Below are 72,089 nucleotides of genomic sequence, written 5' to 3' on the forward strand. Positions count from 1 at the left end.
TTGTCATTATTAGGATTTACTAGATTTCAAATTTTGCTGTAAATTACATACGATGTTGTTAATTACAAACCGATTAAGACCGTACTAGATACCTAATCCTAGTTCATACCCAGTACCCTAGTACCCCAGGAGAGTCTTGAACCCAATAATTACGTGATAAGAAAAATTCCAGACAATTTTCCAAAAACTGTTCGCAAAAAATTTTTCAAAAAATAAAAAAAAATTTACTCGAAAAAAAAATTATACCCAAAATAATTTTTCCCAAAATTTTCACTGACAAAAAAAATGTTTCTTGCACGAACTTAGAGCAAAGCCGGATAACCGTTTAAACCGTCAATCGTGTAGAGCAAGTTTTTTGAGTGAATCCCTACCTTGATTTCCTCCAGTGGTTGAATAATCTTTAAAAATTTGCTCGCCTCGCCCCGTTTTCGGCCGCATACCGCCGCGACCGTTACTACTACCGTTTCGCCGTAACGTCGAAAAGTTTAACCGATAAATTGTACGCGCTAACTTAAATCGTACTGAACCGAAGCCATAGTAGAACCTTACAAACCTCAGCTAATGGTTTCTAAAGTTTTTATCGTCATAATTTTTTTTCATTTCTTTGTGTCGACTTCACAACAACAGACTCTTTAAAGTGTTTGCAATATAACAACCAAATCACTTATCACTCTCAATGGTGTTCATCATTGCTGCAAATTCTCTCTATCACTCCGTAAATACATTACCATTAACTCTGCAAAAACGCCTCGACGGCACTTTTAAAGAAGTTCCATGTTTAATCTTTAATTTGAAAACAAATAATCGACAAAAGACTGTTCAATATAGTTTAAGCAACTTCCCAAAAAGTATGATAGAGAAAAACATTATAATTTGGCATCACTCCGTAAATACATTACCATTAACTCTGCAAAAACGCCTCGACGACACTTTTAAGGAAGTTCCATGTTTAATCTTTAATTTGTAAACAAATAATCGATAAAAGACTGTTCAATATAGTTTAAGCAACTTCCCAAAAAATATGATAGAGAAAAACATTATAGTTTGGCACAATGTTAGAAATAACTCATTAAGCAAGCATAGATCAAACAACGATAACCCACTTACACCAGAAAATCTAATTGAAATTTTAAAAGAATATAAAAACAAAATATCAGCAATTATTTACGTACACCGTCAAAACGCCCCCAATATTTATGGACGTTTGGTTGAAACAGGAATTTTAACTATTGATCTGACAAAACAATTAATCTCAAAAAAAAGCTAACGACAAAGAATTAATTCGTAAGCTTGAATTAATTCATCCCCCGGCGTTTTTAGAAATAAAAAGTTTGAGAATCATTCGACGTTATATCCCATATCTGTCTGAGCTTATCAATGAAGTTGTCGACCAATTTCAACAAAAAGAAAAGCAGATAGGCAGAAGATATCACAAATGACAACAGTCGACGAATATTTAACATTTGTTAGGCATTATAAATCTTGATTTGTTGTTTTCATTAGTTAAATTTATCTTTAAGTTCAATCTTGTAGTTTGTTGTCTTTCTCTTCCGTAGGCAACGAGCTTGGTAGGAGTCTTGCGAGCATCCTCTCGTTCGGTATACGATGCGGCTACTTGAATTGGTTTTAGTTTGATTCCGTCAATCGACACTACATTTTTTTGCTTTTATATAAAAACAAAACAAAAAACAAATTTTTCAAAATCGAGCTTGATCTCGGCCAGAAGCTGAGCAAAATTTATCTTGCAAGGAAAGAATTGGAAACAAATCTTTTCGAATACCATGCCAAAATTACGGAATCTATAACTGCGAATGATAGACCAGCTAAAATTGAAACATGCATCGAGAAATCTAGCATTTGCTTCCAAAAAATTATAGAGAAAAATGATGAGCTTAAATCATTGTCTTTGAACAACAACAACGCTGCTGAAACCAAAAATCAACTTAAGTTTTACCTAGGATCTATCACTGCAAAAATGACGATATATTAGGTCTAGCTAAAAGTACTTTCAAGTTAAAACTCAAAAGGACCAGGTAGCAACTGCACGAACCCCGACGCCAAGCGAATCCGTCCGTTCCAAGAAACTCCTTTCACAGCGTTCTAAGATTGCATCAATGAATTCGAGTGAGCGTCAAATAGAGGAAGCCTTTGCAAAATTTAGAGGCGAGGAAGTTGAACGCCAGGCAGAGGCTAAGCTTCGTTTGAAGAAGCAACAGATCCAGATTCAGTCGATGAAGGGTCAACTTGAATTTGATGTGGTTGTAGAGAAAAGCCGTCAAAAGCTAGCCAAAGCAACTATCGAAGAGGCTGAATATCTGGAAGACGCCTCTGAAATCTGTAGACTTCGTCGTTGCAGTTCGAAATTGGCAATGGCCGTTCAGGAGAACCACACAGAGGAAGACCGGACAAGAAGTTGAGTGAACACTCAATTCGCAGCTCAGGAAGTAGTTCAGCCCGAGGTGCCAGTCCAAAGTGTCAACCTGGAACCTGCTTCCGAATTTTTGTAATTTTCAAGTATTGAACCGCCTTTCAGTAGAAATCTGACGATTATTCACAACTCTCAACCGTGTCATAGAAAAAAAGTCAAATTTATTTTATTTTTTTAAATTTTTTATGTTTTACATAATATTACTGCTCCATTAACCTTAAAGGCAGTCGGAAAATTCAGGGCTTCACCCTGATACGCGTAGTCTCGTTTGTTTTTATCGCAGATTTTGATGTCAAAAAAATTCTAGTTTATGAATCGTTAAAATTTTCAGAGATTTAATCTCTTTTGACTCAACAGAACTATGCTAAAAAATTGAGTTTAGTCTTGATAAGTCTTTGAACACAAAGAAATTGAAAAACTTTCAGCCGAAAACAAGGCAGAAAAAAACATAATACTTCGTCAATTTAAAAGCAATTTTTTTTCGCTTTAGGTAGTTTTTCACTTTACTCAAAGTGTTTTTGTTTTTTTTTGTTTTTGTTAGTATTTTTTTCTGATATTGATTGTGTTGTTTTGCCGCAAAGGCAAAACTGTACGCTTAAAAGGAATTGTATTAAAATGGAATCAAAATAAATTGACCAAAATGGTTTAAAATTGATTTAGAGAACCGATTGAAATAGATTTGTATCAAGTTTTTTTAGGTATTTGCCGCATTATCTGTATAAACTTGAATGCAATCCCTTTCTTTTCAGTATGAAAAACATACTATATCCTTGAGAATTCTCACGTCTCATCAAAAAATTGATGATGTGTTCTACAGCACATCTATTTTTTACGTGAATGAAAATGCACGTGCTTCAGACCTATTTTACCGCAAATTATTACTGCTAGAATAAAACGCACTGATAATCTCAACGTAAAAATTAATTTAACGAGTTAAGTTTTCTGCTGCTACATTCGTTTGATACAAAAATAATTTGAATAATTTATTTTTTTAATATTGAATGGCGTTAAAAAAGTAATTGCGAGAGAACTTTTGGTTTATTGTATTTTTCATGGTTTTACATGAGAAAAACTGTTTTCTGCCTTATTTTTTCCTTCATCGGGCTCTATTCAAAATTTATCAATTTTGATTTTAAGATCAATTGTGAAAAAAAAAATTGGCCTGTGTAAAACTTGATTTGAGAATCTTAGTTTTAAAAAATTCAATTGTTCTTAAATCTTCTATAAACTCAAACCATTATACTTCCTAGACTTCTCTATTCAGTCTATAAAGCGTCTCCACATCTGTATATTCAAGTATGCCCATTGAACGGGTCCCGATAGTGCACAAGTTTGGCATCATCTCCCAGTCGCACCGGCTAGAGATCCAGGAGAGGATACTAGCAGAGGCCAAACAGGCCAAAGAAAGGAAAAAACAAGGAGGAGCAGTCACCTACAAATCCACCAGACCTTCCTAGTAAGAATATTGAGTAGGAAACGAGTTTTTAATTGCCTTGCAAGTATCGCAAATGTTACGACGCGTTTTCGTTAATTTATTTCTCGATAAATTTCAAAAATGTAAATAAAATAAGAAAACTAAATTTTTGATTGGATGGTTTTATAACATCAATTTGCTAGTTTTACCATGGGAGATTCGCATATGTTAAATTTTGTTTTAATGGAGCAAGGACTACAAATTTTGCAAGGTTCTTGCGAAAAAGGCAATATTTTTTTCAGAACCCTGCAAACTTTGAATTTTTCATTTTGTTCTTCTGAAAGCCAAAACATTGGAAAAAAATGTGCAAGAATTATGCAATTTTTTAATGAATCTCAGTTCCCTGATATAATTGGGAACTCATGTCTGTGCGGGGGATCTCGATAGGGGATTTTCGACAGATTTTGGGCACTTTTGGAAACTTTTGACCAAAGTATTGCCTCTTCCCATCAAACATATTAGCGACAAAGACAACTTGAGAAAAATTTCGGGATCGGTCGGCCAAAAATCGATGTTTTAAAACAGTACTCCCTCCTCTCCCCTAAATCTGCCCCTGTGACTGCATAAAAATAATAAACATAGATTTCAATTTTGAGAATGCACTTATAAGATTCAAAATTAATGTTAAGAATAAATTGAGAATTTCACCTCGAGCGACTTTTACTTTCTTTCTCAAGCATTATTTGTAATCTGAGAAACGGAAACTTTCATACCAACCTTTTGTCGAAACTAAAGTTAATTTTCTCATGGTTTTATTGATATCCCAACCACAACTGAATACACTTAATACGGTGCATGGAAAAAGTATGCTCTTTCCCATTTCGTCATTCATTACTAGGCAAAAGTGCAGAAAATTGTGCAAAATCAATTTCTCCTGTGGCATTCAAAACAACGATGGCAATGCCATAACGCGGAATCCACGACACAGTCATTTTTTTGATGTTCCTTCGAACCATTACAATTCAGAAAGTACATCACCTACAACAGCTGATTAGCTTTTCATCAGGAATTTTACGAGGTAAATCATATAATGGTAATGACTGAAGGTGAGCAATAACCAAAACTGATCTATAAAAATCACTTAGTGGAGAAACCAGAATTAAGGTCCTTAAAGTAAATATTACAAAATCGAAAAAATTTGTATAAAATAATTATTTAAATTGAGTAAAAATTAATTCAAAATCTTGTTTATAAAAAATGAAAAACAGCTCAAAGTGTAGCTTAAAATTACTATCTTATTCATTATTACTTTGTTTGAAGATCTATCTTTTAGAAACTGGATTTTTTATGCGCTTTTTCTAGGTAAATATCTGAAAGGTAGCTAAAACTTTGGTAGTGAAATCTTATACTTAATCTTATATCATTCAAAAGGTATTGTTGTCCTTAGCTTAAGTTTGAAAAGATATTTCACCTGTGATCATTTTTGGTAACGTTATGGGGGTTTAAGGATTGCCATTTTGGCAGATTTTGCACAATTAACGCGTGATATATTCACTGCATTCAAAAAAGATTATTGTCCTAGGCCTAACATTGAAAAGATATTTTACCTGCGTGTGATCATTTTTCGCGAAGTTATGGTAGTTCAATTATGGCCCATTTGGGTCAATTTACGCGCGATATACTTCGCGCTCTTAACGCGTAAGCGGAGATTTAATCCATCTTAGAAATCCTTCAAAATTGGTTGAAGGAAGCTTATTTGCCAAAATTGATATTTTACAAGTAGCGAAATCTATCATTTTGTATCTTATATAGCGTGTGGGGTGATGATTTTCAAAAAAAATCTAAACTTTTAGGTTTTTTTCATTTTGGTTTTATTACAATTGATTTTTTCCTGGGATTTTTTGCTCTTCAGACCTTTAATAAAGTGTTTTGTTAATCTACGACTTTTGTACAATTAATGTACAAAATACTTAAACAGACAAAAAACAGACAAAATAGAGTGTGTGAATTTAAAACGTTCTAAAACTAATATTGAATACACTCTACGATCGACCGATAGTCGTAACGAACAATGTTAACCGGTATTTGATTGATACCGAAGGTCATCTAGAACAGCTAGAAAAAACACAACATTTCCCACATGGAAAAAAAAGAAAACTACAATTTCACTGACTAATTCTATATAAACCCATTTTCCCCCTTCAAAGTAGGAAAGAGTTTTACAAACTGCGCCGAAAAATAGTACAGCAAGCAAAATAGCATCTACAAATGAAATTGGAAAAAACAAATGTACAGGGTGAACATACAGAATTTACCATTATACAGATGATAGGATAAAAACAAATTAACTAAAATAAAAAAAAACAGCAATAATTTACAAGATGTACGTTTAACATGAACAACGTCATCTACAATAAAAGGATCATTTAAGTGTGTATACTATAAAATGAAATAAAAGAAATTTTTTTTTCCAGTTTTAGGAAGATCAGTTAAGCTCTGCGTCAAAATCATCTAGTCTGGCTTTTACATCTGGGTCGATAGTCGATGATATGTCGCTAGTTTTCTCTACCTCGTCAATTGTGTTAAGGATGGTATGTTGTAGTGATAGGTAGGATCCGGATGTGGTATTTTTTAAAATTGACATAATCGGCGTGAAATTTGCTCTTTTCAATGGGCAGGATTTCTTTGAAGTCCAAGTCAACGTAGTCTCTGCGACCAGGGTAGGTATTGGTGGTGCCTCCGCTAATGGTGTTAACAGGTCCGAAGGTGAGGATATGAAGAATTTTGCCCTGGTTTGGTTGAGCACTGTAACTGACTCTGTAGTCCGGTTGTCTTTTTTCAACACCACATCTATAAATCGCCGATCTCCGAAGAAATTCGGGGGTCCAGCGTTCCTGCGAGGACTGGAGTGTCTTTTTGGGAAATCAATGGGGCCACACCTTCCGTTGTCCAACAAGATTGGATTGTTTTCCGAGCCTTCTATCTCAGCAGAGTCTGGCACTTCTATGATCGCTGGTTGGTCTGTGTTGACGGATAGGTTGGGTCTAATTTGAGGAGAGTGAGCATCACCTGTAACATTTAACCCTTGGTCAGACTCGGCTTGGTGGCTGGGAGGTAATATTGTTGGTCATGTCTATTAAAATAGTCTATTATTCCGTCCCAAGAGTTTAAGTTTAAAAAGGACGAAAAGCCTGAGGAAATATGAATGAGGTCTTGAGTGGTCTCTGCGTCTAATGGCGAATCGGACGTCTGAGTTGGCCTACCTGCTCCTGAGGTGCCTTACCTTAGCTGGAGGTTGTCTGTCACTATAGTCGTCTTTGCTGGAGGTAGATTCCTCTTTCTGGCTAAACAAGATTGTACAATGAAATTGTGCCCAATGGATGGTTGGTTCACCACAATTTTTTTGGTACCCGGGAGTATTCTTCCCTTAATAGACAAGTCCGATTTTCGTAAATTACGACAGTTATCGAGAGTTATTGTGTGATCGGATGAGTCATTGATGTCCTTCTTTACTAAGTTAAAATAAGGTTCACAGTTTTTTCTGTTGGTAGCCCTTCTATATAGTTCACCTCCAGCAACTAATTTCTTCGATGCTCTTGGGCCTCTGTTCTGGTTGTGACCCTCTTGTGTAAGTGTGCTCGGGATTGTTTGAGCTAGCGACAGGTTGTCTTGCGGTTCCGATGGACTGACCTTGTTCTCGTCAAGAAAAACGTCTTCCGCATCGTCGTGCAATTCCCAGTTTCTGGTCCGTCGGTTAGATAGAATCGATTTCCATTTATCTAAACGGTTATCAAAGGAATTCAGATTTTTCCATCTAGTGTTAGCCGTTATATTAAAGTGTTTCTCGTACGGAGTACAACCGATTGAAGCTTATTTTGTGATTCTATGATTCTAGATAATTTTTTTGATCGGGGAATTTAAAGAAGGTTTTGATAAATCAAATGATATTGCTAATAACTCAGACTTTATCGTATAGCCCATTATATCTATGATCGCCGACTGTTCAATAAATGATCTCGATGTTGTAGAAATTTTTAAAATTGTGTGATAAAAAGCGAGACCCATGGTCGACTCTAATCTTCCTTGGGAAGCCGTAAAGGTGACAATAGTCGTTTAAAAATGAAATAAACGTGTTTGAGGAAGTTTAATTTACTATCTTGGCCGATGGGAATTTACTGAATTAGTCAATACATAAGAGAATGTATTTTTGTGTTCCCCAAAATGCGTCCAAAGGTCCTGCAGAAATCCAGATTTATTTTTTCGTTAGCAAAAGTCAGGGTCGACAGTTTTATAATATTGTCGGTACCTTACAAAACTTTGAGGTTCTTACCAGCTTTCAGGCATTGACTATAAGACTTCCCGTGATGGTAAACCTCTCGGTAAATGTAAGGCCACCAAATGTTTTCCGCGAGAGACTTCACACCAAAATGGCCTGGATGGGTCTCGTGTAGCATTGCGCTAAAATTCCTCTGATAGTAAAATTTTCTATGAATGGCCATTGGTCGTTTTGTCTGCTTTGTCTAAATCAAGTCCCAAATCACTTTGTGTTCTCTCGTAATCAATTGTAGAAGTTTCTTAGAACAGTGATCTTTGGGGAATATCGGAGGAGTGGGTAAGTTTAAAGCTGCTTTGCAACTCTTGACTAGATTTGCATGGTCGTCTGGGAGATAGTCATCTTTAAATCTCAGGGCGATATTGTGTTCTTCAGGAATTATGAGTAAAGGGCCGGTAATATCCTCCATCTTCGTCATATCAGATTTCTTTTCTTTTTGAGGTATGAGTTGTTTATTTTCGAAAATGAAATGTAAAAAGACCTAGTCCAAGAAAGTGATGCTCCTAGTGTTTAACTTAGAATTATCGATAGGTAAACACTTGAAAGTACAATTTTCTGCTCGTATGTGGGAATTATAGCAAATTTTTATTGACTGAGCAATACAAGATAAAATAGCGTGAATAATTTTGAGTTTGAAGTTAGCTAAAGAGGTATTCTTGAGTCTTGACCAATCACATCGCCTGAACTTTCTACACCCGACGGGATACTACTGTTCACGAGTTTGTTAGTGTTTACAGCGACCGACGGTCTATCTACAAGTTTTGAACATAAAGAGTCAAAGTGTGCTCTATTAGATTAAATATTCTGAATTTTGTCGATTGAAGCGATTACAAATTCATCGTCGTAATGAGAAGGTGGGAGGGCTTTGCCCGAAGGTAAACTAGATAAAAGATCAGTAAAACCCATATAGTTTCCTGGGATATGAGAAATTTTAAAATTAAAAGGTAAAAATATGTTTACCAAACGGGTCAATCGGCTATGCATCGTCTTATTTCCGTGGTTTGTCGAAAGTGCACAGAGTAAGGCTGTGTGGTCCGTAACGATTTCGAATTCTGCACCGTAAAGGTAACTTCTCAAATGTTCTGAGGCTCACACCACACCCATTAAATCTAGTTCGTAAGTAGAGTACTTCATTTCAAAGTTATTTAAGAACCTTGAGGCGAAAGTAATTGTTTTTCACTGGCCCCCTTGTAATTGTTCTAGAGTTGTGCCTATTCCGCTATGCGAAGCATCCGTTTTTAACCTGGTTTTTTCTTTTATATCGAAGTGGCTGTTTTTTGTGATATATACGATTTCGGACTTTAGTTTTTCAAAGGCTGAGGAATGAACATTATCCCTTTTATAAATGGATTTTTTGTTCAACAGGGGACGTAGTGGGGAACTTAAAGCTGATAAATTCGGGACGAATTTCACATACTGATTTATCGAGCCGAAAAACTATCGCAATTCCGAAGTATTCTTGGGGATTGGTAAGTTCTTGATGGCATCTGCTTTACCGACCAACAGTCGTACTCCCTCACCTGAGATTTTGAAGCCTTTAGCCATTCTATTTCAGTTTTGAAAATTGCACATTTCCACCACTTCAACGCCACATTGTTGCTGTCCAGAATTGTTAAGATTTTATAGACTATTGCTTTATGTTCCTCCAGGGACCCCTTCGATGCTACCAGAATGTCGTCTATAAAACTGTTTATGAACGCAATGTTCTTTAAAAATGAGCCATGACCCGTTGGAGTTCATTGGACATGTCACCCGGTCCATAAAAACCAGTTAAAAATTTTCCGTTGTTTCACCGCCAACTATATTAAAATTACACAGTTTTTTTTACTGTTTTTTTTGCACAATTTACGTTTACTATAAGCGTTTTTCAGATCTAAGTCGCTGAACCAAACTTGTCCATTGGTTTTTTCTGAAATTTTGAGAGCCACGTTTTCTATGAGTTCATGAATATTTGGCATTTGTTATATGTTTTTTTTTAAATAAAACTGGTTGTTTAATAATTAAGAACCTAATGCCAATTTATTCGAGCCGTCTTTCTTCCGGGTAAAATCAACCGCGCTGACAGTACAATCTTCGTCACTTTTTGAAGTTTTACTATGTGACCTTCGGTCTCCATTCTTTTCAGTTTTTCATTTAACCCCGCAAGTAAGTGAAGAGGAACTCTTTTGCCTTTACCGGTTTAAGCGTTGAGTGAAAGTGTGTTACTTTGTGGTCAATAGGATTTTTACCCACTCTAGTGAATAGTTCTTTAAACTCGCTAAAATTTTTGTCGTTCGATGAATTCAGTTTTATACACTTACACCCAAATGGTGGTTGGTTGACCATGCAGTTTGGCTGGGGGAATTTCTTCTGTTTCACTTCGATGCCTAACATAGAAAAGTTGTCATTCCCGAGAAAGTTGCGTTCATGGCCTCCAGTTATAAAGATTGGAGTCTCTTCGCTGATCCACCAGTTGGATTGTGTCCTAACGATGATCTTTCCTAAGATGTTGACAGTGTCGTCAGTGAAACCACGATACAAGTCTTTAATCCGTTTTTGAACTGGGTAGATTTCCAGATTGGGGTATCTTTTTTTGAGCTTGTGCAACACGTTTTATTCCAAAAAGCTTACACGGGATATTCATGTTTACGATCATCTCCCATCCCCAGCCTATGTTTAGCAGTTTCTTGGTTTCCAGCCCGTTTTCATCATAAATCATTCTCACGCTAAGTACTGAGAAGTCGTCGACATCGCTCTGCCCGTATTCGTACCAGGCATTTATCACATTGCAAGATTCTTGATTTTCGCCTCACGAGCTTTCCGGAGAGACGTATGTACTATTCTCAGTATTTACATAGTTATCATTGACAGTTTTTACAGTGGGTCGTTTGTTACGAGATTTATATATTATGGCGAAGTTTCCTTTGTAATTACAATTTTTACATGTTATATCCTTTGCTGGGCATACGTTCAGGTGTCTTCTCGTAAATGGGTTCCCACATTTCATGCAAGCGGTTCTTCTTTCTATGTTGAGACTTGGTTCCTTCTTGATCTGACTGTGATTGTTAAAAGATTTAAAAGTTTGCCCATTGCTCGACGATCGTGCCATTTTGGTCAGTTTTTTGTGGTTAAAATCTCTTTTTTCATCGATCAAGGCCTGGTTGAGTGCTTCTCTTGGACTTATCGTGACTGATAGAAGTTTCCTTTGGGTGTATGTGTTTCTCAGTTTACAAATGAAAACATATCTTATTCATTCGGCTTTCGTCGGTCTCTCTTATGTTACAAATACTCACCGAGTCCGTTAGTGCTCCCCAGAACTGTTCATATGATTCCCGAGCTTTCTGTTTGCGGTTTAGTAATTTATACCTCTCGAACGTTGTGTTAGGCGGTTGTGTTAGGCTGCGTCAAGTAACGTCCAGAACTCTGCGAACGAGAACGCTAAAATCTTGCCCCTTGGGTTCTTTTGAGTGAAGACCCTTTTTTCTTTGCTCCCTTGAGCTAAAAATAAGATTGGACGCAGTTTCTTATCCGCTTCCGTCCGTCTCATTCCGTTGAATTTTCTTTTCTCTTAATTGATCAGCTTTTCCTCGGCTGCTTCGTATTGTTTCATTGCGTTCTCATTGCTCGTCTCTCTTCTGGCTCTGTCCATGTCCGATTCGGTTCTTGTTACTTGTTTCAAGATGAGGATTTGCGTTTTTGGTACTTCCGGTCTGTTTAGGCTCTCTATGTCCAAAGTTTTTTTGCAATTATCGCCAATTGAAATTGGTCGCTCCATTGGGTCCAGGAATGGGGTGGCTCTAGAGTGTGGTTTGGCCAGAAGGGGGGATTCCACACACGTTCGAATCATTAGACTGCGCCATAATAAAGTGTTCTGTTAATCTACGACTTATGTACAACTAATGTACAAAGTACTTAAAAAGATAAAACAGATAAAAAATAGAGTGTGTGAATTTAAAACGTTCTAAAACTAATACTGAACGTACACTTTACGATCGACCGATAGTCGTATCGAACAAGATTAACCGGTATTTAATTAATACCGAAGGTAGTTTAGAACAGCTAAAAACAAATTAAAACAACCTTGAAAGGCAGTCGGAACATTCGGGGCTTCGCCCTGATACGAGCAGTCTTGTTGTTTTTTTTAATTTTGTTTAATCTGTCTATAATGTTTAAATGAATCTCCTGCGCTTCTGTCTTTCTCAATCTCACGTTTTGATTACTGATAATTGTTGTAATCTTTAAAGGGCTCAAGAACTGATAGTCGCCCACCATTTTTTTTAAAAATTAATTTAAGCGAGTAAATACGAGGTTTTTGTTTTTCCAGAGACAGATAGGAATTCGTTTTCTATAAAAATCCACTGATAAACAATTTTAACGTTGGCGCGGAATCCACAACCTCTAATAGCTATTAGTTAAATATTCAGTCAGTTATAGGCAAAAAATCTAATAAATTGGGTTCTCTAGAAATCCGCTGCTCAACGGTTTGACAATTTTGCACTTTAACCTAAATTCTGATTTTATCAAGTCTTTCAAATCGGAATCTCTGAACAGAACTGCTGAGCAAAAGGAGAGGAACTCTTCGTTAAAACAGTCGGGACAAATTATCAAAACACTTGTTTTCTGATTTATGTACTCGATCTTTTTAACTAACCGCTTAGCTACGCAATCCCATTCAGACAAACAAAGAACGTGTACAGTTTTCAGGGCGAGCAGTATTTAGGAGGCTTTTTTTGTTATCATGCTTTTTCATGCACAAAAAAAACGAATTTTAATCTTTTTAGTTTGCTGGGTGAAATCAGCGAGGAATTTGTGCGCAACTTCAAATACGAGAAAGACTTGAAGAACATCTCTAGGTTGGAGACACAGGCCGAAGATATTCTAAACAGAATCAAGGTAGGGAGGAATAGCTAGTTCCGATTGTAGCCACTGAGCAAGCCTTTGTTCAATTCTGAAGAACAGGCGAAAATTTACAGAAAACTTTCAAAAAATTACACACGAAGAAATTCAGATTTTTAGATTTTTCTATGCATTATAGTTGTCAAAACTAATACATGAACTATATTCAAAATGACCACCTAGTGTAACATATCACCGATATTAAATCCAGACATGTTATCATCGTTGAGCTGTTTGAGTACCTCTGGAAATTCACAAAAAGCGTTAATCACCATTGGAGGAAACGTAGAAAGTTACAAAGGAAGAAATACAGATTTTAAATGAAAACTAAACATGTGTTGCAATTGAGTAATTACTACTCAGGATGACTGGCTGCTACTCAGGATCGAGCAATATGAACATAAGTTTCACAGCTGAGAGCCGGTAAAAGAACCGAAGCTAAATATTGCAAGGCAAGTGGTTGTATCCCAAAAATGTATTAAAAGACAGGTCTTTAAAGATGGTATTGGGATACTGCCACTTGCTTTTCCCTATCTAATGGCTTCTCCAGTTGGAAGAGCTCGACATTACAATACCTGAATTTGAGTTTTTACCGCCCGGGTCGAGATCCCGCTCAAAAACCGCTCAAGATATGGGCGGTTTGAGCGGTTTTCCAGCAAGATTTGGAAAAACCGCTCAAACCGCGCAAATCTTGCCTAAGAAACCGCTCAAAAACCGCTCATTTCTTGCGGTGATTTTTGAACGGTTTTTCAAGCAATATTTGAGCGGTTTTTGAGCCGTCTTATAAAGAAAACCGATTAAAACCAATAAAAAGGCCTGGAAAGGTAATGTGACGCTAAGATGCAGTTGAAATACTTCCCGGGTTGACCTCCCTAAACCGAAAATGCTCATCTTACATTTCCCCACACCGAAAATGCTTATCTTACAACTTCCTGCATCAAAAATATTGAAAAATGCTAATCAAACAACTTTCATATAATTTCAAAAAAAAACATTGAAAAAAGATTCAATACAGTTTCTCCGGTTATTTGAACCAAATAAAACAGTCTGGTAATGAAAAATAACTACGTTTATTTTTAAAAAAAAATGGTTATCCTACAGTTTCTATATATGAAAATTGTATGATAACCCTTTTTTCATGAAAGTAAGATTTTCAGAAACTTGTTAAAACTTGTTTATAAACAAACTTAACTTATTTAAGAGTGCTTTTGCTCAATTTAAAGCAAATTGCTCATCAAAAACGAAAATTTAGTTTGAGGATAATAAAATGGTTATCATACAATTTCCATTTATAAAAATTGTATGATAACCATTTTTTCATAGAAGGCAAGATGTTCAGAAACATGTTAAATCTTGTTTTTAATCAAATTTAAAGTAATTAACAGTGCTCAATCCGCGCATTTTGAAGCAAGATTTTGAGCGTAATTGTCTAAAAAAAACGCTCAAACCGCTCAAATCTTGCTTCAAATTAGGTGAAAAATCTCGACTCGGGCGTATTAAAACTCCAGTTAAGTAAGATTTTTAAGCTTTCAGTGAGGAACAGAGCAAAAATGCGTCAATCAATGAGTTTTTGGATTGCATCTATGCGAGATTTTAATGGAGTTATAGTGTTTCTTTCTATAATATGTCCAAGGAATTTTACTCGTGTTAGAAAAAAGTGTGAATCATCTGGAGCTGCTTTCATTTTTTCTTGTAGTAATATTTGATGATTTTTTCTAAGACAGTAAAGATTTCGTCTTTTGTTTGTGATTGCATAAAAACATCGTCTAAATACGTGATTGCAATTTATTGAGTATTAGTGGTCTGAAAATTTTACTCTTAAATGCTGAAAATGCTGCTGGTCCTAAAGAAATTCCATAGAATAATCTGTTGAATTCGTATTGTTGATTTCCAATAACGAATTGTGTTAATCGACTTGGTTGTTCATCTAGCGGCATTTGATTAAATGCACTATTCATATCTGCTGTTGTGAAATATTTACCGTTTATTTTTGTGAAAATTACTTGTATTGGTTCGATAGGCCAAAATACATTTAGATTCATCAATTAGTGAATTGAGGTATCTTGCATCTAGAACTATTTTTAATGAGTCTCCTTTTGCCACGATGATAACGGGGTTTTTGAAGGGGTTACCTTTTGGCTGTTCTTCTGTATTTACTGGAGAGATGATTTCATACTGTTCAAGTAACCGGTTAACTTTGTTCTGCAAGTGATTTGGGATTTTTCATGCTCGTTGCTTTTCGAAAACTGCGTCAGGTTTTAGGGCTAAATGTAATGGTGAGTTTACTTTTCCAACATCAAATTTTGATGTTGCGTAAACTTTTGTGCATTTTAATAATAAGTCAGCTAATTGTTTGAATTCTTCTTGTGTTATCTGAGAGTGTTGAAAAATTAAACAATGTTAGGAATTTTTGTTGTTCTTCCGTGTATTTTGATATTTGAAATGTTGGTCTAAAATAGGGTGTTTTTTATCTAATAGTTGTAAAATGCTTTTTACTCTATACGCTGTTTTTTTGTGGGAGAAATTGTTGCGTTAGTTTCACAATAACCTAAAAGTCCTAGAGGTTGAGTTTTTCATGTGTTTGTTAGATGAAATTGTTACCCAGAGAAATTTATGAATTGGTCTGAATTCAAGGTCAGACATAAAGAGAAATTTTTTTTTAACCTTTATCATATTGGTGAACTTGTTTGATTGAGAAGTTATACACATTCCTTATAAAGAAAAATGGTGGTTGTTTGTTTATTTTAAAAAAAATTTCAAAGCTGTGTTTTTCATTCTTGTAAATTTATCTTTTATTTGAATTCCACTATTTAAGATATTTATTATTGGCATATAATTAGTAATAAATGGTATTCCAATAATATTTTGTTTTATATCAGTGATGTGGAAAGTTTGCCTAAATGTTTTGCTCATGAGTTTGATTTGTCCCATTGTTCGAGTGGGAACAAGGAAAAGTTGGATTTTTCCATAATTTGTTAAGGTTGATCCATGTGCGGTTGCTAGTCTGCTTGTTGTTTTGAAGGGTTTTAGTTTTGGCTGTAGAATTTTTATTCCAAGTGGGAATGTTGATGAAATTTGATTCTGCTCTGGAATCTATCAAAAAATCTATTTCAAGGTCTGGTGTTTGCAATTGTTTGGATTTCGGACTTTCTAAAAGAAGTGGGATTGTCCATATTTTTTCCTTTTGTACCTATGTTCGTTAGGTATGTTTTGATAAATCTTATTTGTGCTTTAGCATTCTGTGGGTTTTTGTTCTGTTATTTCTTCTACTATTTTTTCAATTTTTTCCTTTGTTGTCTTATTGGATATAGGTCTTGTATAATAACTTAAAACAAGTTGATCATGGTTTTGGTATATATGAGAATATATCGGTAGTTCATATTTAATAGGTTCATAGTCAATTTCAACATTTATCATATTAATTCAAACTGTGTTTTCTGTGTCACTTTCGCTATCTGTGGATTCGCAATTGAAGTGGGGTCGTCTGGTTGAGTTTGTGCAGTTGATTTGTACCTGATTTATTTGTCTTTGATGTTTAGGTGTACTACTCCTATAAATTTGTTGTGAATTTTGATAACGTGTTTTAATCCCATGTGGTGACTGAAAGTAGTTCTTTTGTCTGTTGTTATAGCTTGAAATTCTGTTCTGGGAACTGTCGTGTGATCTTTTTTTTATAATTGTTATATTTTGATATCTAGGGTTTCGATTGTATGAGTAGTTTCTATTCCGATCGTTGGAATAATTTCTATATCGATTGTATGAAGAGTTTCTAGATCGATTATTTGAATAATTTAAAATTCTAGAAAGAATTTGAATGGGAACTGGCATCAAACGAAATTGCAGGTTGGTTTGAATTTGATCTTGAAAAATTATTTCGATTTTGACTATTTCGACTATGTCATCGACTATATCTGTTTTGTGAGAAATTTCGTGAATTTCTTTGGTATGGTGATTGACCTCTATAATTCGTATTATAGGGTGATTGTTGTCTAGAGTAATTGGAGTAATTTGGAAGTGGTTTTCATGAATTATTTCTACTATGAATGTTTTTGTTGGGTAAATTTTGATCTTTCTTCATGTATTGGTGAAATGATTTGTTAGGTTTTCTGAATTTTGTGGTTTATTTTTGTTATCTTATTGTTTTTGTCTGCATTCAGCAAGGCTGTGTCCGTATCGTCGACAATAATCGCACCATTTTTTGAATGATTGTTTGCCTTTAAATTTGGGTTTTTCTCGTAAATATTCAAAATTTCAGTAATTTTTTTGGATAATTCTGTATCAGAGTTGTTGATATTGTTTATATGTGAAGTAGTAATTTGAAATATGCTCGCTCTAATATCCAAAAATGTATAAAACGGTTCGGCAAATAATTGTTTTATTTCGTAGTATTCTCGGCAATACATTCATTCATCGTCATTAATTTAAAAGCCAACATTTCACACAACTCACTTTCATAATTTACCAATCCACAGTTTCAATAAACAAATTGGTGCAAGCTAGCCACAAGAACCGGTCGGTAATATCCTTGAGACAAATTGCTCTTTTTGGCGGTCAGCCTTTATCAAGGCTGAACCGAATTAGAACCAAAAAACAGCTAAAATAGGATATAACCCCCGTTTTTAGTATATTAATACATGGGCAGGTGGGGGACTCGAACCTATATCAACTGTTATGTTACGTTACTTTGTCTAAGTCCGCTTGGCCAACTGTGCTTATTTTATATACATCTATACTCTTGTTTCATATGCATCTATACTCTACATTTGCATTGCAACATCCTTCCCCCCCCCCTGAAGAAGGAAGAACCGGAGCGAGCTTAACGGTCGGCCGCGTGACTTCACGGGTTGTGGTCCTGACAAGGGCGGATCGGGCGCAACCGTCCTGTCCGTAGTTTAGCTTGGCGATTCGGGCGAGAGGGTAGTAACCACGCGGACTATCGGGCTCAATCGTCCACACGAGATCGCCTGTTTTAAGAGTGAAGTCAGAATGAGTGTGCCACTTGACACGCTTATTCAGCGAGGGAACATATTCTCGAAGCCAACGAGACCAAATCGCGTTAGCATATGACTGCGCTCGCACGTACCTTTTCTAGTGATCGAAGTGCTCCCCGGGTAAAAGCGAAGGAAAGCTTGTGGCATGTTGTCCAAGCAAAAAATGGTTTGGGGTTAACGCTTCTAACTCACGTGAATCAGTACTAACGGGAGTGATTGGCCTCGAATTCAAAGCCTGCTCAAATAAGCAGAGGGTTTTTCCTAACACCTCTTTAGTGACTCGCCTACTGCCAAGGATATCGTACAGCACGCGCTTCACGCTTCGGACGAGGCGTTCCAAGGAGCCGCCATGATGGGGTGCGCCTGGCGGGTTAAATTTCCAAGTAACATCTTTGTGTGCAGAAATGGTCGGAGCCATGCCATTCCAGCTCCTGATGCAGGCAAGTAATTCCTTTTCCGCACCAACGAAGTTCGTGCCGTTATCCGACCAGATTGTGCTTGGCGTACCACGGCGCGCAATGAACCGTTCAACGCCCATGACACAAGAACTGGTGTCCAGAGATGGTACAATCTCCAAGTGTACAGCCCTGGTGGTGAGGCAAGTAAAAATAAATCCCCATCTTTTTTCAGTGCTTCTGCAAACCGGAACATAAAGCGGTCCAAAGTAATCCACACCCGTATGATTGAAGGTTGGTTGCTTATATTCGAGACGTTCGACAGGTAAATCGGACATAATAGGCTGGATAGTACTTGCTTTGCGTTTACCGCATGTTACAAATTGATTTTCGATAGACCGAAGTAGTCGACGCAACCCAAGTATTGCATATTTCATAATTAAAATGGAGCGCATATAATCTAAACCTTGATGAAAATGCTTGTGGTGGAGGCTGCGGGCCAACAAACGAACTAGGGTATGTCGGGCGTCGAGTATTATTGGGTGCTTAGTATCAAACACGGTATTCACTAAGCGCAGAATCCGTCCTGTGGAACGAATTATTCCAGCGGGACCGATAAATGGCGAGTATGTGGCAATTTTACTACTATTCTTAATAGGTTTGCCAGCGGTGAGTGTTTTTAACTCAACGGGGAAGGATTCCATCTGAGCAAGATGAATTAGTTTGCTTTCTGCAATATCAAGTTCAGTGGGGTCGGTGATTCGTAAGTCCTTACCACGAAAATGCTTATGTGAAGGCAACATCCTCAACATAAAAGCGACTACTCGTTTATATCTTGTAAAGGGACTGAACTTTTCCCAGGTGAGCCCCTGTTCGGGATGTTTGATGGATGTGACATCGGTGACAAAAGAAGATGATGTCTCCAAGCAATTATCAACATCACAAGAAGGACCCTTCAAACGAATTTTATTGATTACACGTTCGTCGGGTATAAACGGCCAATCAGTAGTCCTGAGAATGCTCGGACCAATAACCCAGCCGCTATCCTTGAGGGCTTCCGAAGAAATCCCCCGCGTACCGGTATCAGCTGGATTATCGCCGCCCAGAATATGGTGCCACTCATCAATAGTGGTCGATTCGAGTATTTCGCCGACACGATTAGCGACGAATACAGATAATTTTTCAGTGGGCTTTAGCCACTGCAAAGCAGTTGTACTATCTGTCCACATGTAGACATGATTAATAGAGACGGTAAGGGCGGCCGGTATATCATCTTTTAGTCGTGTGGCGAGCAGAGCAGCTTGAAGCTCTAGCTTTGGTATAGATAGCGCTTTCATGGGCGCAATCCGAGCTTTACCAAAGATGAAGGTTATTTGAGTTTTATGCGAGCTCGCGAGTCGCGCACGCAAAAATCCAACAGCACAGAAAACGTCCTGCGAGCTATCACTGAACATGTGGAGCTCAATTTGATCAACAGTCTCTGTGAATTAACAACGGGGAATAGTCAATTGCCCAAAGAGAGGCAGACTGGAGTGCCACTCGAGAAACTTATCTCTTATATACTCTGGCAATTCGTCGTCCCAAATTTGACCACTGATGTTCCAATTATCTTTAAGTAAATGACGGGCCCTAACTGTGTATGGAGCTACTAACCCAACAGGGTCAAACACAGAAGAGACGAAACTCAAGACGGTTCGTTGAGTTATTGCTTTATCGAGAGGAACGATCCACGCCTCTGCTAACAACCAATGTGTCTTTTACATGGTCCCACTTAAGACCTAAGACGTGTGATGATTGTTCGGCACCGTTACATATTTCCTTGATGGGTGAAGACGAGGTTTAGGATTCCTCGGGGTTCATTGCTGAAGTGATTTCATCAGCATTACTGACAAATTTAGTCAAATTAATTCCTCCCAATTTTAGTAAGGAAACCAAATCGCGACTAATTTTAATTGCATGGGTAACGTTCTCGAATGAATCCAAGTAACCGTCCATGTAAAATTTTTCATTTACGACTGAGGCGGCCTCAGGGTATGAGGACATATTATCAGTTGCTGTTTTTCGCAACGCGAAATTGGCGCACGTAGGCGAATCCCGTGCGCCGAATATATGGCGAGTGTACTGACGAACTACCACATCGGAAGTGGTATTCTCCCGCCACAAAAAACGGAGCGAAATTTGATCGCGGGCAAGGACTCCTACCTGGAGGAACATACCCTCTATATCCGCGGAGACGGCGTACTTGTGTTGAAGGAATCGCAAAAGTACAAAAATTAAATTTTGGAGTAGATCCGGACTCACCAATAAGGACTTATTTAAGGATGTGTCGTGAAACTTAGAGGCCCCATTAAGGACTCTGCGCACCTTACCCGGCTTATTCGGATTTACGACGGGATGGTGCGGAAGATAGCACTCGCGATCGGAACGCTTACGTGGATCATGCGGTTCGACGGTAACGACATAGCCTTTCCTAATGTCCTCTATAATTGTTTCTGCGTATCTTTCGCGCAGCTTAGGGTCTTTACTTAACCTTTTCTCCAATGTTTTAAATTGGGCGAGTGACGAGTAATAGTTGTTTGGTAGACTGACATTACTATCAATCCAAAGCATAGGCACAATTTATCTTTCGCCATTGCGAACGGTTTCAGAATTTGGGATGGATAAAGCATGTTTATCCGCGGCGGAACGGGCATCGACTTGTTTGAAAGCACCATACGATTCCAACTCGTACCAGGATTTTATCTGGTCAGTCAGAGAAGAATCTCCAACAACACACTTGAAACACGAAGAAGTAGAATTAACGGACGGCGGCAACGGACCACTTAAGACCCAACCTATCGGTAGGCGAACGGAACACGGTGAGTTTTTATCATCTCCCAAGATGAACTCAATGGGTCTAACGGCGTGGTAGTAGTCTTGTCCGATAATAACTTCAACGTCCTCATAAGTATATTGAGTGGGCTTAATAGTTGCTAATTGCGGATATTTATTCTGCAAATCAGCAATATTGATTAATTCGGAACCAATCCGAATATTGTCTTTAACATATGCACAGAGAGAAAATACGAAATCACTATTATTCGGCTCGGAGGAAACTGTAAACTTGACCCTCTGAGTCTCAACAACGGTGGTTGAATTGAAACCAATAATTGACAAGTTAACGGGGCCCCCTGCCAAGCCGAGACGGTTTACGAGTGACGAAGACACCCCGGAGTGAGTCGATGCACTATCACAAAGAACCAACGTCAGGAGACTGGTTACATCCGAGAATACACCAAGTGTTGCAATTGGCAACAAACCTTTAGAAGAATCAATGTCATGTACATCACTAACAGCGGCATGGGTGGAAGTTTTTGTATTCTCCTCAGATTTTTTTGTTCCAGCCTTATTCGAGACCTTTGAATTTTCCTTCCGAGGAAATATTCTTTCGGCTCCATGGAGCAAGACATTATGTGTGCTATCACACACTGGATTTGGGCATTTTTTCGCTCTAGAACATTGCCGGAAACTATGACTGCCATTGAGGCAAGCGAAGCAAAGTTTCTGTTCAGCTACGTATTTTGCTCGCTGAGTAGCATTCTTTTCCTTAAAAATAGCACAATTCCACAATGCATGACTAACCTTACTCATAACGTACGGCGGAAACTTAGACTTATCCTAAGCCTTAGTAGTTACCTGGCTATTGGCTGCAAAAACTTTGGTTGTGTTTGGTTTAACCGGTTCCTCGTTTTTGCCTTTGAGTTGAGTAAACGTAATCTTTCATGCCCCTCGGCCTTTTCTATCAACCAGTTGTTAAAGTCTAAGAGTGTTGGTCGCTGCCAATTATGTCTAACAGTATGCATTGACCAAGCCTCCTTGAGGTTAGGCGGAAGTTTACTAACAGCTTGGTTTAACAGGTTAACACTCTTTAGATCATCGTTGAAATGATTTGAAAACTGCTACGAGGCCAGATATGGCAGAGGAGAAACCAATGACATTTTCCGAATTGTGCATCTTGAGTGGAGGAAAAGTTTTCAGCTTATCAAGATGCGCACCAACAATAGCATGTGGTTGCCCAAACTTCCACTGCAAGGTGGCCAGTGCATCCTTGTACATAACGCCACTATAACTAAACTCCGCAATTGCGGTTTTGCTTGGCCTGTGACGAGCGTTTTTAAGTATGTCAGTTTCGTATCATCGCTGAGAACAGCGGAATAAACGGTGGACTTAAACTGACCAAACCATTCGTGCCAGTTTAACGGGTTGCCGTCAAACTGGGCTAACTTCCATTCAGGAAGATGATCTTTGCGGCTATGCATCAATAATTCCGCCAATTCACGAGCGGAGAGAGGTCGATCCGATGAACAACCTTGGTTCGGATAAGTGGAAGACGGCGCGTCGTCTTCGTTGACTGGCTGATAACCAGTATTAGTATGATTGACAAAATGCGGAACATGTTGTGGATGAACTGGGGGAGTATTGAAATACACAGTCCCGCCACTAGTATACGGAGCGGCGGTGTTACACGATGGGACAACAGTTGTCATATTAGAAAAAATGTTTCCAGCATTACAACACTGAGCAGGCGTGACGATTGGAGTTGTTGCTGCCAATCGCCATAAGTTTGCATCACTTGTGTAGTAACCGTTGATACTAGGTGACACAGTATGCGGAACAAAGGTAAGATTATGTTGCGTCTGGACTGGCGCTGCCTGGCAATTAGGGGCCGAAAAGAAAATCGGCGTTGGGTTTACTCCAGAACATGAGAAGCCACCACCAGCAAATGCAGGTGACAAAGAAACAAAACCAGAACCGGGTTGTGCCGGTAACATTGGGACAGGTAATGACTCCGGTTGCGCGATGGCAAAACTACCATTAGTTATGTTTGAACTCATGGTATGTAAAGGAACAGCAGACGATGATGGTAACACGTGTGCACTAGAATGCATATTGTTAACTGGAAATGGAACAGAAGCTTGCAATGGCAAAAGGCTTGCACTGACAAATTGAGGCATAGCCCGACGTCCATAACTATGGATTCCAGGGTCACTCAATGCTGTGTGCTCATGTTTGTGACTATTACTGGTGTGAATTGCATGAGCGAGGATGGCGGAAGTCGTCGGTCCTGACGAATTGGGTACAGGAGTGAAGGCCTGCAACCTTGTCGCACTAGCTACGTCTGGAGGTGCTTGTGAACTAACAGAGTCTACCCAATCATTAGTTCGATCGGTTGCTACTTTTGAAATAGGTTGACTTACTCCAGTCGAGTTACTTTCCGCTACCTTCTCGCTAACCTCAGATGAACTGTCCTCAAGTTCAAACGCTTTCAGTTCCATTTCAATTAGTTGCTTTTTATGACTTTCAGCCAATTGATCTAGTTCCAGCTGACTTCGTTCGGACTTAAGACGGTTCTCTTCCTCTTTAAGTCTTAAAGACACTTGATACTCCCTTTCCAGCTCCTCATGGCGTCGTTTTCTAAAGCTAACTCATGCCGTTTCTCACTTGATGACATAGTGCGAACAGTCGACGTATAACGAGTGGAAGCAGATTTATCAGACTTATGTGAGTCAAGCTTTCTACTATCCTTAGACTTATTAGAGACCTTAGACCTGCTTTCAGATACTCGTGCTTCTGAATCTCTTGTTTTGTGCGAGCGTGAGGATGTCTCAGACCTAGTTTGTTGAAAAGATCCTTTGCTCCCTGTAATGCCGGCTACTGGAAATGACGAAGGTTCAAGGCTCATCTTGTAACTCTGAGCTTCGTGCATTACTTTATCGTTCGTTTCGGTTACTTTCTTAAGCCAAAGGTCTTTCTGAGCAATAATTTTTTCAGGGTTTTCCGTTTTTCCCGCTAACCTAATTAATTGCTCATTGACGTCGACAGCTTTTTCCATCGCAATTTTACATTTGAAAACAGCATTATCAATTTTTGTGGCGCGACTATTATTCTCAATGTACTCAAGTAATAATGAAGGACCTTTAAGCACCTCGTTTTCTAGATTAAGACGGGTTTCAAATAACTTGCGTATCTTACTTTGGAATTTTTCGTCCGTGTTTTTCACAAATTGACAATATTCTACGGATGGTGACTTATAGAAAACAACCAATAGAATGAGATACTGTTTTGGTACGTAATTAAATTTGCATTAATAAATCAACATTAGCTTACAAGACGGGGGAACTTGACGTCTCAAAGCTTCTGCCTGAAGCCTTTTTTTATAGCTTTCCGAGCTTTGAGGGGTAAGCGGTTCCGCTTCTTACGTGTCTTGAGGATGTTAAGATTAGCGCTATAACGCCTTAGAAGGAGGAGAGTCTTTAACTCAAGGAAAGGAGGCTGGTGAAGCTCTTTGTACTTCTCAATTAGTACCTGGTCCTTAGCCTTACGCTTAGAGATAAAGACTTTAACGACGTTCAGAACGAGAATACCTGTCGAACCTAAACTTTCCTCTATATCCTCGGTTCCGTTTCGTCTACAGTATACGATTGCACAAATGTTTGTCCTATACCGTAATAACAAATTGACAAGTTGCTCACTACTCAGCTTGCGGTTATTGTTGCTGCGGTGCCTACTTATCGAGTTATTAATGCCGCCAAATTACAAGGTCGTTACGGTGCGAAAAGTAGTGATGAAGGTGGTACTGTATTGTTTTCTGAGAGTCCCTAGCGTTAAAGTTCAAACTTAAACCTGGCTTCGTAAAGCAAGTATCTTTGACGCGTTTCTGGGACGGAGCGGGAAGTTTTCGGAGCGCGTGATCCAAAGAACTAGCTCCTAGAATGAATACCATTTACTTAAGTGACCTATGCGACGGCTTCGTTACGCTTAAGTACCATTGGGGTTGGAAAACTAAGTAGGTCGGTTGAACTCCAACAACACACACGGAGTAAACCTGAGGATGAAAAAATTCAATTTAACTCACTTAATAGCACCGTACCTGACCACTTAACTTTACTGTCACGCAACGAAGTCGATAATCGGACGGGCTGAAACGGCTTTGTTTTATTTGAAGCGAACTGGCTTTCAGTTTCACCAATGGTGGGTGGGGGATCAAGCAAATTGGTTAAGTTCCAACAACACACGCGGAAGAAACCTGAGGATGAAAAAACTCAACTTAATTTGCCTAATATTTCGCTACTAGACCACTTAACATAAGGTTGGTGTCATCTTACAGCACAGTTTCGCAGAATTCTGGAGACGTTTTGAGGATTTTTTGGCAACTTTTTACTTTTTTCAAAAAAATTTTCGAAAATTTTGGTCAGCAGGTTCGAGTCATAAACCATTCCAAAAACTAGTCCAGTATCTCTTGTCTAGTTTTGGTATCGAGAAAAAATGTCATTCAGTTTGTCTATGTACCGACTGTAAGATATTTCAGTTCAACGGAACTGTCCAAAAATTTTGGGTATTGAGAAAAATTACCGGGGGCTAGCTTGCGGGAAAATTTCTAGCATATATGACATCGTAAATCAATTTTATAGCACAAATTGAAAGTTTTAAACTAGTCGAGTCTTACAGTTTTAATTGGAGATTGGCAACACCGGGAAAACTTCGGGTGTCGAGAAAAACACAGCTCCACCTCGCCCAAAAGTCAACAATCAGGACACCTGAACAGGCCTCTCTTCCGCCAGTCTGCTCTTTCGCCTGTCTGCTATATCGTCTGTCGGCTCTTTTGGCCTATCGCCCACTTTCGTCAAGTAAACTGTGTGAAGAGTTTCGGCCCAATTCGGTACTCTGACGACTTTCGGCTAAACCGCACAATCTCACGATTTTCGGCCGGCTGAACAATTTAACAGCTTTCGTCCAAATGCCCATTTTCGGCTAATTAAACACTTTTCGGCCAAACGCCCACTTTCGGCCAATTAGAAACTTTTCGGCCAACCGCTCACTTTCGGCCAATTAGACACTTTTTGGCCAAACGCCCACTTTGACGACTGTCGGTCAACTGAGCACTGTTTTAACTCGTAGTATTCTCGGCAATACATACATTCATCGTCTTTAAAATAAAGGCCAACATTTCACACAACTCACTTTCATATTTTTAACAATCCACAGTTTCAATAAACAAATTGGTGCAAGCTAGCCACAAGAAATGGTCGGTAATGTCCTTGAGACAAATTGATCTTTTTGGCGGTCAGCCTTAATCAAGGCTGAACCGAATTAGAACCGAAAAACAGTTAAAATAGGATTTAACCCCCGTTTTTAGTATATTTTTACATTGGCAGGTGGGGGAATCGAACCTATGTCAACTGTTGTGTTAGGTTACTTTGTCTTAGGCCAACTGTGCTTATTTTATATACATCTATACTCTTGTTTTATATGCATCTATACTCTACATTTGCATTGCAACAAGAGTCGTTGATATTGTTTGGCTGTGAAGTATTAGTTTGGATGTTGTTCACATATTTTAGCGATAGGTTTTCTGTTTCTTTTAGTTTCATAGTGAATTCTGCTTGCGCTAGAGTTATCTACTAGTTTTATAAAGTCTCAATCTGTTCTCGGATTGAGTAAAGATTTGATGCTCTCTTTTTTATTGCTATTTTTTGCAATTGAGGTGTTAGAGTCATCATTAGGATTTCCGTCATCTTTGTATTTTTATAATCATGAGTATTGAGTGAAAATGCTTTTAGGACTAGTGTTTCTATTTTTACTGCAAGTTGTTTTATTGTTCCATTTGGTAGTCTACGAATTTCATTGCATAAAACTCTTTGATGTTGTTTGTTTCTTTCTGAATCAAACTTTTTTGAGAAATCTTCTGCCAATCTTTTCCAATCTGATTTTATTCCTATAGGGAAAACTGAAAACCATTTTTGGGCTGCGCCTTCAAGTGTAGTTTGGATTATAGCTGTGCGTCTATGTATCCAATTTTGATGAAGTGGCGTGTTTATTGGTTCAGGTCTTATATTCACAATTAAATTAGCTGTGACTGCATTTAGATAATCTTCTACAGAGTATTCGGGATCTGTGCCTGTTAATACCATGAGTGTTTTTTTTGACGATATTGATGATCCACCCATTAGGTATGGATTCATAGTCATTTGTAGTGACTCTGCGGCATTTGGTATTTGAGAAAAGTTTGTAAGTTGACTTTTTGCTATTCATATTGTTTTAAATAATATGGCAGTGAAATTTTGTTATGCATTTGAGTTGGTTGGTTTGATAGTGTGTTAACTGGGTTCTTTGTTGAAAATTATTGTTGTAAGATGTTGGGTTATTTCTGGGTTGTCGTGTTTGTTCATCTCGTGTGTATGGTCGATACTGTAGGAACGAGGTCTTTGGCCTAAGTAAAATCGTTGATGATTTTGGTTATAGTATTCTTCATCATCTGATGGAAAATAAATTTGTGCATAATAAAGAGGTTGATTTCTGGTATGGTATTTATTTGTATTATTTTTTGTTTTGTTGAAAAAATGGGTAGTTTTCACTTTGTTCTTGTGAGGATCGTGGTTGATCATGAAAATTCACAGAGTTTAAAGTCGGTTGCGGTATGTTTTGACTTTTGTGAAAAGAAGTAGTTTTGAATATTTGTTTTAGGTTTTGTTGTTTTGGTCCATTTACATAGTTGTAATTATGTTCTGCAAAACTATTTCTATGTGATGTTTGTTGTTTGTATGATAGTTTTGTTTCTGGTCGGAACGTTGGATAATTCATTTGCGAATGTTTTTGTGCAACAGAGGGTTTTACTGTGGATTGTATGATTGTTTGTTGTAGCGTTGGATTTTTTTAATTTTGGAGTTGTAAAATTGGGTTGAATAGGTGAAATGCTTCGTTGTGCTTCTGTTGTTGTTATTGTTTCAATAATTTCTTCGCTTACAAAAGGTGATGCGGTTTGTATATCTTGTTGTGTAAGTTTTCTTGTTCCATTTGGGTTATCATGATTTATAAATGTAGAATTTAAACTATTATTTCCTGTTCTTTCAGGGAAAAATGAATTATAGTTTAAAGGTGTTGCGTCAACTGTAAGTGGATATACTCTATCATAATCTTTTTAAATAGGGATAGTGCTAATTGCCTGACTTGATATATCTGTTGGTATATTAATAAATAATTCATGAGACCATTCAGGGTCCCAAACATAATCTGCTAGTACAGTTTCGTCATCTGTATTTTGTGGTCGAAAATTTTTTCTTGCTTGATCAATAAGATCAAGATTGTGACTGAAATAATCGATTATGAACTATGCTAAGAGTTTTGTAAATCGTGTTTAACATGCTGTGTTATTTCATTTTTTGTTAGATCTTCTCGGAATGCATTTAGAAATTTTGAAATTATGTGTATTTCCTGTCGTACAATTGTGTGCCGAGGGGTTTGAGCTGGTGAATTGCCTTGAGGTTCATTCAATTCTAATATAGATAAATAGCAGCTATAGATAAGTGAGAATACATCGTTTGTAAATATCGAGTTTGCTCTTTGTGAGTTTTCGTGTTATATGCTTTTGATGTATTGTGTAAAAACTTTTGAAAATTCAATATCTACATCATCAGTTTGAATGAGATATCGGTCATGAAATGCATTTGGTGATCTGATTTTTATTGTGTAGATTCCATATTGTGATATGAGTCTACATATACCTTTGAGATAGTGATCAAGAAGTTGTCTTTTGATTTTTACATAGGGAAATTCTTTTGTGCACGGCTTTCGCCTTTTTCGAATAAGTTTGCAATTAGATTTTGATAAAATTCTATCTGTCCTCGAGGTTCAACTAATGGAGATATTGAAAAAGAAAGTACTGAATTTTCTGTGTTATCTTCTCTTTGAATCATTTTTGTGTTGTTTCACTGTTGATGTGTAATTTTCAATGTGTCTTATCAGTTGAATCCAATTTTACAAACGTATTGGTTTGTTTGTGTAGCAATTTTTTATTTTACGTTTACCATTTATTGATGCTAATGACGTGGTTTCTGAATCAGTGCAATATAGTTGGTCGTCTTTTAAATTGTGAAGTTCTTGTATTGCGGTTGTTCCAGACTGCGTTTCTTCGTTTGGAACATCTTTTTCTAATAATTTGTTTTTGTTTGTTAATTATTTTCTTTCTTAGTGTTTGTCTTCTTATTTTTATATAAGCTACTGATTGTCTGTGTGTTATGATTACGAGGTTGTATTTGTTGTCGTTAATTAAACAATTGTGTATTATGATTGTTTAATTGTTTCCTAAATTGTCTCTTGACATAAGGTTTAGGATGATGAATGCAAAATCTGGATTAGTGATTCTAATGCCTTAAACTGTTGGTTCTTACGATGTTTTGTGGTTAGCTTAACTTGGGTCGTATATTTGGTTTCGTCAGAAAAGCGAATATCGATTCCCAAGAATGATTTGTACTTTCTCGTGACTAATTTTAAGCTAAGATAGACCTACCTAATTTTACTTAGGGGCTGTGATTGGTGATCAAGGGTTGGAGCATAGTAAATTGATCCACAAGGTTCAGGTATAATTAGAATTCAAGTAGTTCATTGGATACTATTTTATGACTTACTAAGTTTAAGTGTTTTAGCCTGGGTCATCTAAGAGGAGGGGATCAAGTGAAGGATGAGTTAATTAAAATGGTTAGATTTTTGAATAATTTCTGTTAATTCTGGTTCGTTGATAAGAATTGGGTAGTGAGTCCACATTTGAGGTCGCTAGACACTAATTAAATTTGGAGGGGGAGAACAAAACTGTTCTATTTGATCCAAGGATAAGCCTAGATGATCAGAGATTTAGATAATTATAAATTTTAAAAAATTAGATATATTTTCATTTAAAGATCCAAGGAAAACCTTGATGATCTGTTATTTAAATGAAATTAATTTAAGTGAATGCAAGGATAGGCCTTGATAGTTTAAAATTAGAGAGTTAAGGTTAAGTTTTAGATTTGATGATTGTTAGTTTTTGAAATTTGCTGTTATGTTTTAGGTGATGAAGCTGGGATGATTAGATGGTTTATATATACTAACAATTTATGATTTATACTAATTTATTTTTGTATTTGTATATTCAATAAATATTTTTTCAAGAGGTTGTTTAATTTACAGCTGAGTTAAGGAAAACGACAAGTGTTGATTTTATCGGTCGTTATTGTATAATTATTATATTTAGCGCCATGAAAGGTTAATGAAGATAGTTCTTCAAATATTATGTCAGTAAATGAAAATTTAAATTTACTGCTAGTAGTATCCTAAATACAAAAGTTTGATTTCGTTTTTGTCGTACTATCATGAAATTAATTGGTATATTTCTTCCTAATCGTATGTCGTCTCCAATACCTCGTATTGTTCTCGTATTGTTCGGAATATTGGATCTGATCTATTGAGTCGTAGAGACATATCTCCTAAGTTTTTGTCATAAAACATTTCCTTGTCTAATTCTAATCTAATTTTTGTCTAACTCTAGGTTAGACAAGGTCTGTTCGAGACTTTTGGTCGCACCAGATGAGTTATGTATGATATACTATACTCATAGAGTAATTTCAGATAAGGTACACCGTCTGCTCGTCACGCAATTTTATATTCGGCCGGATAGATTCGTGCAACTTCCTTGTCTAATACCAATCTTAATCTTACTCTTATATCTCTTAGTCTCAATAGATCTAGTGTACACCGGTTTGCGCAAGTTAGTTCCAGAATGAGAACAACTGTATTCTAAGTTTAATTCAAATTGCTCTGGTGTTGAAACTACAAGTAGTTTCAACGCTTTACAAATAATTAGGTTGTTAGTTTTATGAAGTACGATTGGTTAGTTTCTAATATTTTATAGAGATAAATTATCATAATAGTAACCAATGATAAATACTAGTTTAGATCTGTTTCTACCGTTTTCTGATTCAAAAATAGATCATGTCAGCATATAACGAAGTCGAGATACTGCATGGTCTACACTACAGCTGAGAAGCTCGAATTATTGTTTCACTTCATAATTATACACTATAAATTTCTCGGATCTCTTTAACTTCTCCCTTTTGCAAAGGGTGGTGGGGGAGGGGGGGGGGTAGAGATTTGTTAAATTCTCCTCATATGCTCAATCGTTGATTTATTTCTTCATAGGGGGATTCGTTACTAGCTACCCTACAGGGGAGGGGGGGGGGTTGTTGTTAGTTAAAGAGATCCAAGTTCTCTAACTTGAGACAAAATTTGCAATTTTTTATGATTTCTTACAGAATCTTTTTTTGGTTTCAGATAATCAACACTTCAACAGGGGCGGATTTAGGGGGGGGGGCGCCTTTCCCTCAGGGATTCTAACTCCTGCCGACGCAAAGTGTCCCCCTTTGTACTATCTTGAAAAAATCATTTTTGGCGCCTCACCCAAAAATTTTTCTAATGGTTCCCTTGGCGCCAATATATACTAATTTTGAGGGAGGGGGGAGGAGGGGGAGCTGAGCGCGCTCGCTGAAAAAACGCAATTTAATTGTCAATTTTTTTTGGCCCGTTTTTTCAACATTTTGCTTGCGACGCCTGATTTGAATAAGATTTTCAATAAAAATCAATTTTTCTAACAAACCCCCCCCCCCCCCCCCCCCCCTAGAGAAAAACTTTGCCTGTGACTTGAATAAGATTTTCAATAAAATTGAACTTATTTTTAAAAATCCGCCTCCCCCCTAGAGAAAAACCTCTGCTCCTGACTATCAATGTGTCTGTAGACTATGTTTGAATTTTCTTGGATCTTTTAAGTGGGGTATCTGGGGTATCCTTTCTATTTTAATTTGCTCGTTTCAGTTACGCCTCCAGTGCTGCGATCAACAGACAACTACTGACTTCGAGACCATTGCCAAGAGCTGGATAGACCTCTCTCTGCTGTCACAATGCACTGGGAAAACTCAAGAGAGTAAGTGCTTAACGACGTTTGCAGACAGTTTTCGACTTGAAAAACTGCAAACTAATGTTGTCGTAATTTGCACTAGCAAAGCAAGTATGATATTAAATCCATACAAGTTATCATCGTTGAGCTGTTTGAGTACCTCTGAAAATTCGCAATAAAATGTTATTCACCACTGAAGGAAACGTAAGAGTTTCACTCGCAGTTGCTGTTAAACCATCCCTAAAATTAACTTTTGCGCCAAATTTTACGAAAAACGCCAGTTTTGCAGACTAGTTATTCCAAAAAAATTAGCAAATTTAAGAGCTTTTTACTGCGGTGTCAAAAATGCTGCGGTTTGCAATGCAAGTAATCTCGACTTATACTAAAAACTCAACTTATATAAATTGTTCATTTGTGTGCGTAGCTGCTCTGGATTTGCTCGCTCAATCTGTTGGCAGTTGGGTTGATGTGGACTGTGGTCTTCTGCCTGCAGTCATGTATCTGTGTGAGGCCACTCTCTACTGGCTCCGATACAGACTCATTCGGGAGCCATACCTCAGGTCATCCGAGGTCAAACTACTCAAGGTCAGTATACAACTCATATTCTATAGTGTCCATCTCCTATAGTGATTAACAATATTCACGAATGCAACAATAAAGTAATGATGATGACTAATTAATCTCTTTAACTATCCCCTGTGGTACTTAGTAACGATTTGTCATTCCTGTTTTTTACTTATTCAATGGCCAATCAAATCGATGTGAATTTTGTATCTAGTAACGAATCATAATATGGTTTCGAAGCACCTATAGGGTTTTAAAAATCTCCTTTTTTCCTTATGTTTTAAAGGAGTGTCTTTGAGTTTTTCTGTTTTGTTTAAGGCAGGCGAACTCGTGTTTGATCGGCTTTTATGCTATTACATAATGGGCGATCTGATTGGCCACGAAAGATTCTTGCGACGGCTGAAAGAGTACAATGAAGGTACAGAAACCAATGAGAGTCTAAACGGCGTTTTTGTAACTTTTGTTTTTTCTCATCAACATTTTTTCTGCATGCCGTGAAAATAAGCCACAGCAGTTGGCTAGATTTCCGAGTAGAGGCGCTCATTTTATGACTAAGTTTTTTTCATCATATGGATACTCTGGTTTTCAAACTCAAAAACGTTAAAAATTGGGTGATATTTGAGAGAAATTTTTGTTTTTGACTTCAGCTCACCTCGGGACGATCGTTATGATTCGACAGTACTCGCGTACTTCTCGAACCTGACAGACCAGACTTTGATATGAATAGACTGTACTCAAGTATGTTTCGACCTTTCTTGGCCAAATTCAATATTTTTCGACCGTGCTCGCGTGTTTTTGAACCGTGCTAGACCTAACTTTGATATGTTTCGACCGTGCTGGACCAAATTTCGATCTGCTTCGACCATGCTCGTGGTATGTTTCGAGTCTGTTCTCGACCCAAACCCATGTCTCCACTATTTTTTTTCAGTCGAGCACTGACATGTGCTCGACTTTGAAAGTCGAAAAAATGAGCACCTCCACCCTTGTTTGAATAAAAAAAAATTGAGCTTGACTACTCTGTGGATCCCTGCGTTAACAAAGTAAGGACATTATATCTCTTTATTTGGCTTCACTTTGGCCTTTTACTTGAACAAGCCGACAGCATGCGAAACTCTCTGTTTGAGTTCTAATATGGTTATTATGATTGTTATAATAAATTATTATTCTAGGGTTCCTGGCGGAGTCGGAGGAGAGCTATAGCAGCTACCCCACCATAGTCCAGTGTCTCACTCACATCTCCAGAACAGTGGAGTTGGTCAGCGCTCATGCACACCATGTGACGTCATCAGATGGTCAGAAGGAAACAGGAAACGAAAAAGAAGACGAAGAAGATGAGAAGAACTCGCTGCCCTATTTGTTCAATCAGGCAAACGTGAGAAAGAAAAAGCCACTATTTTTGCGAAATGTTAAGGAGATCAGAAAGGAAACTTTTAACAGAAAGTCGCAAAGATCGTTCGAATTTGAGTGTTAAGGGAGAATTTTTTGTTAAATCGATATAGCTTCAAGGTTTTCATCAAGAACGCAAACTATCGATAGAAAACTACAAAATTCATCTTGTCGATTATTTTTTCAGGTTCTTAGTGACAACGAAAGCCATTTCTACATACATAGTCCCATGATGTGGCACGTGATCAACCTTAAAATCCAACTCAGTCCTCCAAATCAGAAACATAAACCCATTCAGACCGCTAGAGGAACCAGTGATATGAAGGAAAATCTATTGAGTTCATCTAAGTTCAAAGATCTTATCTCGGTTGAGTAAGTTTTGTAAAAATATAATCTTAAGCTTCTTGAGCTTTTTATCGTTAGGCTTGTTCAAAGGCTCAGCCCAGCCATCTAAAGGTCAAGTTTCGCTAATGGTTAATCTGAAGAAATTAAACTTGCAACAGCGCAGCTTTTAAAAGAATTAACTTTTATACAACGGTCCTATCCTAACGAAATCTAACAGAAGAAAGCACCCAGTTTTTTTCTTTCCTGGAAAATCTTCAAATAAAACAGTTTGATTTGAATTACCGCAGAAATAGATAGCATGATTAGCAATGGTTTCCAGTTGATCGAATTTCAGGCCTGTGACAATGAATCACGGAATGAAGCTACTAGCTCAAATGGCGTCCCAAAACATGTCAGTGCTGAAAACTATGCAGAAAATTGCCATCACTCGTCACCCTGAAAACTGTACACCACATCTTTATCAGGTAATTTGATGTTGCAAAAACGAGTGGAAAAGATAAATATTTTTAAAGTTTATCTCATTGTGTAATAATACCATCGAAATTATTCTTCCGACCACTTCATAAAATAAAAGGAAGAAACAATGGAGCAGAGTGTTTTTCCATAGGAAAACTCGTAAGAGCCAAGTGTGGTACGATAATGAAACCCTCCTATTTTTCTGATTCTGAAAAAAATCCACAAATTTTTTTTCAGAATGAGCAAAATTTGCTTACATTTTTTCGGTTTTCGGACTAATTAGCACAAGGAAAGCAAGACTAACGAGTGAAAGAGTGAGCGTGTGCGCTGTCTTTTTCTGCTGCCTTTCAAAATAATGTTTTGACTATAATCAGTTCCACTTAGCTCATTATAACCTAATTAAACTCTCCCATCGACTACAAAAAATGAACAAAAAAAAATTGTAAGTCTTATTTTGCTTTTTTGCTTTTTTTGCATGTTTTTTATTTGCAGCATTTCAATTATTGTCTTAAAAACTTTCTGTGTTACTTGCACAGCAACTACAAAGCTTTATTTTAATTTAACTTTGATTTTTTTGTCTGTTAAATATTTTGAAAAAACTAGCAATTTTTGCCACTTATTTTTAAATAATACTTTTTCATCATAAAAATCCACTGAAGCAAAAACATTCAAACCCACTGTACTACAAAATGTTGATTTTTAGCCTTTCATTTACACTTTTAGTGCTCCAAAATATTTTAATCAACTTCAGAGATTTTGTTGTGTTTTCTTGTTTGTTAGGTAGTTTTCTTGTTTGTTAGTGTTTTGCCACCTTGTAGTTCACCTCAGACATCCTGGCCGATACAGCGCTTGGTTTTTCCCATGAATTGAAAGACTTCTTCGATTTGATTTGCTCTTTTGCCCTTACACAGACTTTATCGCCAGCTTCATATGGTTCGCCGTGAACTTTTTAACGATACTGATTCTTTTGTCGACGTTGGTCAATCCCTAAGACTTCTCTCGCACTGCCGTGTACATCTCGGAACTTCTTTTCGAGCTATTCCTCACAACCAAATTTCGCCAACGGTTCGTCGTGGAAAGGAAAGTCAATCGTGTATTGGCAACCTGTTCATGCACCATATAAAACGGCGTAGCCTGTTACCCGATTGATCGTCGTGTTGTACACAAACTTCAAGTAGTGCAACGTCGTGTCCCACGTCCTTGAGTTTTCTGCACTATGTTTTGAAACCAGTCGGCCATAATTGCATTCTGCCTCTCCGTGTGCTCATTCGCCTGCAATTTGTACGGGGGAGTATGAGTTTTATCAATACCAAGGAGTCGGCAACCTGTCCGTGCACCATACAAAACGGCGTAGCCTGTTACCCGACTGATCGTCGTGTTGTACACAAACTTCAAGTAGGGCAACGTCGTGTCCCACGTCCTTGGCTTTTCTGCACTATGTTTTGAAGCCTTTTGGCCATAATTGCATTCTGCCTCTCCGTCTGCTCATTCGCCTGCAATTTGTACGGGGGAGTATGAGTTTTATCAAAACCAAGGAGTCGGCAACCTGTCCGTGCACCATACAAAACGGCGTAGCCTGTTACCCGATTGATCGTCGTGTTGTACACAAACTTCAAGTAGTGCAACGTCGTGTCCCACGTCCTTGGGTTTTCTGCACTATGTTTTGAAACCAGTCGGCCATAATTGCATTCTGCCTCTCCGTGTGCTCATTCGCCTGCAATTTGTACGGGGGAGTATGAGTTTTATCAAAACCAAGGAGTCGGCAACCTGTCCGTGCACCATACAAAACGGCGTAGCCTGTTACCCGATTGATCGTCGTGTTGTACACAAACTTCAAGTAGTGCAACGTCGTGTCCCACGTCCTTGGGTTTTCTGCACTATGTTTTGAAACCAGTCGGCCATAATTGCATTCTGCCTCTCCGTGTGCTCATTTGCCTGCAATTTGTACGGGGGAGTATGAGTTTTATCAATACCAAGGAGTCGGCAACCTGTCCGTGCACCATACAAAACGTCGTAGCCTGTTACCCGATTGATCGTCGTGTTGTACACAAACTTCAAGTAGGGCAACGTCGTGTCCCACGTCCTTGGCTTTTCTGCACTATGTTTTGAAGCCTTTTGGCCATAATTGCATTCTGCCTCTCCGTCTGCTCATTCGCCTGCAATTTGTACGGGGGAGTATGAGTTTTATCAATACCAAGGAGTCGGAACATCTCCTGGATCATTTTGCCTCCAAAAATCATCAATTGATCCGTTCGCAAGACAAGGGCAGCTCCCATGCTCTACTATCTCACTCGCAAAGTAAACTGAATCTGCTGACAGCAGAGGAAGCGCTATCACATGCATCGTGAACAGATCCGTTATCACAGGCACATGCTTCGCTCTGGTGCTATTCGCCGTTGTCATTGGTCACAAGATATACATTGCAACTGTGCTGATTTTCACTCTCGGATCAAATCGAGTCTCGCCCCTCGCTCGCATCTGCTTCATTTCTGCATTCTATTATGCACTTTTGAAACACCACTGAAATTTTTTTCAATGTCAGTCCTCATCGTCGGCCACCCGAACCCTTTTCTTTTACTCAGCTACGTGTTGCCCTCCTCTCGCTTCTAATAAAAGCAGCTGGTTGAGAACTAGTGAAGAAGGTTGGGTAGAGAGCCGGCCTTCTGATACCATTTTGTGTAGAGGATTCCCCCTTCTATACTCATCTCGTTCCATCGCGACCAGTAAGCCAGTGTCTCAGATCCGTACTGTATAGCCTGCTCTTTTAGGATGATATTCATTCCCAATGACGTCATAACCCCCATTTTCAGATATTTTGGCCCAGTAGAACACTTGAGCGATAGGTGTGTCTCGTTTCTGCAGTGAGGCAACCTCAGCGGTTGTTCGTTTCCAGCGGATAGCCTCTCCGTCATCGTCGTCCACCTCGATGAGAGCGCGTACCTTCTCCAGTAGCGGTCGTTCTGATCTTCTCATAGCTTCCTTTGGCGAGGCTAGTTCGGGGTACACTTAACTGGTGTCGTCTTTTTCCTCCGTTGCTGATTTTTCTACATTCTCGTCTTCATCATCGACTATCGTAGCACTGTGTTGCATGTGAGTGGCCAACTTTCTTACATAGCTGTGATAGTGTTCTGCTCTATCTGCCTTCCTGTATCGGGCCGCATCGTGGGCAATTGTCTCGGAATCAATTTAGGAGTCCCATACCGTACCGGAACCGTAGACCATTCCGTTAGGACAAAACAAAAACGGTCGCAAATAAAATTCACAGAATATCTGTGTTCCTTCATTGATCGCAGTCTTAAGCTCATCTGGTTTTTCAGCCCGGCAACCACAAGGCTTCGATATTGTCATCAATCGCTCCTAGTTTCAGCTTCGTTGTGTTACATCCCTCGACATCCATCCCTGGTCCCTCTGCTGTCTGTAAATGGCCCTCGTAGGGCCGTACCTATGGCTTGTATTCAAGATTCTTATCCACCTTCTTTCGTGTAAGGCTAGTCGTGGCTCCAGTATTCAACAAAACCTCTACGCATGTTCCTCCCACGCAAGTAACGTCAACTAACCCCTAGGGTCCACTGTTCATCACCTGACTGACGCCAGTACATTCGTTGCGTGTTTCTGTCTCCAGCTGCACGCTAATTGCTGACTTGCACTTGTCCACTGGTGTCGGGTTAGTTGATGAATTAGTGACTTCACATGCTCATGTTCCACTATCGTCTCACTCTGTCTCTCCTCCTCTGAAGGATTGCGTAGGTCGGTCTGCTGCCTTGGGTTATCAGTTGCAAGGGCATCTGGTTCGGCTTTGTTCTGTTATTGAAAACGGCCGCTTAAATTTCCTTTCAAATCTTTCTGCCCCGGCATTCGCTAGTTTAAATGGTTCGAAATGTTGCGGGGACATTCCTTTGCAATGCGACCTGACTGACAGCACTCAAATCAACCTCCTGCATCCCAACCACTATCACACCATAGCGAGCGCCTCCAATACTGGTTATGTCGTTCAAATGCAACCTTTTTGTGGCAAGAAAATTCCTGGTTTCTGGGCTGGTTCGTTAAAATAAGCATTTTCGGTTTATGGATGTCAACCCGGGGTCACATTACCTTTCCAGGCCTTTTTGTTGGTTTTAATCAGTTTTTTTAGAAGACCGCTCAAAAACCGCTTAAATCTTGCTTGAAAAACCGTTCAAAAATCAACGCCAGAAATGAGCGGTTTTTGAGCGGTTTTTTAAGCAAGATTTGAGCTGTTTGAGCGGTCTCCAACCGCTCAAATCTTGCTGAAAAACCGCTCAAACCGCTCATATCTTGAGCGGTTTTTGAGCGGGATTTCGACCCGGGTTTGGGTTAGATTTAACCGAAATTGGAAACCTGCCCATCATGATCATTATCGTTTGCATCTGTGTTCCCATCTGATCTAATCTCTGATCAGGACTCGTCTCCAGTCTTGTCAGCTCCGCACGTACCTGCTGAGCGTCAATGACCTCTACGTGGCCTCTTATCTTCAATTTTGGTACACCTTGCAAATCTCGCACATAGTTTGGTCGTTCCTTGTTGCTCGCTCTGGAAGTTTTGTCAGACTGTTTAAAAGACTGTGCTCGTTCTACCGCCTGATCGAAACTTTCAAACTCCTCTTGTAGAAGTGTTTCCTGCAGTTCTGCATTGTATATTTCATCTATGAACTGCTCACTATTCATGTCATTCACTTGCGCACCAATGGTATTTTTGCCCCGTAAGAGTAGATAAAATCGAGTGAAACAAAAAGGATCGGAGGCCATAGCTTTCCATCCGCCTCAAGGGGTTGAAGGAGGGTTGATCGGAACAGTTAATGCAAGAAAAAGCGAGTATGAATAAAGAGATCAATCAACAAATAAAACAGCTTAGATATTAATGATTTTTTTTCGTCAAATTTTGTTGCTATCAAAAATTTTCGTTTTATAATTTTGTTATGTTCGCACTCTTTGCATACACAATTCAGTTCAATCACAAACACTCGAACGTTATAATCATGATATGGAATAGATAAGGTCACTCATATATCAGAGATATCAGACTTGTATAGGACATAATATTATCAAGGAAAAATTGCTGTTCACAAATTTGCAGCTTGTGCATCTGATTAGGACTTTTTACTGGCATTACATGTTCTGACTTTGTCTGATCACATTTATTCCAAGCACTATATTTAAAAATAATGATCAGATCTGCTCATGGTCAGTTTTCTGTCAGGCAGTCAAAATCAGTTAAAACAGAAATCGGCCACAGTTCTTTCTCACTCCGTGAAGTAGTCGAAACAAGGACATGTATTACAAATTGAAATACATGATATCTTTTTTAAAGGATGCGCCTGACTTTGAAAGCACTGTTTCCGTATCAGTGCGTTCCGATTGCATGCTCAGCGGTACTCACCCGAAAAGTTCGCCAAATGAAGTCAGTGATCAAGGCAACATGCAACCTTCAAGTGTCCTTGACGAGCTTCGAAGTCTGGAACTAAGTATTGATGAAGACGCTCCTAACTCGGATCATCGAGAAGGCGTCAACGAACAAGCTAGCACGAACCGATCCGAGAGAAGTATGTTGTCGACTACTCGAATGCAGGCGAGTCTGGAGCAGATCAAGGAGTCTGAATTGCCTATAAAAGACGAAGATTTGGAACAAATCCCAAAGACAAAAACACTGCAGGCTAATCCCATGCAGCACTCTGGTATTGTGCAGATTTATATGCAATATTTTACTCCAAAATTTTTCCAAACAGTGTTCCAATGTTAGCCAAACTGAAATAACATTTGACAAATACTTAACGAAAAAACTTTCTGCAGCTTTTCGAAATCTAATTGCGGCTTCAAATATTGTCATTCACAACTTGGGTAACAAACGCTTGGAAAATTGAACCACGTAGAAAAAAAATATCTTCATTGGTGTCTCCTGATTTTTCTAGCACAATCTCGAGCTCCGAGTAAGAGTCTGGTAACTGAAGAGGACATTGCGTGGGATAATTTGGCACTAGTCGATCGCCATCTGTGGAACAGCGCCCCTTTCTGCAGACCCTCGCATGAACAACTGAACTCCCCCGTGGACAGGTAATTTGCGGCTGGATTGATTTGTTTCATTTGGATTTGTTTCACTTGATTTGTTTCAAGTTTCATCATAGACTGAATAAAACATTGAATAAGCATTTCATCATTTACTTCTTCGCTTGCCAGTTTTCATATATTTAGCTCTTACATAATTTCAAAGAAAAAACTAGTGAAAACTAGAGTTTGATGAGCGCATAAGGCATCGAATGTAAACTAAAAACTATACTGATTAGATATATGATGCTGAATTTTCTTATTTAGAGACGAGTTGTTGTCGCTTGACGGCACCAAAAGCCGACCGAACTTCTTCAACGAACGTCCCTCCGAAGCCCGAAGCTCGCGAATATTGAATACAACTCCTAAAAAACTACTTCAACATGAAATGATAGCCTCGGGACGCAGTAGTCGTTCAAGCATCGAAGTTACCGTTAAGGCGTGGCCGAATTTTATTAAGTGGCCTTCGGATTTGGCTATTGCGTTTACGAAGCTACTCGCGCAGATAGTCGAAAACGGATCTAGTGCCGAGATCCGAAAAGCGGCTTTGCTCGGTGTTTTTTGCTCAGATGTGCTTTTCAATACAAAAAAGTACATGTACAGAGATATCGGGACGAAAAATGTGGGATTGATTGATTTGCTCTATTTTAATCACAGTAAGATTTTTTCCTAGCTTTCACATCTCGTTTTTTCAAAAAATGTTTTTCAAAAAAAACTCGAAAATTAACTGAAATTCTTCAAGATTTCCGAAGATTTGTGACGATTTTTATTTGAGACTGAAAAAAACATGAAGTTATCTCATTCGACCCTTAGTTTTCAGCGGTTGCTTTAGAGAGCCTTGCTGTTTTCTAACAAAAATGACATTGTGCTGATTTAAATTGTCCGGACAAAAACGCATTAAACTTGAATTTTACAAGGCGTTTTTCCCAAATTTGATTGACGTTATATGAAAAACTATAAGGATTTGCTTAGTATTTAGCAGACAGATTATGCAATAAAAAGCGTTTGAAAATTCAATTGTTTGTCGTTGTGTCCGGTTATTTTAAATCAACACTGTAAAAGTACATCATATTGGATGGGGAATTTTCTAAAATAGTTTTGCAGTACCGTTACCACATCATCGTTCAACTTAATAAAAACTCGCTTTGTGCTTATTACCTTGAGTTTTTTTTAAAAAAAAAAGAAAACTGTGAATGGTGCTGGATGGTTCGTTTCACTGCCCTGGAGAGTCTGATGAGGATCTACCATCGCCTGGAGTCCACTCCTAACCAGGACGGACTCCGCAACATCTGCTGGGCGGCTGTGCTGGACTCCAGCAACAGGGACCCAGACCCGCGCGTGAACGAAGCTCGGAAGCTCGGACAGACACAGGTAATAGCTTAGGTCACTCTTTAAATTCGGGCGTCTCAATTGTTGCTCGATTACTTTTTCAAGCAAAATGAACGATATTTCTGAAAAATTGAACAATAATATTTTTTTTTAATTCGTTTTCCAAAATTTTTGTTCCAATTTTTGTTCCAAAATTCATTGTTCCAAACCAATCTAAGAAATTGTCAGAGCTATGCTTATTTTGTAAAATTTTGGCACCTTAGTTTGCCATTTTTTAATCTGCACGCCTTTTTGATATAATTGTATCTTGTTTTCAGAATAAACTAGCATCAGCAACAAGTAGTCTAAGCTCAGCTAGCCAGAAAGCGAAACCAATCAAATCGACGAAAATATCAAGCAAATCGGTATCTTCGGAGTTCGACCTATTTGCTCGTATTCTAAGCACATACGTCAACCAGCAAACGCGCATAGCTAAAGTCAGCAAGCAGAAAGATGAAAATAGCAATGGAAATGACCAATTAGAAGAAACGAAGCAAGAAGAAAGGGTGAGGAAGGGGACTCTTACAACAGCCAAGCTCTCCTCGACAATAACGCCTTTGCAATCAAAGCTGCCGCCCGACAGCAAGGAACGAAATCAGAAACTATCTCTAAGGTATACCATTCTGAACTTTTGACATTTCACAATTTTATTTAGAGTTTTTCATATTTTTTGTTAACTTGGGAAGCAAATATGGGGTTTTAAATTTGGTCGAAGCATGTCTGAAGCATGAATAGGGATTGTGTCAAGGGTACGACTTGGACGTTTACTTCTCTCTAATCCCGTCGATCACCACCCACAGGGATCTTGTTTTATAGTTAATTCTTTACACCTATTTTCATCGTAATTCAACTAATCTCTCCCTAGACGGTATTTTTTCACAGTGACGTTATCTACTGACTCGATTCGGATAAAAAGATTTGATTTCCTCAAAAAAGTTCCTTTTATATACCTATTTTGTGTTTTTGTTGTACAATTCTGGGCTTAACATTTAGTAAAATCTGAACTAAAACAATAGAGAAGAGATGAAAGGTCAAGTGTTCTTCTTTCTCTATTTTTAGGCATATTCTTGTTGGTATAATATTAAATTTCTTCTTTTGTGGAAACCCTATAAATGGGGATAATCAGTGAAGGACAAAGCAGCTTTACGAAACAGAGTGTTGGAAAAACGTCAATCAGTTGAACTAAAATGTCAACGAAAGACGAACCGATACCCTCAAGCTATTTTTCTCTGACTTAGGTCAGGGTTTGGATTGTATTTTAGGAATGAAATTCAGTTGCAAGTTCAACGTAAGACGAACCGATACCCTCAAGCTATTGTTCTATGACTTAGGTCAGGGTTTGGATTGTATTTTAGGGATGAAATTCAGTTGCAAGTTCAACGAAAGACGAACCGATACCCTCAAGCTATTGTTCTATGACTTAGGTCAGGGTTTGGATTGTATTTTAGGGATGAAATTCAGTTGCAAGTTCAACGAAAGACGAACCGATACCCTCAAGCTATTGTTCTATGACTTAGGTCAGGGTTTGGATTGTATTTTAGGGATGAAATTCAGTTGCACTCTCATTTGTGTGAGAAACCAGTGGGCGTGACAGAGAGGAACAGAGTGGGGCTCAGCCGGATAGTAGAGGACCAGTGGAGGAAGAGTCTGCATGTTGAGGGTCCAGACGCCAATGTATCCGACTCTCTCGTCTCCACTCCAGAGCCCACGCCAAAAACTAAACCACTTCAAGAGACTTCGAATAAAGACTGAGCACTTTGTTGACATTTTATTTTGGCTCTTTTTTGGGGAAAAAAGAACACTTAATTGAATCATAACACTTAATTATTTTGCGCTATAACACATTATCATATTTGGAGTTGCGCTCCAAAATTCAAGTCATCCATCGGTATTTAGAACCTAATTGATTTGGAGAACAACTTCATGCTTTTCTCGAATTCAATTTCATCGAAATTGTTGGGTGATAGCCCACCATTTTGACCACGCTTCAAGTCGATGTTGAATGACATTTAATTCTGTGACTCTATTAGGCAGCATAGTATCCCCTGGACAGGTCAAAAATTGAGACATTAATTACAGAGTTGAATAAAACAGCAAAGATTCCTGTATTTTGGGTCGCGGTCTATCATTCGCATTTCACCCAAAATCGATCAAGATTCATGTGTCAACTTTTGACAAAAAAAAACTTTCGTGGAAAACAACCGCTACTAAATATTACTTAAAAACAAAGCTGGAATAATTCTCGAACGCTTGATTTTACTGGTTTAACCCGGGTTGATCTATGCGACTTAAGTCGCGACAATCGCGACTCAAAAACAGGTACGTCACCATCTGTGGCATCCGAATGTCTTTTCTCACATCGAAAGATTAGAAATCCAACTTAGGGTTACCTACAGTTTGAAAATATTACGAAAAAAAAAATTTAACAAGACTGCTCGTATCAGGGCAAACCAGTGAATGTTCCGACTGCCTTTTAAGGTCTATAGAGCAGTACTGACATGAAAAATTATATGTAATATAAAACAAAATGATTTTTTTTATTTGAGATTTTTTGTGAAAATCACCCCCCCTCCCCCCCCCCCCCCCCACACACACACACACACACACACACGCCATATAAAGTACAAAGTGATAGATTTCGCTCCTAGTAACAAATCAATTAGGGCAAATAAGCTTGCTTCAATCAATATGGAACACTTTCTTAGACTGATTAAATCTCCGCTTAAGCGTTAAGAGCGCGAAGTATATCGCGCGTAAATTGACCCAAATGGCCAAATGGGCCATAATTGAACCACGATAACTTCGCGAAAAATGATCACACGCAGGTAAAATATCTTTTCAATGTTAGGCCTAGGACAATAATCTTTTTTTGAAGGCAGTAGAAAAAAACATCCGTCAAAAATGGCCAGTTAAAAATTGGAAATTCGTCTGATGAAAAAAAAATCACCCGAGCACAAATGTTCCGTTACTTTCGAAAGTCGGAACAATAATTCATATTAACATGACTGCTCGTATATCAGGGCAAAACTTTTAACGTTCCGACTGACCCTGAATTCCATGTGAAATTAATTCAACCTATTCTTCAATGGGGTGTAAAAGTTTTTTGTCAAAAACTATGATTTCGATTGGCGAAAATTGACTGAATAAAAAAAACGAGCATAAATTTTTCTTTCATCGAAAGTCGGAACAATTAGACCATATAGCAGCTAAATAAATGATATAAATGATATACACAAGTAATTTGATACGGAAAGCTTACGTAATTCAACCCATTCTAATGAATACTTACGCTCGCCTTCCCCTTTGTTCTTAGAAATTTTAATAACCAACTTCTTCCGTATTTTCTACACCTAATTTGTACTTCACACTGAATCACTTGATTTGAAAACTTCTGAACATTTTACTTTGTTTTAAACTCTGAAACCAAAAATGGGCCACCCAGGAATGGAATATAAGGTTTGTCGTATCGCGTCGGCACCACTCAAGGCCAATTTAGAGATATAATGATTTTGATGTTGTCAGTATAAGAAAAAATGTTGAATTATTTTTCAGCCCTTCCGTGCTTTAATATCATATGATGTCAGGTTGTCGTAATTGTTTTTCAATGGAAATGATCCAAAAAACATCAGTGAAATCAGCTAACAATTTTTCGATGTTTGCTCGTCAAAACAAATGAAAATTTTGTTTTTAGATTCAAAATCAGCCAGACGGAATAATAAGTTCGCATTAAAAGATTGAATTCTGTGAACTGTGGTCAGTTAGCCAGCTAAAATCAACAAGACTGCTCGTATCAGGGTGAAGCCCTGAATTCTCTGACTGTCTTTTAATGCCTGTATCAGGGCGAAACAGTAAAAACATGAAAAAATGTAAATTTGATAAAACAAATTGAAACTTTTTTTAAAAACAAAATTTGAGATTTTTTCTGAAAATCACCCCCAGATGCCATATAGAGTACAAAGTGAAAATTTCGCTCCGAGTATCAAATCAATTATGATAGATAAGCTTCCCTCAACAAATTTGGAAAGACTTCTAAGACAAATTAAATCTCCGCTTGCGCGTTAATAGCTCGAAATATATCGCCCATTAATTGTCCCAAATTGGGCAAAATGGCAATATTTAAATCCCCATAATTTTACAAAAATGATCACAGGTAAATTGATTTTGTCAAATTTAAGCTGAGAAAAACAATACTATTGGAATGATATTAAAAAATTCCGCCAAAAATGGCTAGTTCATAAGTCGGAATTTGTCTGAAGAAAAAAAGACCCCGAGCACAAAGATTTCGTTATTTTTGTTAAGAAAGTAACGGAATATTTGTGCTCGGGTTTTTTTTTCTTCAGACAAAAATTGTCAAAAAGATTTCACCTGTTTTTATTTTTTTTATAGTTATAAGCGCTAAAAGATTGTCATTTTTTGTCAATTTGGGACAACTAAAGCGCGATATATTTCACGTTATGAACACATAAGCTTAGATTTAAATCATCTTGGAAATCGTTCCAAATTGGTTGAAGTAGGTAACTTGCAAAAATTGATTTGTAACTAGAAGCGAAATTTATCAATTTATACTTTATATGGCGTGTGGAGGGAGGTTTTCTTTACAAAAATCATTATTTTTTTTCTAAAAAAAAATCATTTTTTGTTATCATTTTCAATTTTTTCATGTTACTACTGCTCCTTAGACCTTAAAAGGCATTCGGAACATTCAAGGCTTCGCCCTGATACGAGCAGTCTTATTTTATTTCTATAAGAACGCCAAGTTAGGTCAACTTTTGTTTTCGTTTTTACTGAAAGTTATCGAATGTTTGTTCTTACAGATTAATTTTAAAAGTATATCAAAAAGGTTTTATTAGAGCAATAGACAAAAATAAGCCCACACCTATATACAGATCGAAGTGCGGTCTGTAAGTAGACAACCGCGTATTTGTCAGTAAGAAGACAGTTACTATGTTACCAACCAGAGTCGAAATAAAAAGCAACCGTACGAAACAATAAGTTCCAAATTTTCAATTTCATATGTTAGTTTACTTAACTCATATTGGTTTGCGCTCTTCTTGGTTAATGCAGTTTTTTTCTTACCGACGAGTATGAATACATGGTTTTATACTTACTGCTAGACATTTTTACAGGACTACATCAGCCAAAGAGCATGCAGATTACTTCATAAGAAAGTTTTAGTTGAAAAATTTTGATCTGCTTAAGGAAAACCTTAATCCTAATAGTCAGGAAAAAAAAACAAAACGCGCAGAAAGTATATAAGTTTTTATTGATAGACCGCAAAAATGAGTACAGGACGTTTGCGAGTAATAAGGAAACGCGTCTGCTCTAAAAATAAACGCATTTAAGCGGGTACCCGTACCAAACGGAAGCTGTTTTTCTAGATAGTCTAGTTTTTTTCGTATTTTCCGTGCAGAAGTGATCTATTTCTTCTCTTGTTTAGAAACAAACAGTTTCTAGAAAAAAATAACCAGAAATCAGTTAACTGCTCAACCGCAAGGAGATAAACATACTTCGAGTATACACAATAGCAGTAGCGAATACAATGCAAACTTACACTTGATATAACATTGTTATTCTCCTAAAACTTGTACAACCGATCAAGGGCTGTAGCCTCGTGGAAAGAGCAGGTATATAGCAATCAGAGGGGCGCGGGTTCGAGCCCCACCAGGAGACTTTTTTCTTGCTAGAAAAGGCCTAGATTCAGCTAATTTCTGATCAGAATTAGGATAAGAAATAAAATATTTAAAGAAAATCCATGCTTTATTTAAACATTTCAAAAAAAATTTCTGACCAGAAATTAGATTAGATACAAAGTATTTCAGGTCAGAAATAAAGAATTTTCTCGGTACGGGTAATGGAGAAAATATGCAGTATCTGTACCAAATTTTTAAATGAAAGTCAACCCTGACCAGCGCTAAACCTTACATTTTCAGTCCTTCAAAAGACCTGCGGCGTGTCTGTTTTAAAGCTGGACAGACCTGATGCAGATTTGCGTCAGATATGCTAACTGATTTTCGCACAAGTTTGGACAGTTCTCACTCAGGTTTGTGCAGATCTGCAACAGCTCTTGTCAGATCTGACTCACCCCTGACTCACCAATGCTGCAAATTTCAAACCATTTTATGTGAAGCACAAATTAAATTGCTTTTTTTGTCAAACTTGTCCTTGCACGAGCACAAGACGACGATCGATCACAAAATAAAGATACATTCAACAAAATATAAACATTCAGCAATCATAACGAATCATCATTGACCTCATTTTAAGCATACAAAACCTATCATACAATTTGATTCTCGAGGTCAGATAGATGAGGTAAAGTACTCGAAGGGAAGTGATCTGTAGAGACTAAGTGTAATGGGATAGTTACGATTATCTAGAGGGGTGATTCATTTATCTGGAATAACTGTAAGTTAAATTGCAAGTGAGCAATGGTTTTGATAACTTACGGACCCATTCCTTTTCATAAACTATGAGATTATATTCTGGACACTCAGAATTTTCAGCTCTTAGACTTATATTGATCTTAGCTTAATGTTAATTGCAAATTTCAGCATTCACGACTGCAAACAGTACATCCTATAGACCAGTGACAAAAAAGGGGCAAGCAGCAAAGTACAGAAAAGATTAGTTGCCACCAATTTAACCACTCGATTTGTAGATAGTATTGAATCTCGGCCGCCCCGTTGAATTTAGTACCCAGGGACCATTTTTCAGTAAGAGAGATGTTTCTTTAAGTAAGAGAGAGAACGGGCCTGGAGAAGCTAGCCCCTAAATCTACAGGAGGCAAAATTTTCTGTGCGACTCACACAGGAAATTCCTATCATTGGCAGCTGATTACAAACAATGGTAAAATAGAACACCAGTTTACTAACACCGTTCATTCATTTTTTACTTTGATCTGGCCTATGAATCAAACGTAATACATCAACTTTTCTGAAGTCGTCTGATGAAGTTACTTTCATCAGAGTACTTCGATTAACAAATAAATGTAGAATCACCGAATATTTGACTAAAACTGACGTTATTTTTTTTGTATCCTTGACAATAATAGCGCGAAAAGTCAAGCCTGTTCAGTTTTCCCTGTAGTGAGGCTTATTAAAAACAAAAACTCAGCTAAGCTATAACGATGCTTCAAATTGTCATCGGAAATACAGAAAATACAGACTACTAAATTGAAAACGTTTAATGAAGCAACGTTTAAGGTTAGCAATTTTTCTGTTTTTGGAAAATTTGCCGAGTGTTTTTGATACTTCTTTGAAACAGTCAATTCTTAGAAATGCTACCAAAAACTTTTTGAAAAAATCAGAAAAATAATTTCAAGTTTTAGTTCCAAGGTAAGCGATAACAATTCTCATTTGAATAATTGTTATAATATAAATTAAAGATTGTTGTTTTACTCATGACTGAAGGTTTCATTTGATTGCTTAATAGCTTTCTAATTTTGTGGCGACGTTTTTGGGAGCATGTTAAGGCCTTCTCGTGTTGGTCCTGTTTTTGATCAGCAAATATGCTAGTCTAGCTCACTCTACATTAAAAATACATAAATACTGGATAATTTTGCTCCATGTTTGTGTTCACAGTTTTGCGAGCAAAAAATCCGACAAAAATCATTTCTCGATCTGCTCAAATCAAGTCTCGACCGTGCTCGAGGTACGTTTTGACCTTGCTCGAGGTATGTTTTGACCGTTCTCGAGGTATATTTCAACCGTGATCGAGGTATGTTTCAAGCGTGCTCGAGGTATGTTTCGACCGTGCTCGAGGTATATTTCGACCGTGCTCGAGGCATGTTTCGATCGTGCTCGAGGTATGTTTCAACCGTGCTCGAGGTATGTTTCGACTGTGCTCGAAGTACGTTTTGACCGTGCTCCAGGTATATTTTGACCGCGCTCCAGGTATGTTTCGACCGTGCTCCAGGTATGTTTCGACCGTGGTCGGTAGGTATGTTTCAACCGTATTTGACGTATATTTCGAATATGTACTCACCCAAACCCCTGTCTTGACTGTTCTTTTTCGATCGAGCACCGACATCTGCTCGACTCTGAAAGTCAAAACAAAAAGTGGGCACGTCTACCCGGGATGTTCTCATCATATCGGACTGACATCGCTGAGCTAACTATTCAGCAGTAATTTGAAACGTATGGCTGTTGCTTAGATCAGGCGTAGACAATTCTGAGCCATTCTTGGATTATTTATGGGTCAAAAGATTTATAATTGGCTATTCTCCCGGGATGACCGAAATTTCTTATCCTCTAATTTCCATATATGAGAAACTTCTTTTCATACAATTCCATACAATGCCATACGTACAGAATATTGTATGAAATCTCTATGATAAACATTTTTCCATAAATGGAAATTGTTTGATAGGTGTTTTTCCATAAACCAAAAAGTTTGATTTTTTCTTTCTAAATTTATTTCTGAAAGTTTTTCGGTTGTGTTTGCATTTTTTAAGGGTGAATATTTTAAATTTTTGAATTTTCAAATTATCAGACATTGATCAAGGCATATATAAACACCCCATACAAAGGAAATATGAATTTTCAGCGTTTTTGAAGAAAAAAAATTAAGTCAAAAGAAAATAAAAGCCAATATTATCGTAACCAGGACTACGTTATGCACACAAAAAATTAAATTTTGCATGCAAAAAATTTTTTTTCGAAAAATGTTTGTTTGCGTACGAAATTCTATTTTCGGTTGAAAAAAAAACAAAAAAAATTTTGGGCCAGTTTCAAAATTTTTTTGTGTCGACATCAAAAAAATGCCAGTCATACAATTTCCATATATGGGAATTGTATGATAAGCATTTTTTTCAAAAAATGAAAACCTCGGTTTTTTTCACCAGACTGTTTTATTAGAATCAATTAGAAATTGTATGAAAATTGTATGACAAGCATTTTTCCGCACACTTGATGTATGGAATTGTCTTATTAAGCATTTTCGGTGTATGGAGGTCAACCCGGGCTGCGTAAAACTAGAAAGTTTTCATTTAGAAATTTCACTGAGCCTTGTCGCATGTACCTTGTGATTCATTTTGGTTTCATTTTCGCTTCGCCTATCGTGATAATTTGCGTTTATTATATATGTTCACCCAGTTTGGAATAAAAAGTTTTACTTTCATTTTGCATCACACCGCGAGGGTTTAACCAAAAAGATCAAAGTTCCCTAGACTGAACAGGTGTTTAAGTACCCTATCCCCCACCTCCTCTAGCACTTACTAAAGATTGGCCGCCATTATAAAGAAACTTCCAGCTGCTAAGAATGCGATAATATGCGCCTGGTAGCGAATCAACTGCTCGACTCAAGAATCTATTCTAAGTGTTTTTTTTTTTCGCATTTCAGTTCTGGCAAAAGTAACGGTGATTAGTATACTCTCTGCTCCTAAAACTGCAGCCAGTACTCATGCTTTTAAAAATTATTCGTGCATGGAGATTAGATCGGTATCACAGCTCTGATTGGGATTTTTAGGTGCTTGCTTTAGGTGATTGGGATTTTTAGGATTCATGCTGCCCCGGAGTTCCATGGATAATAATCGACAATAATGGAAAATTGTTGTCTAAATGTTGTCATTAGAATCCATTGTTGCAAATTTAGACCACTAAATCGATTGTCATTGTAATCGATTATTTTCGTAGAAACACAATCCGTTAAAATCCATTATAAAGGATAATAACGGATTATAATCTTTACAATTTTTTGCAAAAATTATTCTGCGTTTTCTTGCAACGTTTCTGCGTTACTCACGGCCAACTCTCAATCTAAACCCACTCAAATTAATCCCCCTTCCTTACTTTGCCCCCAATCCGCATTTGAAACCCCCCCCCCCTCACACCCGCATTTAAACAAAGCCCCTACTTTTATCCCTACGCCCACCCCCATGTTTACTAAAATTTACTCCTAACCCCACCCAAGTTACAATTAACCTCCCCCCACTCACATCCCCTCTTTTTATACCCCGCCCATGTTCACTAAAGGGGGGGGGGGGGTTAAACTAAGATAGGGGGGAACTGAGGAGGGGTAAACTGGGTTGGGGGAGGGGAGGGGAGAAAACTTAAATACATAAAATCTTATGTGAAATGTAAAAGTTTATGAAACGTAATACTTAGCAACTGCACGAAACAGGAAATGAGATAACTTTGAAAAATTTTTGCAAAATTCATAAATTATTCTCAAAAACTACATTATAATTGATCATAATCGATCATAATGGAATATATTGATTGAAAAAATTTTATAGTTACAATCTATTTCTAATGGACTATAATCAATTTAAATGAATTATATTGATATAAAAATACTAGGATTATAATCCATTTTTAAAGGATTATAATCGATTCATTTTGAAATTTAATAGATACTGATTATTATCTGTGGAACTCCAGTGCGGGGCTTCTTGCATTCAAAGTTCAGAGAAAAAATGTGCAAAAACGTTCGTTTGTTATGAACAAACCAGTTGGTCTGAACAAAAAAAACGCAAGTAACGAAAAAAAAAATAGATTAGCATATACGTATTCAAAAGATCTTAGATGAAATAATTATTCATTAATTTCGTTAATTTTTTATCAGTCAAGCCCAGGGGTGGATCTAGGATTTTCTCGAGGGGGCGGATTTTCAGAAAACTTTCAAAAATTTGTCAACCTTTTTTAGGTCGACCATATGGATTTTCCTACCTCTCCCAAAGGACTACAAAGACCCTGTTTTAGCCACAAATTCTGCGTTGCAGGCAAATTTTTAAAAAACCGGCCAAAAAAAGGCGCGCACTCCCCCCTGAAAATTAGTTTAAAATTGCTCCGAAGGCGCCTGTAGAACAATTTCAGGGTCCGTTACCAAAAATGGATCTCTCAAAATAGTGCGAAGGGGGACGCTTTGGGTCGGTAGGTAGTCGAATCCCTTAGGGAGGGAACCGTCCACCCCCCCTAAATCCACCCCTGGTTAAGCCTATTTAGGGCGGTTTGAGACGGAAACAATTTGTTTGTCTAACTCATCAAACGTAGAAGACAAGTATTTTGCAGAAATTTGTATATGTTAGTGACTGATCTTAAATCCAAGTGACCGATCGTATGAAAAAGCAACAGTGCTCAGTTTCCTGCTCGTAGCCAAATTTTTTGCGCAAAAATGAAAAAAAAAACAAATTAGTTCAACATCCTCGCCAGTAACATAAATATGCTTCTTTTACCTTTACTTAAGTGGGAAGCATGCAACATCAAGCTTCATGAATCAGGTACAAAAAGTTCTCAATCGCTGAAAACTGCTTAAGGACGTATCAATTAACGGCAAAAAGAGTTTCCAAGCATCATTCATTTAAAGTGAGTGCTGCCAGGGTTGTACTCACAGCGAAAATTAGCGCTGATCAGTATTAACTAATTGGCATTCGTGAATCAGGTTCAGATCAGTGACATTTTCAAGCTGATCATGTCTGATTTAGTGCTGATTCACTGCTGAGAATAACACTCAAACTATCATTTCAAAAACACTGTAAAAACTGAAAATTACTGATTCAATGCTGAAAGTACAAATTTTCTAAGAGTGCCTTCGGCGCCAATATAAACTAGTTTTGAGGGGAGCCGCCTTCCGAAAAACCGCATTTTGCTCAAAATTTTCCAAGGGTGCCCAAAAACAGCATTATTGACCTGTTTTCAAATATCTGCCTACGGCGCAACTGTTTTTTTTTCTGTCATAATTGGGTTTTTACAGCGTTTTCAAACATTTGACTACGGCGCAACCGTTTTTTTTGTCAAAATTGAGTTTATTAAACATATATATATATATATATATAACACAAAAATATAGAGCACAGGTACAAAAATTTCTCAGTTGCTGAAGACTGCTTAAGGAACTATCAAAAAATGGCTGCAAAATAAAATACCAAGCAACAATAGTTTCAATTGAGTGCTACCATGGTTGTACTCACAGCAAAAATTAGCGCTGAATTAGTGCCGACTAATTGGCATTGATGAATCAGACTCAGATCATTCAGATCATCTGTTTTAGTGCTGAATTATTGCTGAGAATAACACTCAAATAGTGAAAGAGTTAGCAATTCAAAAACACTGGAAAAACTTACTGATTCCCTGCTGATTCAATGCTTTAAAACAGCAAAAAACTCAGGATTTAATTGTTCGTTTGATTTTTAATTTTTCTTAAGAAAAAGCCTCATCAGAGTGTTGCATTGAGCAACAAGTATTCCAAAAAGGTTGCTTACCGAAAACAATAAAATTCCATGGAACCCCATCGAGGTGCTCTCCCGTTGAGAAAGGGTAAGTTTAGGAATTTTTTTTAAAGATACGTTGTTAGTTCAGTTTTTTGCAACATTAAAAAGTTCAAACATTTTTGGAAAAAATTTTTTGAAAAAATTGCCTCCTTATTTTAATGACTCTTAAATTTTCGTCGTTTTTCTCAAACATTTTCATGATGTATTATTATTTGCATAATTTGTACCCGAGTTGGCGTCCTTGCTAGAAAAAATGCCTGTCATATAATTTTATATATGGTTTCTATGGAATAAATGTTATACATAGTACTTTCATAGACAGAAACGTAAGACACGCTAGTTTTTTTTAAATCAAAAGTTATCTTAATTTGGTTTAAAACTCTGAAAAATCAAATATTTGGCAGTTTTGCTTAATTGAGAGCAACTTTGGTAGTAAAGAAAACGTTGTGTGAACAAATAAAACGCCCATCATACATTTTCCTAAATGAAAACTGTTTGATATGCAATTTTTATGAAAAAAAAACAAATTTGAGGTATTTTTTTTGTCCCTTTTTGGTCGCAAATTTGCGTCTATGCTTAAATATAATTTTACGAATGAACATTTTGCTTTTTGACTAAAGCAAAATTTGACTTTTTGACTTGTAAAATTTGACTTTTTTTGTCTATATCGTAGTCCAAGTTGAGTTTTTTAACCAAAAATAACAAAAATCCCACGCAAACTTTTTTTTGTTTTTATATGCTCTAAGATAAACATAAATTTGTTAAAAAAATAGAGGCATCGTTTCCCAACTACCAAAATTTAAAATAAGTTTTTTTTAACCATATACAAGGGTTTTGTTTTTGGTGTACAATTCTGTGAGGAATTGATAATATTAACTTACATGGCTAATATCACCACCAAATGCAGTTTAACTGCGTGGTAATTGCCAGTTAAATTCTGGGTTGTATTGTTACAAAAAATCCTTGGTTAGTGTGTTTTGGATGAAACACAACATTTCAAAACTATTTTTTTTGAGGTTTTATTTCTTGAGGTTTCAAATAAAAACGAAAATTACATTCTCCTTTGTTCCATGTGTCTTCATTTTTGAAAAAAAAATTATCACACAATTTCATAGTGTAGAAAAAATGCTTTTTCATACATTTCCATGGTACAAAAATTTGCTTTTGCTTTTTTTTATAAAGTTTTTGTGATAAAATCATGGCAAAAATATTCTTGTTTGATTCCGAAATGTTCCAAAAACGCTTGTTATAAAAATTCATAGCTTGACAAAAAGGCTTATTATGCTATTTTCATACTATTTTTTTGTCTATAAAAAACATTATGAGCACAATGAGAAATTGTATGGCAGGCATTTTTTGTCAAACTGCGGGGCGTGAAAAACGTCTTCCATCATAGCACCATTTATGTTGCGGCGTATGATTTGCATATCCTATCAACAAATTGTTTAAGGATGAGAAATCGTTTTATGACTAATTTAATCCGCCAAAAAGTGTTTTGAGGGTTTTCACAACAAATCTATGTGCTACGCATGATTGGTCATTTTCGTTTTATCGTTGCGCATTATTTTCTATGATAGGCAACCCGGGCGGGTAGTTGCGAATAAATTTCAGCGGTGATGATCTAAATAAGTACAATTTGGTAAAGTAAAGATTTCATTTAAGCAAGGTTTTGTTCGACTCGTAAGCAGGAATGGTAATTCAGCCGAAAGGTCGAAAACTACCGGAAATAAACCAAATTGTGCCGCAAAAAGGGTTTTTATCAAAACTTAAAAACTAGCTGTAATGTTTGTTTTAAATTAGTCTGTTGGCTTTAAAACAAACACTACAGCTAGTTTTTAAGTTTTGATAAAAACCAGTTTTTTGGCACAATTTGGTGTTAATTACGAGGTCAAACTGTGCATTTTGTTCATTGTAAGCGGATTACGCAAAAAGGACTCTTCCTTTGTTCTTCTTTTGTTCTTTACTTTTCTTTGATTGTTCCGACAAAATTTTAACATGTTTAAAGACTTGTCTCTGGAATCCAGGATTATACAGACACAAAATTGTGCGCCTACCCAGTGCACAGTTTGGCCTCGTAAGGTATTTCCGGTGTTTTTCGCCATTTCGGCTGAGCCGAAAACTACTATTTAGTTCAGTTCTGGGTTGATTTTGGCTGATAAATGGTTCGTATGTGTTGATTTTGGTTCAAAAATTTTCTAAATGATTCCTATTGTGGTGTAGGTTATGAGTACTGCTGTTCGAAAACATGCTTGTTTTGAAAATTCTGAACTCGGCAACAGAAAATTTTTTAGTTTTCTGTTCTTATTGCTCAAAATCTTTCAAGTGTTTTAAAACTAACCATAGTACTTCAGCTTATTTCTTCCGCAACTGGGACCCGCATTGAGGACTCGTTTGCCCTGGACATGGTGGCTTCAGCTTATTTCTCTTTAGAGCTGTGTTACCTATCTCGTCCACCATTTTTTAGAAAAAGCTACAAGGAGATTATTTCCTTCTGTATCCACCCTCTCTGCAGGTTATGCAACTCATGCATAAAACATGAAAAGAGAAAAACCAAAAAAATTATGGCGTGCTCTGACAATTTATATACTTAGTGTGAAGAAGCAGACTACAGGGGCGAAAAGTACTATGTAATTCCAACTGAGAAACTTGACGGAGAAAATAAATCACGCCACCCCATACTGTAAAGCTAATTTTGTTATCATCATGTATCAAATTTTAGTTTATGTTGATTTAGCAACTTTCGTATTTACTTCAAAGTTCAAATATAAACTAAAACAAGACTGCTCGTATCAGAGCGAAGCCTTGAATGTTCCGACTGCCCTGTAAGGTTTATGGAGCAGTAATAACATTAAAAACTTTAATGAAATAAAACAAAATGAAAATTTTTTTTTCTAAAATTTAAATTTTTGTATGAAAATCGTCCCCCCACACGCCATATAAAGTACAAAGGGATAGATTTCGCTCCTTGTAACAAATCAATTATGACAAGCAAGCTTCTTTTAACCAATTTGGAACGATTTATAAGACGGATTAACTCTCCCCTAACGCGTTAATAGCGCGAAATATATCGCGCGTTAATTGTCCCAAATTGGTCAAAATTGGACAGTCTTTAAACCCCCTTAACTTTACAAAAAATGTTCACAGGTAAAATATCTTTTCAAATATGAGCTCAGGACAACAATACCTTTCGAATGATATAAAAAAATTCCGTCAAAAATTCTAGTTAAAAAGTCGAAATTTGTCTGAAGAAAAAAAAAACCCACCCCAAGCACAAATATTCCGTTACTTTCGTATCGAAAGTCGGAACCATAATTGCAAAAGGTTTTCTAACTCAAGAGACATATACTGACATTTCAAGGGTTTTTAGGGTTTTTTTCTTATTGTTGTTCACAATTTTTGAGCTATTCAAATATCGACTCCGCAAAGTTCAAGCAAAAAATTGAGTCATTATTTTCCCAGCAGCAAAAAATGAAGAACTGACTTTAAATGGTTTACTTGAAGAAAGGAATACATATTATTAAATAGTCCAAAAACGATCATCAACGATCTACTACTTCGTTATTTGGAATTTCAAATTACAAATAATTGAAAAATGGACTTTTAATGATACCATATTTTGGCATATGTTAATGATTGGCAGGTGGTTTTTTGTTCAAAAAATATGTAAACCCCTATAAAAAAACTAACCCGCTATTATAAGACCGTTTGCAATTAACAATCAATCAATAATCAAAGACCGATTAGCTAGCCTCAATTCATTTTGGAACAATTTTTTATGCGGGATAATTCGCCACGCATAAATAATTCGCGTTACGCTGTCAGCGGTTGCAAAAAACTCTACAAAGCGCGCATAAATCCAGAACATGGCCATTTTGGCAATTTTTGAACCACCAGAATTTCAAACAAAATAAAGGGAGGTAAAAAAATCTTTTTAAATTTGAACTCAGGAAGTTTGAAATCGGCGAAAAGTGACTGAATATAAAAAAACCACAGCGAGCATAAATATTCCGTTTTCTTCGAAAGTCGGAACATCAAGCCTGCTCGTATATCGGGGCAAAGCCTTAAGCGTTCGGAATGTCCTTTTAGTTCATATCGTATCGAATAATTTTTGGGAAAAGAAAATCATGAAAACTATTATATTTTGGACAACATCAAAATGTGAAATTTTGAGTCGTAAGAAATTAAAGCGACCGATTTGCTAGCCTCAATCAATTTTGAACAATTTTGTTGTGTGGGGTATATTGCCACGCATAAATAAATTGCCTCACGCTCTCAGCATTATTAATAAAATCTTCAAAGCGCGCATAACTCAGCCCAAAACATAGCCAGTTCGGCAACCTTTAAACCCCCATAATTTTACAAAAAACGATCAGAGGTGAAATATTTTTTTCAAATTTAAGCTCAGGAGAACAATATCTTACGAATGATATAAAACATTTTTGTCAAAAATGGCTTGTTAAAAAGTCTGAAGAAAAAAAACACCCTGCGCACAAATATTCCGTTACTTTCAATACGAAAGTCGGAACAATAACTAAATTGTTCAAAATCAGCATGAAGAGAAACAAGACTGCTCTTATACCACGGTAAAGCCCTGAATGTTCCAATGTCCCCTAATTCATATCGAATTGTTTTTGGGAAAAAATATTGAAAACCTGTAAAAGTGTAAAATTTTGAGTCGTACGAAATTAATACGACCAATTAGCTAGCCTGAATTCAATTGGGAACGATTTTGTTGAGCGGGATAATTCGCCACGCATAAATAATTCGCGTTACGCTATCAGCCATTTGAATAAAGTTCTTCGAAGCGCCCATAATTCAGTCCAGATCATGGCCAATTTAACAATTTTTAAACCCCAAGAATTTTCCAAAAAATGTCAGGTAAAATATCTTTTTTTTTTAAAACTCAGGAAGTCAATATGTTCTATGGGGTATAGGAAATTTTGTTTGAAAGCTCTTATTTCGTTCGATGAAAATTGACTTAAGAAAAAACCACATCGAGCATAAGTATTCCGTTTTCTTCGATAGTCGGAACAACAAGATGTGTGATCCATTTGGGGGACACGATCACCCAATTGCTGAGATGCCAAAACAGAAAAGATGGGGCTCATGGCTACGATCTGTCCATTTCATTTTGACGCACTGGTCTGACCTCATATTTTATTTGGGAACAATGAAAGAAGAGAAAAGTAGTTGGGCGAATGGGCGACTTAAGTTATGCAGAAAGAAGGAACAATGAAGAGCTCGACCTTGTAAACTCATTGTTTGTCATTGTTTAATCAATAAAAAAACTCGGAATCTGCATACTACTACGTCGCTCGTGCATGTAAAGACAACGACGACTTGACAGCAAAGCTAGCTGAATGAGCCGAAAGAAAACATTGCCAACAATAGCAATGGAAAAACTGCAAAACATTCTGTGCAGAAAACGATTGTCTAGTAAATGAAGGGGTGAAAAAATTGAAAATCTGCCTGATGTGCAGACGTATTGTTTTGTTCCGTGCACATCTGTGGATGTATAGAGATTGTTTTCCGTTTTACATGCCTTTATTTTGGGCCGTGCCCACGTTTTATAAGAGAACATTAACAAATTCTTGTTTAAAAGTACAACTTTGATACATAATTTAACGAAAAATTGACATTTGCCGGAACTTTTTTTTGTTTTCCGAAAAAGCAGTTTTTCGGCCGGAATCGGCGCCGAAAATGAGCACAACTCATGTGCACAAGGCAGCGCATAATCTGCTATGTCGGTGTTTGATAATAAGTTTGGGCTCGGCTAGTTTCTAAAATACAAAACTTCTTTAAGGTATCAGTTTCCCTCCGACCAAGTCACGAAAGTACTCAAAGAAATTAGAAAGTAAAGAGGTTGTTGTTGAGTCAACTTTCATAACCTCAAAAAAGTTCATTGCTATCACGGGGCGCAAATAGCGTACTGCTGAATTTATTTTTTTATTTAAAAGCAAATTCTAGGAAAAGGAAAATAAAAAAAAATTGTAAGTACTGGTTTAAAAGTAATCACGAAGTTACGAAGCAAAAATTTTCATTTTTTGCTCAATTTTAAAATTCTGACATTTCTTAAGACGAAAAAATTGCGATACTTGGTTGCGAATCTAAGCTAAAATTATTATTGTCTATATCAATTGTGTTTATATCAATTGTGTTTATATCAATTGTTTTTTTTTCACCCAATTTTTGAACATAAACATTCAGTATTACTTTTCAGGTCAGTTTTGAGTTTATGTTTGATTTCTCATATCGGAATTTTTCATCAAAAACTTTCTTTGGAAAATTTCCAGGTAATTTCATTTTTTTTCGCAAGAAATATCCAAACCCAGGAATTTTCAATTTTTCAGTTGGGGATAGCTTTTGCGCACAATTTTTCTTTTACGCGTATATTTAAGCAAATGCAGAGAATTGATTTGGTTCAGAAATCATGCCTCTTTGAGTTGTGGCGAGATAACGATTCCAAATATAGGTGCGAGCAGTTTGTTTCAATCAGAACAATTTTAACGAACGATATAAAATTTTTTAACAAATAGGTTGAGGAATTTTGAAAATATTGATTTTCTAAGGTCCCGGTTGAAAACATATTTTTCCTGTGACAAGATTTTACAAACTATAAGATTTTGTTAAAAAGTTTTTGTAAGATATTTGCACGGAGGCAAACTAATTGTTGAAGAAACTAAAATACCAAAGATTCAAACTATAAATCTTAAAGCTTGATATTATTAGTGTGGGGTTGGTGGAAAAGCAAGAATTTTTTTCAATCTTTAGCTTAACTTTACTTTTTCTTTGCAAAAAAAGACCCGGGACAAGTTAATGGGCAGTCGGAAAATGTCAAGATTGAGCCTGGATACAAGCAGTCTTGTTCTAACTTTTATCATAAAAAACATATCTAGTGAAAATTTACAATGTATTCAAAGGGGTTTTAAAGTGAGTTAGTTACCGTCCTTTTGTCATTATTAATTCATCAAATTCTTTTTGTAATACAACTAGGTTAAATCGTTAAGCTTAAAAAAATTATTTCTCAACTTCATTAGTACAGTTTTGAAATATTTTTGTTGCGACTTTAGTAACAAAAGTAACGGATTATTTGTGCTTGGGGTGGGTTTTTTCTTGCGACAAATTTCGACTTTTTGACAAGCCATTTTGGCGGAATTTTTTTTACATCAGTCGAAAGGTGTTCTTGTGTTGTCTTGAGCTTAAATTTGAAAAGATATTTCACCTGTGATTATTTTTCGCAAAGTTATGGGGGTGTAAAGATTACCATTTTGGACACTTTGGGACGATTAACGCCCGATATATTTCGCGTAAACTGTGTACTTAAAATGGCGTGTGGGGGGATATTTTTCACAAAAAAAAATAAATTTAAAAAACTTCATTATTTTGTATTACATTTATTTTGTTTCAAGTTATTACTGCTCAATAGACCTTAAAAGCCAGTCGGAACGATTAGGGCTTCGCGCTGATACCAGCAGTCTTGTTTACTTTAAGAATTAACTAATGAATTTTGCACTCAGATATGAAATTGAAGCAACCCGCATCCAAGATTAGGCGTAAGTAATCGATTATAACGGACTGTTATTATGACATTCTCACGATTATAATTACTAAAATTAGGTCCTTAAAGGATTTATAATCGATTGTAGTTGTGATATTTTCCAAGAGATTATAACCTATTATAATCAATTATAATTGATTATAGTTTCAACAGAAAACCTCTCATAATCGATTATAATTATAATATTCTCCAAGAAATTATAATCTATTATAATCGATTATAACCGTGATATTTTCCAAGAGAATCTCTTATAATCCATTAATTTTGAAAATAGTTCCAACAGAAAACCTCTTATAATCGATTATAGGGCGTTATAATTCCTGACTTTTTTTTCAAAAAAAATTTGCTGAAAAAATTAATTAGAAAAATTAATAAACAAAGAAAATAATGATAGAATATTCAATATAAACATATTTAAAGCGAGTTGAAGGATTTTAATCAAAACATTGCCATTATTTAGGAGGATGGTGGGTGGGGGGTCATATTATATAATTGGGTGCTTTTATTAGGGGGCCTTTATTAGAAATAATTAGGGAGCTTAAGCAAAAAAAAAAATAATTGTATTCCGCGAATTTTGAAATTAGGGTATCTTCTAAAAATTTTGGTTCCTTTTTTATTCATATCAAAATAGATTATTTGCGTCTCGCTCTACGATTTGGTACACAATTGAAAACATTTTGGTCGGCACGTGCAGTAAAAATGGTAAATGGTTTTCTCAAACAAAAAAGAATTTTTAAAAACTTTCTAAGGTACACAATTCAACTCTCCCAGTAGACTAGAACTCAAATCAAGTAATTTTACATTGTCTTCTTTGTTTGCGAAAACCATATACCATAACTGCTGTCAGTTCCGACCAATTATTTCAAAATAATTATTTCTAGTGGAGCTTTTGGCTGGACTTGGTCGTCAACTCTAAGGGGTCTGCTCTAGAGGGTCAATAAAACTTATGGTCCCCCGACTTCCCCGAACCCAGTCGATCCTCGGGATCCTTCGTCAGTAGCTGGCGAAAAAACTCTACTAACACTAAATGACACAATTGCCCAACACTTTGGGTGGTAATTTTTGGCTCACCAGATTTTTGTAGGACAAGGTTAACATCCTCCCCGACAGACAATATAATCTAAAGGGGTTATGGGGGCGGCCATATTTAATTGGTATGACTCATACTATTATACGATAACTTCTAGCACATTTCATGCTTTTTTCGTTTTGTTATTCGAAATTCTAAAAGTTCAAAAAACCGATTATAATCGCTTGAAATTTATCTTCGAAATTAATCGATTATAATTGATTATAAATGAATATAGTTTTACTTTAAAACGGATTTCAAGAGATTTTCAGTAAGACAGCTACTAAAATCATAATATAATCGATTATGATCTCTTGAAACTGGGTGCGGGAAGCGTTGGGTTGAATCATAATTTTTTATCAACAGATTTTTGAAAGTTTCCAAAAAGACACTTTTGTTGCATGCGTTCAGAGTTTCACATCCTCAAAGAGACGATTTTGAATAGTACATTAAATTCGATAGCTTGAATAAAAATTTGAGGCTCTAAAAATTTGCATAACACCGTCTGAACTAATGAAGTTTGCACTCAGATATGAAATTGAAGCAAGCGTTGAATTGAATTTAAAAAATTTTATCAACAGGATTTTGAAAATTTCCAAAAAGGACACTTCTCTGCATTCGTTTAGAATTTTACATCTTTAAAGAAAAAATTATAGGTAAAAAATTAAATTTGATAAGCTTGAAAAAATACTCTCAAATTTGCATAACACGGTCTGAACTATTGAACTTTGCTATCAGATATACTTTTAAAATTTTCCAAAAATAGCACTTTGTCGGAAATTAATCTCTTTAAAGAGGAAAGAGTGGGCGGTGCATTAAGTTTGATCAGCCTGAACAAAGATAAAAAGTTATAAAAGTTTGCATAAAAGCGTCTGTCTCTGATATCTAGCAGATTAAAAACAAAACTCAGATATGTATTCTGAAGAAAGATCGAAAACCAGCGTATATTTTGTGACCGCAACGTATGGCCAAATTTATGTCTTACACGTGTAGAAAAAAGGTTACCAAGTTTTTTCCCATGCGTTTAGTCCTAAGATTGATTAAGAAAATGATTTTAATAGGAACTATGGAGTTAGTTTTCCTATGAATATTTTGAAAGAGTTTATGACGTGCACGTCATAAATTAATTGATTGTTGAACGTCTTCGTTAATGATTACATGATATTAACAATTAATTGGTGTTTTTATCAGGGGCGGATTTAGGGATTGAAACCCCCCCCCCCCTTATCAACAAAAGGGTCCCCCTTTGGTAGTTTTTATGATTTTCCTTTTCGGCCGACCAACTCTGAAACTTTTCTAGAGGCGCCTTTTTTTTGCCGCCAAAATATACTAAATTTGAAAGGGAGCGCGCGCCGAAAAAATGCGATTTTTTCGTCAGCATTTTTCAAAAAGTGCCCAAAAGCGGGATGAACAACAAGTTTTAGGACAAAAGGATGGTTTCTGAGCTCTGCTGACCTGATTTTGTGACTTGGCAATTAATTGCAATTAGTTGATTGTTTCTTTTGCAACATCAATTTAAGCAGGGGCGGATCTATGATTTTTTTTTAGGTCGACCAAATTGATTTTTCGAGCTCTCCCAAAGCACTGTTTTGCCCCTATTTTGGCAAAATTTTCTGCGCCGCAGGCAAATTTTTGAAAAAACAGTCAAAAAAGCCGTTTTTGGGCACTTTTTGAAAAATTTTGACAAAAAAATTGCGTTTTTTTTGGCGCGCGCTCCCCCTCAAAGTTAGTATATATTGGCGCCGAAGGCGCCTTTAGAAAAATTTTAGGGTCGGTCAACCAAAAGTGGATTTCTGAAAAAGTATCAAAGGGGGGACCCTTTGGGTCGGCAGGGGGTCGAATCCCTGAGGGGGAGGAGGCGTCCCCCCCCCGCCCCCCCCCCCCTAAATCCGCCCCTGAATTTAAGTGATTGTTTTGAAATAATTGAATTTTCGTGTTGCAATCAATTTTTGAACATCCCTGATGACATGTCAACGTGAAAATTGGTTGTTGAATAAAAGTGTCAGGTTTTCGAAGCGAAACTTGAATTTTTGCTTCTTGTGTTATAAAGTAATGCATCTCATCTTGTCACAGGTTGAACTCCATGCACCGAAAAAGCTATGCGCGCAAATCCATATACTGGCACAGTGAAAAAGTGCTGGTCATAAAAATCTCTCAAATATGACAACTTTATGACTAGGATTTAAAAAACTGATGTTTTTTCTCGAGAAAGATAATGATACTACAAAGACAATTGATAAAGTTATAGATCAAAGAATGGTAATTGAACTCGCTTTTAAGATTAAAAAAATTAAAAAAAAACTTTAATTGTTTTTCGTGAAAAAACTTTGTCATGCAATTTTTTTCAGGCAAAACTTTTTGGTATTAAAGTGAAGCTATAATCATTCAGAAGAAAAAAGAAAATGCAATAGGCCAAGAACAAAAAAAAAATCCTCAATGTTGTTAATGCTCAACTTTTCATCATAATTTTGTAATTCATGCATCAATTGAATAATAATTTTTGTTTTAAAAAGAATTATTTGTCATCGTTTCTTAAGCCTTCTGAGCTTAGATTTTGAGTGAGCGTGTGGTCCTCATCTTCATTTTGATGATTGTATTTTTTGTGTTGTTTGATTTTGAGTGCAAATGCAATTTTCACAAAACGGTAACAGTTCTGTTTTCTCCTGAGCCGAGGAAATATTTCTCTTGTCAAAAGCTCTCCTCGTTTTTCCATTTTTCCCGCAGTTTAGAGAAAGTATTTCCACAGGTTTGATTATACGTAAACAAATGTATTATAAACATTTGTACTCAAAACCAAATAACACAAAAACAAAATCATCAAAAAAAGATGAAGACCATGGCAGGAAATTGAAATGGCATCAAATTAAATAATTTGCATTAATTCTCTGCATTAATTAGTTTTTTTGTTATCAAAATGGACAAATGGAATGGTTTTTTGAAAAAAATTTTGAAAAGCGTAAAAATGACTGCTTCGCAAATTTTTTGCTGATTCTGTTACCACGGGTTTGACAAACCAAGTTGCGGAAAAAAGAATATACAGAACATATTTTTACCTACACAAAAAGTTTTTGCGTTTGTCAATATTAACGCTCCAAATTTTAAGATAGAAAGTCTTCTCTTCCATTTTTTCTTACAACCAAAATAATTCATAACCGAAAAGACTCGACATTATTTACCTGAACATTCAGTTACCAGAAGTGATATACATATCGAAAAAAGAGATGTTTTCCTGGAACTGTAAATCAGCAATTAGTGAATTTGAATGTTCCTGAGTTAAATATTTGTGTCCAAATTACAAGATTTCTTAAATTATAATCACACTATTTTTTGGTTAAAATTTCAAAAACTTTTTGTTCACACGCTATCAAATTCAAATAAGTGGGAAAAACTGTATAAAAATAGGTTTAAAGATAAAACCGATATTGGATATTTGAAAATAAAAAATATATTTTACGGTTAATTTGACAAGTGATCTGTGAACATCTTTGAAATCTTCTCCTGTTTTTTGAGCGTTCGATTAAGTGGCTATGTCACATTTTGTGTAATTTACCCATGGAATATATATTTATAACCCTGGTTCTTTAAAATGTCAAACCGGAAGCTGTATAGAGTACTAGATGATGTATTCAGATTACAAAACCAAATAGCTAACCTGAATCCAATTAGGAAGGGCTTTCTGATCGCGATTAGGTCGCAGTTTATGTCGGGATTAGGTCGCATTGGGATTAAGTCGCTGACAGCACGAAACACATTGCGCCTTTAGTATCCTCAATTGCCCAAGATGGAGTTTTTCAACACCTCACAATTTCGCAGAAACAATCGGAGGCCAAATATCTTTGCGAAAAAATTGGAGTTTATTTGAAAAAAAAGAAACACACCGAGCACAAATTTTTTGTTGCCGTTTTGCACTAAGAAAACTTTTTTGAAAATTGTGATTGTAAGAACAGTTAGACCTGTGTGACATCCTTTTGGATATTATAAAAAAAGTAAAAGCATGTTTTTGGTTGTGCTGGCCTCATGAGCAACCTTATTCTAATGAATATTTTTTTCTAGAAAATTAAGAAAATTGTATGCTAGGGAAAAGTTCCTACAAATTTTGTAATCAAATGTTTCATAACAAAAAGAGCTTCTTACGATTGTATTTTGGCCCCACATACAACCCACTCAAAGCTAAAAGAGATGATTGATCGGCATTATTAGTAGTATTGTATCGTGTCCCGGATCCTAAGGGGGGGGGGGGGGATTCCTTCCTAAGGGGGGGGGGTCCGTCCTAAGAGGGGGGGGGGGGCTCAGGTAAAGCAAAATCCTAGAACAGGGGTCCTTAATTTTTGGAGGACCCTCATCCTAGGATTTTGTAAACGAAAGAATTTTTCCGCCCAAAAAGCAGAAGGCCCCCTACTTAGGATCTTGCTAAGCTTAGCTTAACAACAAGGGACACGATACAAAAGTATTTCTAATTCCAATTTTTGGGGTCCTAATTGTTGATCCTGGTTAATTATATGAAAAGTTTTTTTATTGTTCATTTTGCTTCGGGCAAATGAACTTTTAACCTACTTGAAATTTGTTGGTGAAAGTGGAATTAACTTTTCTGGTACATAAAAAAGTTCGCCGGCGATTTTGGCAGAGTAGCTTAACTTTTCAGCAGTAAACTAAATCTCTAACTTGAGCTATTTTTTTCTGGTGAAAAGGCATTATATTGAAATTACCCTCCAAAAGCGGCGGCGTTTTCGGGGCAAAATATATCAAAAGATAATTTTGTTAAATGTTGAAATAAAAAAAATGAAATTAGAGGGAACTTGGTATACTGAAGATATTAATAATGAACATTTACAATCAAGAGTGTTTTCAACCAGGGAAAAAATTCGTTCAAACTCTGTAAAGAACGCTCCCTCGTGTTTCTCGAGAGGGCAAAGGAATTTTCAAAAATAGATACGAGATAATTTTCAAAGAACAATTTAAATTGAGTGAACTTCAACACTCACCTGGTGCATTTCTACAAAACGATTCTGTGAATGATCTAAATTTTGCTGGTTAAGAAAATTTATTCGACTTTCTGTTTGATTTTAACTCAACAATTCTATAAAGAATTGGAGAGAAAAATGCCGAACTTGTTGCCAAGGTCTTGATTCATTGAATTATTCTATCAAAGGATCAGATTCTGAATACTGGTCTCAAATTTCTTTTTTATAGCATTGCAAGCATTTTTTCAAAAAATCTGATTTTTCCAAAGCTTGTTTTGCTTTATTTTGTTATACGATATTGTCAGTTAACCCAATTCAAAAATTTTTTTTTCAATGAAATTTTGAAACGTTGCTTATTTTTGGGTTATTAAAGTAGATGAAATTAGTCCAAGATATTCACGAGAGTCAAACTAACAAACTAAAAACTATGATGGAATTGATACTGTAATAAGTATTCCAAAAATCCACACAAACTTCAAGCTTTGTGATTTCAGATGTATACAAGGATTTACCTTTAATCAGTAATTTTTTCAACTCTTTTTAATAAAATTTTTCCAGCTAATTGATAATATATGTTGCTGTTTTTTTTTACTGATGATTCAACTGTTTCTACTGATGATTATTCAAATACTTAATTGTAAACTGTGGGTCGTATCTTTTTCGGAATGGAGTGTTTCGAAATTTTCACTCTATCTCCAATTTATAATTTTGGCTCAGTATGTTCCATGCAGGGGCGGACTCAGGGGGGGGGGGCGCTTGCGGACACTTCCTTTGGAATTCGACTCCATGCCGACCCAAAAGGTACCCCTTGTAAATTTTGAGATATCCATTTTTGGCGACGGACCCTAAAGTTTTTTTAAAGGCGCCGTCGGCGCCAATATACACTAGTTTTGAGGGAGGAGCGCGCGCCAAAAAAAAAACGCGATTTTTGGTCAGAATTTTACAAAAAAAAAGCCTTCAAACGCTTTTTTTGCTTGTTTTTTTTTTCAAAGTTTTGCGTGTGGGCCAAAAAGGGACAAAACAGTGCTTTGGGAGAGCTCGAAAAATCAATTTGGTCAACCTTAAAAAAAGGTCGACAAAATTTTTGAATTTTTTTTTTGAAAACTCTACCCTCCCTCGAGAAAATCCTAGATCCGCCCCTGGTTCCATGATTGATTTGTTATAAAAAATTGATAAAGAGTCATTGTTCTCACATCTTTCGGAGTTTTTCTATTACATCGATTTTTGTGACCTTTCAATGAAAAAAATGGCATCGTGAAAAGTTATGAATTTTACTAAGCTGGGTTCTTCTAAGAATTATAGTTTAGGGCAGAAAAACTTTTTTCGAGTAACTCAAGCTCTCTGTAGTTCTGATAGAAATTTTTTCAGCATAAAAACTCATTCAAATTTCGAAGAAAAAGCAAAAGTTATGTTATATCAATTTTGTTGAGATTTTGATGGGTTTTAGTATACTGCGAAACTCGATCTAAATGGGCTTCCTTAAAACGATTCGTTTTAAAATCGACAGTATAGTAATTGTGTAAAATCCATCGATTCATCAAGTTTGTCAGTGTGAACTCTTTATTGTTTGCAGGAGAGCAAGTTTGTCAGTGTCAATTCTATATTGTTTGCAATACAGCATCCCTCAGAAACCAAATGATTTCATAGAAACGTGGAATAGAACGACTGATAAAATTGATTGATTAACTAAGATTGATTAACTATGTTTTCTTCAGTTTAATGATTTGCTAATTAAACAACTGAATTCTTATTTTGAAAAGAATGAGACTGATTTTTCATTTTGCTTTGATGAATTTGCACGATTTCTTTTGTTTCGAGAGAGGGCGAATCAAAAAAAGGCAAAATTGTGCAAAAATCCGGGACCCTTATCATACATAAATAGCACCCGTTTGAGAGGTACTTTTTAATCCGTTAAATGGTTCCGTTTTTTTATTCGTCCAATTATTTTCATGTGACGCCGAGTTGCTGGGAGATACTCCAGTTTTCAGATTGGTAGATAGAAGGAAAAATGACGCAAATTATATTCAATGGAGCTGCTGGCTTAATTATTCAGCCAATTGGAGCAAAGCGACGAGGAATTTCCATAAAAGCTATTTATTCCATGAAAGCATTTTTCCCAAAGCAAAATTAAATTAGCTCTGCCAATGGTCAGTCTAAAAACATTAAATTTCTGCTGAAAATCCGGTATATTCCATTTTGAAATGAAATATTCTCAAATCAAACGATCTTTTTTTAATTCTCAAACAACAGATCAATGAAATTCGTTTTATAACAAAAAAATTATAAAAATGTCATCGCTTTTTTTTGCACCAGCACTTTTTTTAGTCCCATTGATTGGTATAGTTTTAAACTTAGCAATAATTTATAGCCTGCTTCAGAAAAAGCAACTGTTGAAAATCGCCAATATTTTTTTCCTCAACCAAGCTGTCGCCGATGTTTTATTTCTTTCTCTTCTACCCTTTATCAGTTTAGAATATGTCTTTCAAAACTGGCCATTCGGTGAACTAGCCTGTCGGTTTTTAATCACTATCGACTCCATGAACCAATTTTCGAGTGTGTTTCTTCTAAGCGTCATGTCAGTGGATCGCTATTTGAGCATCACGCGTCCACTGAGCCGAATGCAATATAGGACGAAGAAGTACGCTTGGCTGTCATCTGCGGCTACGTGGCTTTTGTCATGTGTGCTCTGTGCTCCGTTGTGGTTCTCCAGCCAGTTATACGGCAGTGATGGTAACTAATTTTCTCACTCTCCATATCTAGTTGCTCAGGGGCTTCAAAAAATTATACGGAAGTGATGGTAACTAATTTTCTCACTCTCCATATCTAGTTGCTCAGGGGCTTCAAAAAATTATACAGAAGTGATGGTAACTAATTTTCTCACTCTCCATATCTAGTTGCTCAGGGGCTTCAAAAAATTATACAGAAGTGATGGTAACTAATTTTCTCACTCTCCATATCTAGTTGCTCAGGGGCTTCAAAAAATTTATACGGAAGTGATGGAACTAACTTTCTCACTCTCCATATCTAGTTGCTCAGGGGCTTCAAAAAATTATACGGAAGTGATGGTAACTAAATTTCTCACTCTCCATATCGTGTTGCTCAGGGGCTTCAAAAAATTATACAGAAGTGATGGTAACTAATTTTCTCACTCTCCATATCTAGTTGCTCAGGGGCTTCAAAAAACTTATACGGAAGTGATGGTAACTAACTTTCTCACTCTCCATATCTAGTTGCTCAGGGGCTTCAAAAATTATACGGAAGTGATGGTAACTAATTTTCTCACTGTCCATATCTAGTTGCTCAGGCGCTTCAAAAAATTATACGGAAGTGATGGTAACTAATTTCCTCACTCTCCATATCTAGTTGCTCAGGGGCTTCAAATTAATTATACGGAAGTGATGGTAACTAATTTTCTCACTCTCCATATCTAGTTGCTCAAGGGCTTCAAATTAATTATACGGAAGTGATGGTAACTAATTTTCTCACTCTCCATATCTAGTTGCTCAGGGGCTTCAAAAATTATACGGAAGTGATGGTAACTAATTTTCTTACTGTCCATATCTAGTTGCTCAGGGGCTTCAAAAAATTATACGGAAGTGATGGTAACTAATTTCCTCACTCTCCATATCTAGTTGCTCAGGGGCTTCAAATTAATTATACGGAAGTGATGGTAACTAATTTTCTCACTCTCCATATCTAGTTGCTCAGGGGCTTCAAAAAGTTATACGGAAGTGATGGTAACTAAATTTCTAAATTTCTCACTCTCCATATCGTGTTGCTCAGGGGCTTCAAAAAATTATACAGAAGTGATGGTAACTAATTTTCTCACTCTCCATATCTAGTTGCTCAGGGGCTTCAAAAAACATATACGGAAGTGATGGTAACTAACTTTCTCACTCTCCATATCTAGTTGCTCAGGGGCTTCAAATTAATTATACGGA

At 36.8% G+C, this 72,089-nt stretch overlaps 1 protein-coding gene across 1 annotated transcript; it reads left to right on the top strand.

The window, feature by feature from the left end:
• Nucleotides 1–3,288: 3,288 nt before the first annotated feature.
• On the top strand, nt 3,289–44,282 carry LOC134840100 (uncharacterized). Its single transcript, XM_063855792.1, has 14 exons — nt 3,289–3,884; nt 12,936–13,047; nt 32,096–32,204; nt 32,602–32,762; nt 33,060–33,159; nt 33,911–34,113; nt 34,315–34,499; nt 34,807–34,936; nt 40,254–40,617; nt 40,852–40,993; nt 41,252–41,640; nt 42,168–42,355; nt 42,631–42,965; nt 43,894–44,282. The coding sequence occupies exons 1-14, from the start codon at nt 3,727–3,729 to the stop codon at nt 44,102–44,104; spliced, it is 2,787 nt and encodes a 928-aa protein (XP_063711862.1). The 5' UTR covers nt 3,289–3,726; the 3' UTR covers nt 44,105–44,282.
• The last annotated feature ends 27,807 nt before the right edge of the window (nt 44,283–72,089 follow it).

This window comes from Symsagittifera roscoffensis, chromosome 2, assembly GCF_963678635.1.
Source record: "Symsagittifera roscoffensis chromosome 2, txSymRosc1.1, whole genome shotgun sequence".
NCBI classification, from domain to species: domain Eukaryota; kingdom Metazoa; phylum Xenacoelomorpha; order Acoela; family Convolutidae; genus Symsagittifera; species Symsagittifera roscoffensis.

Excerpts from the sequence above, each read along its gene's own strand:
- LOC134840100 (XM_063855792.1), top strand. The coding sequence starts at position 3,727 with ATGCCCATTGAACGGGTCCCGATAGTGCACAAGTTTGGCATCATCTCC. Across the intron at positions 34,114-34,314 it reads ATTTGTTCAATCAGGCAAAC|GTTCTTAGTGACAACGAAAG; the intron begins GTGAGAAAGAAA and ends TTATTTTTTCAG. Across the intron at positions 42,966-43,893 it reads AATCAGAAACTATCTCTAAG|GGATGAAATTCAGTTGCACT; the intron begins GTATACCATTCT and ends ATTGTATTTTAG.